Source organism: Microcebus murinus, chromosome X (genome assembly GCF_040939455.1).
Source record: "Microcebus murinus isolate Inina chromosome X, M.murinus_Inina_mat1.0, whole genome shotgun sequence".
NCBI lineage: Eukaryota > Metazoa > Chordata > Mammalia > Primates > Cheirogaleidae > Microcebus > Microcebus murinus.
In genome coordinates this window covers 10,338,101-10,410,189 of record NC_134136.1, presented here as the reverse complement: position 1 = coordinate 10,410,189, position 72,089 = coordinate 10,338,101, and the positions used below count along the sequence as shown (strand labels likewise).

Sequence of the window (72,089 nt, the reverse complement as noted above, 5' to 3'; positions counted from 1 at the left end):
AAAATTTGACTATGTTGATGGTCACACAGATCATTTAGTATACTAAAAATGTTGACTTGCGCAATTTAAAGGTATAAATTTTATGATATGTAAACTTTTATTTGACAAATCTGTTTAAAAATCTTATGAGGTTTTATCTTCATTTTTGAAAGTATTTAAGATTTAGTAATATATTAAGATTGATGTTTGAGTTTATCTACTCTAATAAGAACTGTCATTTATACTTTAAAAAATGAACCAAAAGAATGTTTATATTTCCACTTAGGTGAATAATTTCTATGTTATAGGCTTACCAATAAAACTACATAACCATGACTATTATTACATCCATGCCATATGGTGGTAATTTATTCTAATCAAAAATTCCTTTAAGTTGAATCATCCTTTATGAAATATTGTTTGATCTTTCGATAACAGTCCCATAAAGTAATGGTTAAAAAATTAAAACAATAAAATATCTAACTTACAAATTCCAATAATTCTATATGCTTTCTGGAGTAGAAAATAAAATCTTGAGGGAAGAAAGAAAAAAATACTTATGAAAAAATACTTTTGAAAAGTATGTATGACCATCCTCTTTTACCCCCTTATATATCTACAAGATTAAGTGTTCATGAAAAAGAAAACAAAGCAAAGCTAAGTTTTTTGTATTCTGAGTATTATCTCTGGCTATCTGAAATGATCAGCTTTGCTTACTTTAGCATTTTGGGTAGTTTTTAATCTAAACTGGTAGAGTATTTTCTTCAGTGTTTTCCTTTAGATATAGACAGCTCCAATGTATTTTGTGAATCATCAAAGAATTCACATATGGACATTTCAAAGCACCTGGTATCTCTTTGAAGAAGTGTTTTCAAATTGGAGTAAATCTAAAGGCAGAGAGCATGTAACCTCACCACTTATTTGGACAACGTTTGTGACACCATGCTGCTTGAGGAATGAAATGTGAAAAGCAGTACGATATAAATTGTTCAATATGATAGACACTGTTCTCAAGTGGTTTACCAGTTGTATGACCTTTGACAAGTTTTTTGACCTCTTTGTATTTATCTATCCATCCGCAAAATTGTAGGTAATTATAACTCCCTCTCTCACAGGGTTTTTATGATAATTAAGTTGCATAATATGCATAAAGTGAGTAACAATCCCTATCACATAATAAGTGTTCAATAAAGGTTTTTTACTATTATGATAATAGGTCCAGCACTGCGGAAATACAAAAATAAATGATTTGATCCCTGCCCTTAAAAGCTTATATTTTAGTTGAAGAAGTAACAGTTACATAACAAAATGATAAAAATATTTTGATAACTAATAATATAAACAAAGCAGCAGTACAAGAGAAGCCAGGAAATTATATGTAAGTGCCAAATGAGCAGATATATTGGACTGGAGTAATAAGTGGAGACTTGTGAAACAAATAAAATTTGATGTGTGCAAGTGGTAAAGAGTAAGATTTAGGGCAAAGAGCACCAACAAATGAGTAAATGTTGAAATAAAAGTTGTAGCAATGTATTACTCAACTACATTAGCCTAATGCAACCTGGGGGTGAATATCTTAGTCAGGCTCAAATAAACAAGCAAACAAAAAACACTTATAAAATAATAAAACAGAATATTTTAGCTTACAATTTTTTCCTATGGGAAGTCTATAAGCTCCCATTAATTTCTTCCTTATAAAGTTTAGATTGTTTATATGTCTTTTGTTTCCCCTAGATCTTCTCCATTTATGTTTGTAGTAAAAACATTACCTTCTTCTTCTTTTTTTTTAATAGTCAGCATCCAACCATAGGAATATAGCTCTCTGTTTATTTTTTTAGTTATGATTAATAATGGCTCAGTTGTCCTTCTTATCTCTTAATATTATTTCTGGGTAAATTTCTGAAAAACTGCAGCATGTGCTTAGCAAGTGATACACATTACCAAAGGTCACCGGAGATTGTTGTAGAAGATGTTCTGTTCTATCACTGGAAATAACTACCAAACAGAGTGACCCAGGTTATGGATTATTCTTATATTTTTCTTAATAAATTCTGAGATTATGATTCTTTGAAATTTAAATAAAACTTCATTTATTAAAAAGCCAAAAAAATCCAAAAAAATATTTAAATAACCTCATGTAGTTAGTTTTACTTTTTTATTTCTATTTATAAAATATTCCTTTTGTATGATATGAAATGAATGAAAATTATATAATTTAATATTATCTGTCTAACTATCTATCTATATTCTTTCTCTGAGGTTAGTGGAAAATAATTTTTTTGTAATTTTGTTCATAGCTGCAATTCTCAATTATCAACCCATTTAGGTTACTTAAAAGCTAAACATGTATCAACATCTTACATATCTAATATTATTAGTCTTGTATGCTTGCTGATTTATCAGTAAGATTTTGGTAGTCCTTGATGAAATGAGAAGAACAAAAGAGGGACATATTGACTTACAAAATATACAAAATATACAAAATGTTGTATATTTTAGTGTAAGATTGCTAGCTGTCCTTTCGTTGGAAAAACTGTCCTTTATTCTGTGATTATTACTGTCCTACTTCTTTTGGTATTAAAATTGCCTTTTCAACTATCAGTATTCACTAACATAGGTAACCCGTTTCTCCTAGTCATTCCTCTTGCAACTAAAATTTCCTTGATGTAATACATCAAATAGACTCTAAATGATGAGGAGAACAAAAAAGTAGACTAGGTAGGGACATTGAGGCTTTAGTAATGACTTGGTGGTGAATTCTTTGGGTTTTCTTTTATTTCCCATATACCCTGAACAGGGACCTGGAAAACTCCCAACCAACAGCCACAGAACCACCAATGAGCAGTCAAAAAAAATCCAGGAAGTCTGTTATCCTCAATAAGGAGACTGCAAAACGGGTAGTCTAGCAGAACAGAAAAACTTTTTATTAGTATTGTTATTTTTTTGTTTACAATACATGACCAATCCTGCAAGACACCAATTGACAAACTGATACCTCCAACAAGTTAAGTAGGACCTAGTAGAGAGCTCATCTTCCTTCCCCCTCTTCCCTGTAGAAACAGGGGCTGGTGTTTTGTTTTCCCTGAATGTTGGTGTAGACAGGGCCAAGAAAGGACCTGATGTTATCTTTTGCCTGGTGGAAGTAAGCTTTCCTCATAATCCCTCACCAGGGTGATGTTGGCAGGACTGAGCAAGAAGCTGATCTTCCATCTACCACATGATGGTAGCAGTTAGTGCTCCAATTCCTCTATAGTTTTAGTGGGATCCAGCAGGAAAATAAACCTCTACACCAACCCAACAACAAAATGTTGTGTAAGACAGGCTAGTGGGCTCTCTGCTTACTCATCATCCTGTACCCCAGTGTCAGCAGCATACCAAAGAAGACGAGTCTCCACCCACTCCCAGCAACAGTGAGACTCAATGAAGTATGAGGAGAAAGTAGATGGTATTCCTTTCCACATGCCTGGTGCCCCTTCTGTAAGTAGGGCTCAAATGGGAGATGAGCTTCCATCATCACCTAGCAGGAATTATAAGGAGGAATAGGCAGCGAGAGCTGAGCTAGTCAACATATTCTTCTACTACTCTAGTCCCTGGCGTAGGCAGGGATACTGAGTTTACAGCTCACACAACTTCAATGATGTGATATTAGTCAGAATTACACTTTTTATGGGGTGGTGTTAGTTTGTTCCAGTGGGTAACAAGTTCTGTCCACCACCATATCTGTGTGCTACACCTAAACATGGTGAATCCCTGCTGAAAAAATAAAATAAGATCTAGAGTTTCACAAGAAAATACCCAAAGTGCTCAGGATAAAACCAAAGTCACCCATAATTTTAATAACCATGGCCACCATAACTTGAACAAAAAAAAAGAGCCAACAGATAGGTGCTAATGCTTACATAACAGATATTGGAATTATTTAAAAAGAATTTTAATTCATCTGTCATAACAATGTTTTCCATGAGCAATCATGAACACATTTGAAACAAATGAAAAATAGAATATTTCAACAAATAAATAGAAGATAATAACAAAAAACAAATGGAAATTATAAAAGTAAATAAAATCAGGTAACTGAATTTTCTAAAAAAATAATTAAATTGGATTAATAATAGAGTAGAAATGATAGAGGATAGAATCATTGTACTTGAGGATAGATCAGTAGAATTTACCCAATATGAACACCAGAGGTAAAATAAAGTGGAACAAAGGACACAGCCTAGGGGACCCATGGGAATATATTGGAGGATGTAATATTCATGGTATCAGGATCTCAGAAAGAGAAGAAAGAGAGCATGGAACTGAAAAAACAAAGAAATAATGACTGAAAACTATTCTAATTTGGCACACACAAAAAATCATGAACAGACAATTTTAAGAAGCAGAGGAAATTCCAAATAGGATAAACCCAGATAAATGCATGCCCTGGCACACCAGAATTGAACCTCTAAAAACCAATCAGAAAGAAAATATCTTGAAAGCAACCAGGAAGAAATAATGCATTACCTATACGGAAACACAATTTCAGTTGACAGAAGACTTCCCATGTGAATCCATGAAGGCCAGAAATAAATGACACAACGTTTTTCAAGTACAGAAATTAACTGTTAACTGCAAATCCTATATTCAGCAAACATATCCTTTAGGAATAAAAGGAAACTTCAGGAAAAACAAACAAACAAATTATCAAATAAACAAAATAACACAACGAAAACTTCAACTACCATATGATTCATATGATCCAGCAATTTCACTCTTGGGCATTTAACCCAGGGAACATAAAACTTACATAAATATTTAAGGATTTATTTGTAGTAGCACCAAACTGAAACCACCAAAATATACTTCAATAGCTTGAGTGGTTAAACAATCTGTGGTACATCTATACTGAACAATAGAAAAGGACATGTTATTGATACAATAACTTGGATGGATTGAACAGGCTGTCCCTGGGTCATATTGGCTGAGACCCAAAGTCAGCAGAACGAGAGCCCATTGCTTGTTCCCACAATTAGCAGGACGTGACTTGTTGACCAGCAGAGAGAACTGTTCCTCCGGGCAAATGGCCAAGGACCTGTGGTCTTGCACGCAAGCCAAGTTTGTCTGTTATATGGATGCGGTAACAGACAGTAGAAGAGAGAATGTAAACATCTCCTTCTTGTTGTGTTATGCAACTAAGCCAAGGCGTCTTGTTATCCACAAACAGTATCAAGCTTTGAAGGGCATCTTTTGTACTTTGACTGGAGGAACAGGTGCTGTTGGCCCGTGGGAAGTCACATACCCAAAAGTAGCTGGGAGAATAGCTGGCATAAGAAAATAGCTGTGGGACGCTTGCCCAATTAAACAGTATAAAAATAAAATGAATGGCGTTAAGGTGCTGCAGTCTTCAACTGTCTTTGTGTCTGTGTACTTTATTTTTCTGGAACTGCAGCCAAATCTGTCGTGTCTGTGTCTTATGTCTATGCCTTATGTGTTCATCCTCCGTCCTGCAATCGGGCCATGACAATGGATCTTAGGGGGCATTATGCTGTGTGAAAAAAGCCAATGATGAAATTTTAGATATGGAGAAAAACATAAATGATTGTCAGGCATTAGAGATGGGAGTGGTCATGCCTGTGTTTATAAAAGGACAACATAAGGGATCCTTACATTAATGATACAGTTAATACATTAATTATGATGGTAGTTACACAAACTTAACACTTTTGATAAATTGCATAAAACACACAGGCACATGCATATGCATGTATATGCATACACACATAAAAATGAAAGCACGTAAAATCTGAATAAGTTTGGTGGATTGTACTTTAAAGTCAGTTTTCTGGTTTTGATATTGTATAGTTATGCAAGACCTTACTATTAGGGGAGATTGGGTAAAGCCTAGATAGAATATAATGGACTGAATATGTCCCCTCAACATTCATATGTCGAACCCTTAATCACCAATTTGATTGTATTTGGAGGAGGTTCCTCTAGGTATAATTAGGTTTAAATGAGGCTATGAGGGCGGGGCTTCCGTAATGGGATTAGTGTCCTTAGCTACTATGTGGAGACACAGCAAGAAGGTAGCCATCTGAAAGGCAGGAGGAGGGTCCACATTAGGAACCAAATCAACAGTCACATTGATCTTAGCCTTCCCAATCTCTGCCACTCTAAGAAATAAATGTCTGTTCTTTAAGCCACCCAGTGTATGGTTTCTGTGATAGAACCCTGAATAGGTTAAAACACAAGGTCTCTCTGTATCTGTTTTGGGAATTTTCTATGGATCTATATGTATTTCAAAGCATTTTAAATAATGAGTGACAACAATAAAAATGCGCCTTTCCTTTAAGAAATCATGGGGACTTTAGGAAATCATGGGGATTACTTAGTAGTCAGTGTTTTACAATTTTAATTGGTTAGCAAAATAAAAAGTTGATGACAATGTTAGTCTCTACAACATATTTTTTAAATGTTCTTCATCTTCAAATTATAAATAACTTGGAATTATTGAAATAAATTAGGCCAGGGTGTGGCTTTTGACAGGAAGAATGAAAGAAAAGGAGGAAGGCAAGTGGGTAAATAAAGTTTACAGATTGTTTTTCTTTGTCTCTCTGTTTCGACATACTCTGCTTATTTCAAGAAAATATGAGTCATAGCATAAAAAGTAATAAAATAAAAACATTAAACCCACTTTCCACTTTGATGTACACTGGGCTTATGGCTATGTATAAAAACATAAAAACTGTGTCACTGTAAGTATGCTTTAAAGAGATTCCATTTCAGGGGTCACAGTAACACTCTTAACAGGAGTGAATAAACTTGAATACAACTGGAGTATCTTTTTATTTCTAAGTTTTTGGAAACTGAATTTGAGGGACTATAAGAAAATTTGCTGGGAAATGACATATTTGGATACTTAACCTCTTTATTTTTTAAATTATTTCATATGAACAAAGATCACTTTGGAAGAAGAGAAGCAAGGTAAACATAGTGAGTGCAGAATGGACAAAGACTAATGGATGAAGCTGATTTCCCCACAACCTTACCAACACTGATTACCATTAGCCCTTAGCTGTTTTAAGTTGTATTTTTTTATAAGTGAAATTATAATTCACTTTTCACATCTTTTCACAGGTTTATTAAACATCTTGGTCTTTTATTCTGTGAATTTCCTCTCCATTGGTTTATCTATTTTTATTTTTTCATATTTTTCTTATTTATTTGAAATAGTTTCTTTGCAAATAAATGTAATAGAAATATTTCTCCAGTTTTTTTCTATTTTATGGTTGAGTTTTATCCCACTGAAATTTAAAAATGTGCATTATGTCAAGTTAATTTATTCTCTTCTGCTTCTGGACATCCCATAATGCTTAGAAAAGTTTTATTTTTTCTTGAAATTTTATGGGTCTGTTTTCTACATTTATTGTTTGAATCCACTAGGATTATTTCTTTGGTTACTTAAAGCAATAGGGGATTAGATGGTCTTTCCTGAAAATGGTTAGTCCAGAAATTTCCAACTAGGATACTTTTAATTCATCACAAATGTAAATTCATTAGCCTTGGGACTGGTTGGGCAGAGTTTGGGCTGCCAGGGATCCTGGATCAGTTGCCTCCAAACATGAGCAGTCTCTTCTATGCATTCACCCCAGTGTGCCATATAAACATAATTTAGTGTGTTTTATTACTTGAAAAATGTTGGGAGGCCCTAGAGTTGATTATTGTCCCAATATTATTGGTTGACTAGTTCAACATTTTCCCACTGATTTAAAAATGCCATCCTTTTAAATACTGAATACACATGTATATTTGGCTATGTTTATGAACTCTATTTTTTTACATTGATATATTCCCTCCATTCATACAACATTATTTTAAATATTAGACAATTAGAATAAGTTCTTGTCATAGTGGCTATTCATTCAAAAATATGTATGGGGCATCTATCATGTGCCAAGTACAGTGTGAAGTATCAGTGGTGAAAATTTCCTGTTCTCATGGAGCTTACATTTTGGTGTGGGATAAATATTAATAAATAGTATTAATAAAATAAGTATCATATTTAGTATTTTAGGTGGTAATAAATACTATGGAGAAAAATAAATCAGGGAAAGCAGGTAATTACTCTTAGGATGAAAGAGGATTATAGCTCAAATAGAGTAGTTAGGGATGACCTTAAGGAGAAGGTAACATTTGAAGGAGATGAAGGAGCAAGCCTTGAGGTTCTCTGTAGTTGGATGTTGCAGACAGAAGGAACAGCAATTATAAAGGCTTAGAAGTGGAATATGTCTGGCATGGTCTAAGAAGAGCAAGGAGGCTGATGTGAGTGGAGTAGAGTGAGCAAGGAAAAGTAGTTGTAGGACTTGAGATCAGAAAACAGTAGGCCAGATCATGTATCCTCTTTTAGCTATATTTATTTTTATTCTAAATAATATGACAAGTTGCTACAGGACTCAAATCAGAACCTAGAGCACTAGGTAAAGACTGGTTCTAATGTCTACTACCTTATAGACCTAGAATATTCTCTATCTTATCTCTGCTTATTCACAGCTCTTCTGTATAGAGTCAGTCCTCTCTTAGTCGTTTAACTAAGCTCTTGTTCCTGCATCTATCCCCTTCGGGTGATTTCTTGCATTGCTTATACTCTGATGTAGCTAGTAGTTTCTCTTACTGAAAAATAGAGAAGAACCAGCAAATAAATAATCTCTGGAAGAATACACTGTCTAGAAGGGCATCCTGGAATATATATATATATATATACATATATATATATGTATATATATATATATATATATATATATATATATATATATATATACTGACTTCTTTAGGGCCCAAATGTGCAGGCCTAATTTGACTTCTGATTAAATAGCCCTAGGAGGCCTTACTTGTCCTTATTCCAATTTCCTCTTCCCTGTTAGTTTTCAATACTCACTTCAGACAACTTATTTTTGTTTCTAAATTGCTACTTGATATAATTTAGCTTGCACAATTTTTATTAGTGAAAATCAGATCAGCTTGTTAAATCACTTTATTTCATGCACAGATATAAGTTAATATCCTCATACTTGAGTGTTATTTCACACCTTTTTGTGTGTGAAATAAAATGCCTGAGTTTTGTGCCCATTCTTTCTTTCTCCCCTTAGAGATCATTTTAATATGTTTTCATGTTTTGCCACTATGTTATGGTAGTTTAGGTAGTATGATAAGGAAGTGGAATAGATACATGTATAGGTTAGATATTATATATATATATATATATTCCTGAATTAACAAAAATCATAATTTTCTATTCTAGAAAAATGACTGAAAATCTTGATATATACCCTATAATCTTTGGAAACCTATATGAAAAATGACCTTTAATTTTATGACCATGTTTATTGTTTACAGAGTCTGATCTGTTCTCCTGTAAGCTCCAGTAAGGACACATGATTTGATCTGTATTTCAGTGCTTCTTTTAACTTGGCTCATTTTGTTTGAATTTACACTTACCTCAGCAATAACACAGAGTAAAAGAAAATATTTGTTATCTTTATATATCTATTATACTCCTAAATTTTTTACTGATCATAATATAATCTGTGAATAATTTTTAAAATATCATATCCATATTTGTCTTTTGAACATTGGAGTTGGAAAGCATAGCCTTCCCTAAATTGTTGGCATTAAGGATATCAGTGAGTGAAAACATAGATTGCACATTCTTGCTGCCTTGGCAATATATGGTATTTTAATTTAAATTAAATTAGTCAATATACATGAAAGCACTTTGTGATTTCTAAAACAAGCTATAAACGTGATCTAGCTATTTAATTAAAATTATTGACATCTGGTATCAAGTTTTAGGTGGAAATGAAACAAAGGGTTATTTTAGGAAGCTCTGTCTTAGGTCATTTGCAAAAATGTACCAGAATTCAACATCTGCTATTTCAAACATTATTAAATATTTGACCACTTTCAGTAATTTACTTATTTATTTTAGTCATTGTTTTCAGTAACTTACCCTCAAAACAATTTCTTTAGAGAATAATTCTAGTACTTGTCCACTTATAAACATACTCTGGCATTTAGAAAAGTTTAAACTCTCTGAAAATATGACAGGAAATTAACAGTACTTGTAATTAATAATATGAAAATAAATGATAAAATTTCCATCTTGAATGTGTTCTAAATTGTTATAAACATTCACTCCAGTTCAATTTCAGAATAAAATCCAAGCTAATAGTACTATAGCCCTAAAACTACATGATGGAGACAATCACATGACCAATAGCTTCTTCCTAAGCAACTGTTCTATGGGGATAAACTTGGGTTACTCTAACAAGGGCAGAAGGAAATAGCGGCTTGTCACAGAAGACTCTTTTATCTTTGGAATAGTTATTTTTTATCTTTGGTCCCTTCTTTTCTCCTTTATTATCCTTCTTCTCTTCACTGACATGCATCCCTCCTGTACCATATTCCTTAAAGACTTTGTTTTTGGTAACTAGGCACAGAGTCTATGGAGGTTAAAAAGGCTTCAAGACAAAAGCTAACAAATTTTCTCTGGTTAGGAGTCTGTCCGCATTGCAAGAAATATAAGAGATATTTTTAGCAATGGTGTCTGGCCAGTGGCCCTCCCATTTATCTTCTTTCTCTCTACATATGCCAGGTCTGCCTGTGCACTGAGATAATTGTTAGCACAAGGAATATTTTCCTCAACCACAAAAAGCATCATTTTTTCCTGTAGATGCACACATTGCCCAAGTATGTGTTTATATGTTCATTGATTTATTCAGTAAATATTGTTAGCACCTATTATAATATGTTATTGACAACCTTCTATGTACTGTGGATATCGTTGTGAAAAAAATCAAAGTTCCTGCACTTGTGGAGCTTACATTCTAGAAAAAAGGAATATTTATTATTTATGTTTTACTCATAATAAATATAATATAAATATAATACTTTGTATTATAACTGTAAGAAGTGCTAGGAAGGATTCAAATACAGGGTTATTTATTTATTTTAATTCAGGATATTATGGGAGTACAAACATTTTAGTTACATGAAATGTGTTTGCCTCACCCAGGGTTCTTTTGACAGCATATAAAAGGGACACCTATTCAAGACTGAAGGTGAGGGAAGGCTTCTCTATACAAGTGGTATTTATCCTGAGACCAGAATAATAAGGACCATTAGATTTCCAGAAAGATAGAGGAAAAGTATTTCAGGCAGAGCAAATATGACCAAAGACCCTGAGTTGAGAAGACAATTGAGTTAGCAACAGAGAAGGTCTGAGTGCTTAGAATATTTGGAGAAAGTTGAAAAAATGGAACAATAGAAGTTGGTGGTTGGGCTCACAGATTGGAGTCAAACTCCATGGGTTTAAATTCCAGTTCTGCCAAACCCACTACAGGTATACCTCATTTTATTGTGCTTCACTTTATTTTACTTCACAGATATTGAAGGTTTTTTGGGTTTTGTTTTGTTTTTACAAATTGGTTTGTGGCAAAACTGCCTTGATCACATCTACTAGAACCATTTTTCTAACAGCTTGTGCTCACTTCATGTCTTTGTGTCACAATTTGGTAATTCTTACAATATTTCAAACTTTTTCATTATTATTATATCTTTTATGGTGATCTGTGATCAGTGGTCTCTGATGTTACTATTATAATTATTTGGGGAAGCTCCAAACCATGCTCATATAAGATAGAAAACTTAATAAATAAATGTTATGTGTGTTCTGACTGCTCCACTGACCAGCCCTTTCATCTCTCTCCTTCTCCTTGGGCCTCACTATTCCCCGAGATGCAACAATATTAAAATTAGGCCAATTAATAACCCTAAAATGTCCTATAAGTGTTAAAGTGAAAAAAAGACTTGGACACCTCTTACTTTAAATCAAAAGCTAGAAATGATTAAGCCTAGTGAGGAAGGTATGCCAAAAGATGAGATGGGCTGAAAGCTAGGCCTCTTGCACCAACCTGCCAAGTTGTGACTGGAAAGGAAAAGTTCTTGAAGAAAATTAAAAATTCTACTCCAGTGCATACAAAAATGATAAGAAAATGAAACAGCTTTATTGCTGATATGAAGAAAGTTTCAGTTGTGTGGATAAAAGATCAAACCAGCCATAATATTCCCTTAAACAAAAGCCTAATTCAAAGTAAAGCCCTAGCTGTATTCAATTCTGTGAATGTTAAGAGAATCGAAGAAGCTATGGAAGAAAAGTTTGAAGCTAGCAGAGTTTGGTTCATGGGGTTTAAGGAAAGAAGCCATTTCCATAACATGAAAGTTCATGGTGAAGCAGCAAGTGCTTATGTACAATCTGCAGCAAGTTGCCCGTAAGTTCCAGCTAAGATAATTGATAAAGCTGGTTACACTGAACAATGGATTTTCAATGTAGACAAAACAGCCTTCCATTAGAAGAAAATACCATCTAGGACTTTCATAGCTACAGAGAAGTCAATGCCTGGCTTCAAAGCTTCAAAGACAGGCTGACTCTCTTTTTAGGGGCTAACACAACTGGTGAATTTAAATTGTAGCCTGTGCTCATTCACCATTCTGAAAATCCTAGAGCCCTTAAGAATTGTGTTAAATGTACTCTGCCTGTGCTCTATAATTGGAATAACAAAGCCTGGATGGCAGCACATCTATTTGCAGCATAGTTTACTGAATATTTTAAGGCCATTGTTGAGATCTTCCAGTCATAAAATAAAAGATTCCCTTCAAAATATTACTGCTCATTGACAATACACCTAGTTACTCAAGAGCATCAAAGGAGATGTACAAAGTGATTAATGCTATTTTCATGCCTGATAACACAAAATTCATTCTGTAGCCCATGGTTCAAGGAGCATTTTAAACTTCCAAGACTTATTATTTAACAAACACATTTCGTAAGACTATAGCTATCATAGTGATTCTTCTGATGGATCTGTTCAAAGTAAATTAAAAAGCTTCTGGACAGGATTCAACATTCTAGATGCCATTAAGAACATTCATGATTCATGACAGAAGGTCAAATCACTAATGTTAACAAAAGTTTGAAAGAAGTTGATTCCAACCATCATGGATGACTTTCAGGAGTTCAAGACTGCAGTGGAGGAAGTAAATGCAGATGTTGTGGAAATACAAATAGAAATAGAACTAGAAAAGGGGCATGAAGATGTGCTCAAATTCCTGCAATCGCATGATAAAACATGAATGGATGTCCAGTTGCTTCTAATTAATAAGCAATAAAAACCATGGTTTCTTGAGATGGAAATTACTCCTGGTGAAGATACTGTGAACATTGTTGAAATGATAACAAAAGGTTTAGAAGATTACATAAATTTAGTTGATGCAGCAGTGGCAGGAATTCAGACGATTGACTCCAACTATGAAAGAAGTTCTACTGTGGATTAAATGTTACCAAACAGCATCACAGGCTACAGAGAAATCTTTCATGAAAGGAAGAGTCAACTCATGCAGCAAATTTAATGGTTGTCTTATTTTAAGAGGTTGACACAGCCACACCAACCTTTAGCAAGCACCACTCTGATCAGTCAGAGGCCATAAACGTCAAGCCCTTTCTCCAACAATAAGATTATGAATTGCTGAAAGCTCAGATGATTATTAGTATTTTGTAGCAATAAAATATATATATATATATATATATATATATTTCGGCATATTATGGGGGTACAGATTTTAAGGTTTCAATAAATGCCCATTTCCCCCCCTCCCCCCAAAAGTATGAGTCTCTATCATGACCATCCCCCAGATGGTGCACATCTCACTCATTATGTATGTATATACCCGCCCCCCTCCCCTCTCACACCTGCCCAATACCCTATTACTGTAGCACCTATGTGTCCACTTAGGTGCTACTCAGTTAATACCAGTTTGCTGGAGAATATATCTGGTGCTTGTTTTTCCATTCTTGGGATACTTCACTTAGTAGTATGGGTTCCAGCTCTAACCAGGAAAATATAAGATGTGCTATATCACCATTGTTTCTTAGAGCTGAATAGTACTCCATGGTATACATATACCACATTTTATTAATCCATTCTTGGATTGATGGGCACTTGGGCTGTTTCCACAGCCTTGCAATTATGAATTGTGCTGCTATAAACATTCGAGTGCAGGTGCCTTTTTTGTAGAGTGTCATTGGATCATTTGGGTAGATGCCCAGCAATGGGATTGCTGGATCAAATGGTAGATTCACTTGTATCGCTTTAAGGTATCTCCATATTGCTTTCCACAGAGGTTGAACTAGTTTGCAGTCCCACCAGCAGTGTAGGAGTGTTCCACTCTCTCCGCAACCACGCCAGCATTTATTGTTTGGAGATTTTTTGATAAAGGCCATTCTCACTGGGGTTAAGTGATATCTCATTGTGGTTTTGATTTGCATTTCCCTGATGATTAGAGATGTTGAGCATTTTTTCATATGTTTGTTGGCCATTCTTCTGTCTTCTTTAGAAAAGTTTCTGTTCAAGTCCTTTGCCCACTTTTTAATGGGGTTATTTGATTTTTTCTTCCTGATTTTCGTGAGTTCTAAGTATATTCTAGTTATCAGTCCCTTATCGGATGCATAGGATGCAAAAATTTTCTCCCATTCTGTAGGTTGTCTGTTTACTTTCATGACTATTTCTTTGGCTATGCAGAAGCTTTGTAGTTTGATCATGTCCCATTTATTTATTTTTGTTCCTGCTGTGATTGCCTTTGGGGACTTCTTCATAAACTCTTTGCCCAGGCCGATGTCTAGGAGAGTGTTTCCAACTTTTTCCTCTAGAGTTCTAATAGTTTCATACCTTAGGTTTAAGTCTGTTATCCAGCGTGAGTTGGTTTTTGTGAGAGGTGAAAGGTCTGGGTCCTGCTTTAGCCTTCTACAGGTGGCTGTCCAGTTTTCCCAGCACCATTTATTGAAGAGGGATTCTTTTCCCCAGCGTATGTTTTTCTCTGCTTTGTCAAAGATTAGATGGCTATATGAGGATGGTTTTATATCAGGATTCTCACATCTGTTCCACTGGTCAATATTCCTATTTTTGTGCCAATACCATATTGTTTTAATTACTACAGCTTTGTAGTATATTATGATGTCTGGCATATTAATGCCTCCCATTTTGTTTTTGTCGCCTAGAATTGCTCTTGATATTCGGGGTCTTCTTTGGTTCCATACGAAGCGTAAAATTATTTTTTCTATATCTGTGAAGAATGCTGATGGGATTTTAATAGGTATTGCATTGAATCTGTAGATCAGTTTGGGTAGTATAGGCATTTTGATAATATTGAGTCTGCCAATCCACGAGCATGGTATGGATTTCCATCTGTTTACATCCTCTGCTATTTCCTTCCTCAGTGTTTCATAGTTCTCCCCGTAGAGGTTTTTTACATCCTTGGTTAAGTATATTCCTAGGTACTTTAATTTCTTTGTTGCTTTTGTGAAGGGAATTGAGTCTTTGATTTGATTCTCAATTAGATTGTCGTTGGTGTATATGAATGCCTGTGATTTCTGTGTATTGATTTTGTATCCTGAGACTTTACTAAATTCATTGATCAGTTCCAGGAGTTTCTTGGTTGAATCCTTGGGGTTTTCTAGATACAATATCATATCATCAGCAAACAGTGAAAGTTTGATATCTTCTGCCCCTATTTGGATACCTTTGATTCCATTTTCCTGTCTGATTGCTGTAGCCAAGACTTCCAGTACTATGTTGAACAGAAGTGGAGATAGTGGGCAGCCTTGTCTGGTTCCAGTTCTAAGTGGGAATGATTTCAATTTTTCCCCATTCAGTCTGATGTTGGCTATGGGTCTGTCATATATGGCTTGTATCATTTTTAGGTATGTTCCTTCTATGCCTATTTTATTAAGTGTTCTTATCATGAAAGGGTGTTGAATTTTGTCAAAAGCTTTTTCTGCATTTATTGAAAGAATCATGTGGTCTTTGTTTTAGTTTCTGTTTATGTGGTGAATTGCATTTATAGATTTACGTATGTTGAACCCTGCGTATGTTACTTATGTTGAACCCTGCATCCCTGGGATGAAGCCCACTTGGTCGTGATTTATTATTTTTTTGATAAGCGTCTAGATTCGGTTAGCTAAGATTTTGTTGAAAATTTTTGCATCTATATTCGTTAGGGATATTGGTCTGTAGTTTTCTTTTTTTGTTGCATCCTTTCCTGGTTTTGGTATCAGAGTAATATTCGCTTCATAAAAGGTGTCGGGGAGGTTTCCGTTCTTCTCGATGTTGCGGAATAGTTTCTGCAAGATAGGTACTAGTTCTTCTTTGTAAGTATGGTAAAATTCAGGTGTGAAGCCATCTGGACGGGGATTTTTCTTTTTAGGGAGATTTTTAGTTGCTGTTTCTATTTCAGCTGTTGAGATTGGTCGGTTCAGGGAATCTATTTCTTCCTGGTTGAGCCTAGGGAGGCTGTGTGTTTCTAGAAATTTGTCCATTTCCTCCACATTTTCTAGTTTGTGTGCATAAAGATTTTTGTAGTATTCACAAATTGTATCTTGTATCTCTTTGGGATCAGTTGTGATATCTCCTTTTTTATTCCTGATGGAGCTTATTAGAGGTTTCTCTTTTCTGCTTTTCGTTAGCTTAGCCAATGGTGTGTCAATTTTGTTTGTTTTTTCAAAGAACCAACTTTTTGTTTTATTAATCTCCTGAATAGTTTCCCTGTTTTCAATTTCGTTTAGTTCTGATTTTATCTTGTTGATTTCACTTCTTCTGCTGGGTTTGGGGTTGGTCTGTTCTTCTTTTTCCAGCTCTTTGAGTCGTTTCGTTAGATTGTCTATTTGTGATCTTCTTGTCTTTTGGTTATAGGCATTTATGGAGATAAACTTTCCTCTCAGAACTGCTTTAGATGTGTCCCAGAGGAGTTGATAACTTGTCTCTCCATTGTCGTTTTCTTCATAGAACTTTTTTATTTCCGTCTTGATTTCTTCATTTACGAAGTAATGATTTAGTAGAAGGTTGTTTAATTTCCACGTTTTTGTGCATAAATGTGAGTTTCTGTTAGGGTTGATTTCTAGTTTTATTCTACTGTGATCTGAGAATGTACATGGTATGATTTCTATTTTTTAAAATTTCTTGAGGTTTTCTTTGTGTCCTAGGATATGGTCAATCTTATAGAATGTCCCGTGAGCTGATGAGAAGAATGTATAATTCAGTGGATTTTGGGTAGAATGTTCTGTAGATGTCTGTCAGACCCAATTGTTCTAGAGTTTTGTTTAAGTCCATTATTACTTTATTAATTTTCTGTTTGGAGGATCTGTCTCGTGCCATCAGTGTGGTGTTGAAATCTCCAGTGATTATGGAGTTGCTATTAATCCATTTGCTTAGCTCCAGTAAGGTTTGCTTTATGAATCTGGGTGCACCTAAGTTGGGTGCATATATATTTAAAATTGTTATCTCTTCTTGTTGGACTGTGCCCTTCACGATTATATAATGACCCTCTTTGTCTTTTACTGCTTTTTTTGGTTTAAAAACTAAATCGTCTGAAATTAGGACTGCCACACCAGCCTTCTTTTGGCTTCTATTTGCTTGGAATATTGATCTCCACCCTTTTATTTTTAGTCTATATGCATCCTTGCAGGTTAGATGTGTTTCCTGAAGACAGCATATACTTGGCCTGTATTTTCTTATCCATTCAGCCAGCCTCTTTCTCTTGGGTGGAGAGTTTAAGCCATTCACATTTATTGAGAGAACTGATAGGTAAGGTAGATTACTGATCATTCTGTTGGGTTGGATGTTGTTGCTATGATTTCTGTCTTGAGCCATTGTAATATCTGGCCTTTAATATCTTTGGGTTTTGGTTGTTTTTATATTCGTGGGTTATTATTATGATGTTCCGTGCATAACACTGTTTTAAGTACTTCTTGTAGGGCTGGTCTTGTCTTGGTGAATTCTCTGAGCCTTTGCTTTTCTGAGAATGTTTTTATTTCTCCTTCATATACGAAGCTTAGTTTTGCAGGGAATAATATTCTAGGCTGGGCATTGTTTTGTTTCAAAAGAGTGAGAATGGGGCCCCAGTCTCTCCTTGCTTGTAAGATCTCATTAGAAATGTCTGATGTTATTTGAGTTGGCTTTCCCTTGTATGTTACTTGCTTCTTTTGTCTTACAGCTCTTAGAAGGGCCTCTTTAGTTGATACTTTGGTCAGTCTGATGACTGTATGTCGTGACGTCTTCCTGTTTGCATTGAATCTCCCAGGGGTCCTCTGAGCTTCTTGAACTTGTATATCAAGATTTTGAGCAAGACCTGGGAAATTTTCCTCTATTATATCTTCAAACAGCTTGTCCAACCCTTGAGTGTTCTTCCCCTTCTTGTAATCCTATGACCCTCCCATTAGGTTTCTTCACATAATCCCACAGCCCTTGTAGGCTTTGCTCTTTTCTCTTGTTTCTCTGCTCTATTTCTGTGACTGATTTATTTAATTGGAGGGTATTATCTTTAAGCTCTGAGATTCTTTCTTCTGTTTGATCTACCCTTTCTTGAGATTTTCCACTGTATTTTGTAGTTCTTTGAATTGATTCTTCATTTCCAGTAGTTCGGTTACACTTTTCTTCATTGTGTCTATTTCTTTTCCCATATCCTGGAGGCTTTTTGTGGTTTCTTTGTGTTGGTTATTGAGTTGTTGTTTCACCTTGGTGAGTGTTCTTATGATCCACATACGAAATTCCTTTTCTGTCATATTGGTTGCCTGATTTTGGTCGGTGTCCGTTTCTAGGGGCTGGTGCTCCTCTTTGGGGGTGTGTTTTCCTTTTGGTTCTTCATATTTCCTGAGTTCTTTCGCTGATTTCTTCCCATGTCGATCAGTTGTTTTTTCTTTCCTTAAGTTATTGTTTGGGTATTCACACACCTTGTTTAGTTTCTGAGGCGTTAGGTGGTGTCTGTAGGTGAAATTGGACCACTCCCTGTATATTGAGTCAGTGGGTGCCATGGAAAGGCTGTGCAAGATGCCGTCCCTGTCAGTAGGTGGCGTTTGCTTGGAGTAACAGGCTATACTGTTGATTTTGTGTCCTGTTAACAGCTCTTGTTCTGGGCGGAGCTGGGTTGGGTAAGCCTGCCCTCAGGCCGTTAGCAGGGGTCAAAGTTCCGTTCTCTGCTTCCAGGGAAAGCTGTCAGGGCGGGGCTGGAATGGTCCTGCTCAGCCAGAAAGTCTGTGTGTGGGGGTGGGGTTGTCTGAGACCCGCAGTCTGGAGCGGGCCTGGCTTCTTTCCACCCTCCCCAACTCCGCAGCTACTCCTGGGCCTCTGCCAGCAGGCCAGACCACAAGCCACCAGGCCTCCCCGGACTGTGATGCCGGCGGGGAGGTTCCCTGCACAGGAAGGCTACCTGGGTTGGACGCATGGCCTCCTCCTGGGAGGAGGGTTGCCCTCGAGGACGCTAATCCTCCCCTGGAGGCACACACACCTCAGTAGGCTGTTCACTTATAACCCTTCTGTGCCCCAGGCAATGCTAGCTCTTGGTGCAGGGGATCCAGTCTGCAGGTCCGACCTCTGGGTCCCAGAGTTCAAACTGTATCCCCACCAGGGAGAGGATTTCCGGTCCCAATTCACCCACAGGGAGCCCAAGCTGGGTCTATGTCTCTCAGCCTCTGAGTCGGCACCGTTCTCCTGGGAACACGGTGCCAGCAGCACCTGGGAGGGCGGGCGGGTAGGGAGCTCACAGTCTGAGTTCCCCTGAGTCAACTATATGGTCCCAAGAGGGAAAGTCCCGTTCCCTGGAGGTGCCTCTGGCTGGTGGCTGTATTGTCTCTCTGGGCAGCCGGGGGTAGGGTCGGCGAAGGGGAGGAGGGGGCAATATGGCGCCTGCCATGCGGCTCGGGTCTGTGCACATGGAGGTGCCCGGAGGAAGTTGGGAACCTGGTGCCACGTCTGCTACAGGCTCACCGCTGGCTGGCGGCGGCGGTGGTCTCTGGGCTGGTGTCCGCAGGTCTCTCCACCTGCTGGGGAGCCCACCAGCAGTCCCAAATGCAGGGGAGGGGAAACAGCAAATCCACCTACCCTTCCCGCTGGTCTCCGGGCTGCTCCAGTGGTCTCAGCCTCCAGTTCCCCTCCGTAGCCTCCTCCCGTGGAGTCTCCCGGGGTCTCAGGTACCCCTCCTTCTGGCCCTTGTCCGCTGTATGCTCATCTTCTTGCTTCTTTCCTCTAATTCCTGCTAGAATCTGTCTTTTTTGCAGAGACACTCTGTCTGGCCGTGTTATTCGTCCGCCATCTTGCTCCCAACATTATAAAATATTTTTAATTAAAACATGCACATTGTTTGTATAGACATAATGCTATTGTACACTGAATAGACTACAGTACAATGTAAGCATAACTTTTTTTTTTTTTTTGAGACAGAGTCTCACTTTGTTGCCTAGGCTAGAGTGCTGTGGTGTCAGCCTAGCTCACAGCAACCTCAAACTCCTGGGCTCAAGCAATCCTCCTGCCGCAGCCTCCCAAGTTGCTGGGACTACAGGCATGCATCACCATGCCCGGCTAATTTTTTCTATATCTATTAGTTGGCCAATTAAGTTCTTTCTATTTATAGTAGAGACAGGGTCTCGCTCTTGCTCAGGCTGGTTTCGAACTCCTGACCTTGAGCAATAGCCCACCTCGGCCTCCCAGAGTGCTAGGATTACAGGCATGAGCCATCACGCCCGGCCAAAGCATAACTTTTATATGCACCAGGAAATCAAATAAAGCTGTATGACTCACTTTATTGCCATATTCACTGCGTTTACAGGTGGTGTGGAACTGAATCCGTAATATCTCCAGAGATATGACTAAATTTGTGTTGCCTCTGGCAGTTTACATACTTCTCTACATTTTAGTATCCTCATGTTTACATAGGGATGATTATAATGATAATGATCTCATAGGATTTTAGTGATTACTAAGTGATATAGTATATGTAGAGCACTTAGGAAAATGGTATAAAGTAAGCATCAACTATCTTTATAATAATTATAATAAATGTTTTTAATACCCTTCCCAGAAATAATGTGTATCTATGTGTCACCTTTTTTTTTTCTTTTGTTTTGTGGAACACTTTACAAATTTGCATGTCATCCTTGTGCAGGGGCCATACTAATCTTCTCTGTATCATTCCAAATTCAACATATGTTTTACTGAAGTGAACTTGTGTCATGTTTTTGATAGGCTTCAATATATACAATTTGATTCATGAAAAATTAATGTAGGACAAAACTTCTTTTAGTCTAGTCCCCTAACTCTTTTTATGAGAAGTTAAGGAGATTCAGACCCAGACAACTTGTTGGTAATAAGCTAAGTGTAGATCACAGATCTATAGATTATAATATCAGTGCCTTCCCAATTCATTATTCAATTCTTCAGGTTGTGTTCAAGTTCATATCAGATTCTATTGCACTTTGGACCTAAAGGGTATATATGATCTCTTGGATGTAGTGAAGAATTAACTTCCAATCTCATACCAGGCATAAGCTTTGCTGAACTCAAATCTACTTCAGCCATATTTCTACATGTTTAATGAAAGATGGAGCCAATAATTTGTTGATGAAGTCATATAATTAATCTGGGCTTCATACATTTGACTCATTCCATTTTAGCAGGGAGGTAAATAGGCAATATTTCCCAGAAGTCCCATAGGAACCGAAGGATTATTCTTATTTGCCTTATACTGTACTGGGACATCATTTGCTCTCCAAATTCCTAAAGTTTTTTGCTCATAAGCACTTGTATTTCAAGCTCGGATTACTCTATTGTGTACTAATTTAGTGCATAATATCATAATCTATTTGATGTAGAGACCTTAAATCCATAGGAGATGTTAGGGGCCATATTTATGCATTTCAATAAACATTAAGTACCTACAAAATCCAAGGAATTTGGTTAAGTCTGTATAGAATACATGATGAAAAGTGCATATCTCTTGACCTTAAGAAGCCTCCTTTCTAAAAAAGAAGTTAAGGCAAGGGCACAAATAACTGTACCCGTAGGCATAATATGAAGATATTGAAAGAAAGGTTCTGAATAGTATTCAGCTGAGAAAAGTAAATACAAATTGTGTGTGTGGGGACTGAAAACAAAATCGTAGATGAAATATAATTTGAAATATGTTTATAAAGACTGAGTAGAAAATAAATAGGCAGAAGTGACAAGGAAAGGAATTATGGGCAGAAGGAACATTATTAAACAAAGGCACTAAGACAGAAAGAAAATTAAATGTGCTTTGGGTATTTGGAGTTGACCTTTTAGGTTGGGACATAATACATATGAATGAAAACTGAGAAATAAGCATGAAAGGCTCAGAGAGGCTAGACTATTGAGCACCTTGAATGTCAGGTTGAATAGTTTGGAATTAATTATAAAAGTTTTGAGAAAGTTTATGAACAGTGACATAGTTATACCTTATACCTATCACTACCTTGTATCTTAAGATGTCTCAGGTAGTAGTATGTAGCATAGTTTGTACCAGGAGATAACTTAACACAGAGAAACAGTAATAATCCAGGAGTGGTAGGAGATTAGGGCTTGAATTAATATGGTAGCAGAGAAAATGGAATTAACCATTACAGAGGTGGAATTTGTGGATCTTGACAAGTGATTTCATGTGGGAAGTGAGGATAAGCTACATGTTAGGTGACTCTCTTGTTTTGTCCTAGGGAGAGTGGGGAAATAGTGGTACCATTATTAAAAATATAAAGAGGAAATGCCTGCTTATTTGTATGGTGCTTACTATAACATTATGTTTGACTAGTTTCTTAATAAAGAAAGAGTCGGTATAGGGTAGTGGTTAAGAGTATAGCCTATGAAGTCAAATTTTGTGGGTTCAAATCCTGGTCCCACTGCTTTCTAGTTTTATGACCATGGGAAAGTTGTGTAAACTCTCTAAGCTTCAGTTTCCTCAGTCCAAAAATTGGGAGTGTTGATAATAATAGTAATTAATTTAGAATGTTTCTGTTAAGATTAAGTTTTAATCTATACAAGTGTGTAGAACATTATCTGACACTTAAATTATTATTTAAGAAAATGGCAAATGTCCTATTAAGAAATATGTTTATGTGTTCCACTTGAATCAATAACAGAGAATATGTATTAATATAGTAAGTTACTTTGGAGATACTAACAATTAGCTCTTGTTCTCATAAGAGGCACTAGTATATAAGATATATATATATATATATATATACATATTAAAAACCATTTTGAAGAAAAATATGAATAAGAAAAGAAGGAGCAATACACAAGATTTTAAAAATGAGCTATTAATGTTGTCCATGAAACTCTTTTAAAGCCCAAACTCTTTTGCTTGGTATAGAATATTATAAGGACTTATTAGCTATTTTGCATATTAAAACTCTCCAACAAATTGTTTCCACCCTACTACTGAACATCAAAAAATGTGAAGTGCAAGGGTTAACAAACTTAAACATATAAAGAGTCATGAAATGGACTGTTTCCGCTTCCCATCTGGCTTTTATCAATTGTAAGTCAGTTTCAGAAGGACTGCTACACAATCAAAACACACAAGCCTCCCTAGTCAGATAATTCAATTTTATAAATGAATTACTTATGTGCCTATAAGTAAATACATTCCTATGCATAAGGATATCGGCTGCTGTCAATGAGATAATCAAATCCAGGGGAAAAGGCTATCCTTGTAAACACTTTAAACTCAAATGGCCCCAAATTTCTGGGGTATGATAAGTCCAATCAGAAACATTTTAGTCTTACAGAAAGGGCAAGGAACAAAAAGCTGTTCAGCACAGAGACACAAGGTCAGCAAAACAGTCTTTAGAAGAGAGCCATTTATTTTGTTAGAGAAAGCAAATCAGTTTTTTTTAATGAAACCTTGCTATTCTATACTACTTCAATGTATGGAAAATATGTTTTCATGCCAAAGGAAATTGAACATTGCCCCAGCAGGTGACTATGATCTTCAAAAGATAGCAAAAAATAAAGGAAAGAGTTTTGGAGTCTGACAAACCTGACTAAGTATCCTGGCGCTGCTACTTACCAGCTGTGTGACCTTGGGCAATTTATTTAACCTCCCTGGTCTTCACTTTCTTCATTTGTATAATGGAAGAAATAGCATATATCTCTCAAGGTTAGACCAAGGATGAAGTAATAACATATTTGTAAGTTACCTGGTATAGTGCCTGATACATAGAAGGTACCCAATGAATAGTAACTCTTCAAATTTGTTCTTTGTTGACTCTACAATTTACCCCAAGTAACTTAACATCTTGGCCTTTGTCTACTTTCTGTGAAGTGAACAAAATGATGAGCTATGTAGCAAGATAAATGTTGAAATAAGTATCCTGATGTATATGTAGGGAATATTAGTTTATGTATGTTAATACACAAAATCATACTTCAAGTTTGTGGAACAATTTTCATTTTCCCAAGAGCTTTCACATACATTAAATTAATCCACACAACAAACTTGTGAGATTGACAGGGCATGTGTTTGTATCCCATTTGACAGATGAAAAAATTAAATCTTGAAGTGATTACTTCCTGCTTGCCCAAATACATGCAACTGAAACAAGAATTCAGATCCAATATTCTGTCATGACAATCAAAGTGACACATGACCGATGCTTTGTCTAAAATGCTATGCAACCTCTGTTTTTGGCTTTGCATGAAATTTCTCCTTTTTAAATTTTTGCAAGTCAGGAAGGTACATTGAGATCACTTGTAAAACAATTTTAAACAAATACAAGATATTGTGCTTTAAAATCTTACAAAAATGTTCACTTTTAATTGTAAAATAATCCTTATTCATATAAGCTAAATTGTATAAATACATTTTTAAAAATCCTATAACACCTCAGTTAATACATGTTACTAATTAATAATACTGACAGCCTAGCCATATTTCTATATCTGTTGCCTTTTTATATTTGTTTTGTGTGTATCCTTAGCTATTTCCTGGTAATCAATGATAAAATTCCAATGTAATTATTCTAGGCTATGAGTTATAAATATCTAATGGAAATATGTTAGCTTACCTAATAAAAACATTTATAGTATTTTAAGAGAGTTTGATTTTAACTTTCCAGAAGTAAGATTTTGTAAATATGGCTATTATTGTTTTTAAAATGTTCTTTTTGATATATAATTGTTATACACATTTATGAAGTACATGTGATATTTTGATACATCCACACAACATATATTGATCAAATCTGGGTATTTAGAATATCCATCACCTTGAACATTTATCATTTATTTACGTTGGAAACATTTCCAATCTTCTCTTCTAGCTATTTTGAAATATACAATATATAACCATAGTCACCCTGTTGTGCTATTGAACACTAACAGTCCTTCTATCTAACCATATGCTTGTACCCACTAACCAACCTTTCTTCATTATACATCCACTTTCCATCCTCTAGTAACTATCATTCTACTCTTTAGTTTCATGAGATCAACATTTTTAGCTCCCACATATGATTGAGAACATGTAATATTTATCTTTTTGTACCTGCCTTATTTCACTTAATAGAATGACTTTCAGTTCCATCCATGTTCCTATAAATTACAGGATTTCATTCTCTTTCATGAGTGAAGAGTACCCCATTGTATATCTACATACCACATTTTTTAATCCATTCACTCACTGATGGACACTTAGATTGATTCCATATCTTGGCTATTCAAGGCTGAAATGAACATCAGGGTGCAGATATTTCTTTAACACACTTATTTCATTTCCAATGGATAAATACATGGTAGTGGGATTGATGGATTGTGCGGTAGTTCCATTTTTAGCTTTTAGAGAAACCTACACACTGTTTTCCATAATGGCTGTTTTAATTTACATTACCATTGACCATGTACAAGAGTTCCCTTTTTGCTACATCATGGCAAGAATTTATTAATTTTTGTCTTTTTATTAATAGCCATTCTAACTGGGGTGAGATGATATTTCATTGTGGTTTTAATTTGCATTTCCTTGATGATTAGTGATGCCAAGCATTTTTTCATATGCTTGTTAGCCATTTGTATATCTTCTTTCAGAAATATCTATTTAGATCCTTGCCCACTTTTTAATCACTTTGTTTTTTTTTCTGTTGAGTTGTTGAAGTTCCTTATATACTCTGGCTATTATTCCTTTATTGGATGAACAGTTTGCAAATATTTTATCCCATTCTGCAGGTTGTCTTTTTACTGTGTTGATTGCTTCCTTTGCCTTGCAGAAGCTTTTTTTTTGGCTATTATTTTAAATTAGCCTATACTGGCAGTCAGGAGGCTTAGATGTGTTACCTCTAACCCTTTTGCCCCAATAATTTCTCATAAACTCCAATTTACTCATTGATGAAATGAGGTGGGGTCACTTTCACGCCCCCCCCCCCGAATTTAAACAAGTCTACAAGATACTAATTATCTTAAGCCATTTTTGCTGCTACAATGAATTACCTAAGACTAGGTAATTTATAAAAATAGAAATGTATTTGTCTCAGTTCTTGAAGCTGGGAAGTCCAAGATCAGGGCATCAGCATGTTCAGTTGTCTGGTGAGGGCTGCTAACCTCTTCCAAGACAGTGCCTTGTTGCTGATTCCTCTGAAAGGGAGGAATGCTGTGTCCTCACATGGCAGAAAGTGGAAGGACAAGAGAGTTAAAAATTGCATGAAGCCTCTTTTATAAGGGCTTTATTCCCATTCACATGAAAAAGGGCTCTCATGACTTCATTCCCTCTTAAAGGTCTACCTCTCAATACTATCCCATTGACCATTAAGTTTCAACACCTGAATTTTGGAGGAGATACATTCAAACCATATCATTAGTCAAATATAATTTATAACATTTAGTAAAATGTATTTACTAAGCCAATATTTTCCACATTAGCACAGAGTTTCACAGATTTTAAATCTCAATTTATACAAATACTCAAGGTTTTCTAGAAATGGTGTGTGAATTTCTGGATAATTGAATTTTGGGATAACAGGGCTATCTAAAATTTCATTTTAATTCTTTTTGTAGAAAATCATCATTCTATGTGTATCTGAGTTGACATCTCTTTAATTGCAAGTATATGTTAGTTTGGTAAACTTTGTTGTAAGTAGTTACAAAAGAAAGCATCATATAACAGGCATATCGTGAATTATTAAGACTATCATTGGAATCCTCTTACAAAGAAGATACAATGCAGATCATAGATATAGTTTTATATTTAGGGAAGGCCTAATAAGGAGGACAATTGTCATTCTTTGGAGCAGCAGGAAATAGGCCCAATAAATTATATAACCTTGCTGGCTGGTATCTATGGCCTCCTATAGAAGAGAAGATATTATTGTGAGAAAGGAGGAAAATATAATAGAAAGGGATTTCTTTATCATTCAATTGTCTGCCTTTTCTCAACCAAAATATTTCAAACACTTATAATACAAATAATAGTGAAAATAGGAGTCAAGTGTAGGAGGGAGTAAGTGAAAACTATGACTCACATTAGCAAAGGATCACAAGATCCTTTGAGAAGACATACAAAATGAATTCGGACTTGAACAAATTAGCACACTTTTGGCTCTAGAATAAAGAGCCAAAGAACAAAAATATGGGTTTGAATCTTGGCTCTGCTATTTACCTTCTAGGTAACCTTATAGAGATTGTCACTCTCAAATTCAGTTTTCTCACCAGTACAATGGTCATATTTATAATCCAAGACTATGGTAGGATTAAATAAGGCAATGACTCAATATGCTTACCATAGTGCCTGACACATATTAAGAACTGAGTAAATGTTAGCTGTCATGGCACAGACATTTTACTGCTTACCAAACATTCATGTGCTCCTCCACATTTTCTATCCCTTTTGTAGTTAGGTAAGGCTGTGCTGTATTATAAGTTCTTGCCCATAAACTGTAAGTGAAAGTGATGTATATTACTTCTGGGCCCAACCCTAAAAAGGTGAATATGACATATTCATGTTTTTCTGTTCCTCTGCCTTATTAATAAAGGAGGCCATGGGTTCCAAATAGTATAGTTATAAGATGGTTGAACCTCAGCCAGTCTGAGCATTGAATAACTGAATAAGAAATAGAGGCCCCTACTGATCCATATAGGATATGTAGCATGAGTGAGAATTAACTTGCATTTCTAAGCCACTGAGATTTGGGAGTTGTCGTTAGATAGCATAGTATAGTCTATCCTGACTAATTTAGTTATCATCATCATCATAATCATTATCAACAGTCAAGGCTGGGTAATGATATAGTGAAAAGTACAAAGGGATAGAATGAAATATACCTGGGTTCCAGACTTGTTTCTCTCATTAACTATGTGACTAGAGGCAAGTCATTAAACTGTTTTATGTCTCAATTCAGATCGCTGAGAAATAGAGATAATATTATTAGTCCTTCTTCACAGGTTGTTGTGAGGATACAATATAGGTAACTATCCTTTGAAAAGTTGACATAATATGGAAATATGAAGGATTATTATTATTGTTTTGTTTGAAAATATTATGAGAACCTTTCGAAGGAACCAAAGGGGAGTAGGTCTACATAAGAATGTGTATTAAATTTGATCTATCCTGGATCAAGGTTAATACTCTGTCCATGTTTGTGCTTTACTTTTTTTATAATACAAAAGAATTATTTAAACCATGAAAAGGGATCATAGAAAGAGTTTACTTATTAATTAGTACTAGGAAGAGAAACATAATCTTGCATAAGATTTAATTTACCTACACATTTCTCAGTATTACAGCATATTATAATTGGAAATTACTTTATATATTATCAATCTACTCTAAAAGCTCCCATTTTATAGATGATGGAATTATCCAACTGTCAAATGGTAGTTATTAATTATTAAAAGATAATACTCTTTCTGTCCCAATGTTGTTATCATTTAATTTCATCACTTTTTAAAAAAATTATGACTGATTTTTATATTATCACTTACGTTTTATTACAGATATATTGTCTATTCTCCTGAAGATGTCACAAGCTACAAGCTAGATTTATTGGAATTAATTTATTGATGAAAATCATTGGGATTTGACAAAAGGACAAACCAGACGATGTGAAATCTTGAATGGCAAGTTATATTTATGAGTAATAATTAACTAATTTAATTTAAAAAATCCTCAAGTCCAACTAGAATATATGCCTTTATTTTGAAACACATCCATGTCACACATTTGGCAGCATGTAGGTAAAATAAGAGAATATCCTCTTAAAATGAATGAATTTTTTTATAAGAGCCAGTGTTTAAGAAATTATACATAGGGTGAAGTCTAATTGAGCATCTTAACAGATATTATGGCTTAAAAACACCAAATATATTTATCTACTATAAACTTATGGGATTGTTCTCTTTTTCCTGGGTAATGCCTAGCCAATGAAAGGGATAAGCTAACAGAAATAAATTTAGCAGTATGACAAAAGTATACTTATTTTATAGCATAGTATCAGCACTGCCCACAATAATTACTGTGGTTCCTAAAAATGTTTGGTTCTTACTTCATTTAATACCAAATTCCTTATAAACAAAAGCATAGTAAAACAGGCAGAAACAACTTGAGGGCTGTCTACGTCTTAGGAGACAGATGTGTTTGAGATGGACTTTCAGATAGTAACCATCCAAGGTCACCTTTTCAAAAAGCCTCAATAGATTGAACTGGAGTTAAACACATTTTAATGATTAATTATTTGAATTTGTGAAAAGCTATGTCCATACCCCCATTTACCACCTTATCTACAAAGTAAAAAAAGCTCAAAAGTCCTGTTCCAACTCTTAGTGGATCAGAGTGATAGTATTCCATAATGTCTGATTTCATTACACCTATGTAGATGTGGCTTAATATACTGTTTGACCATTGGTTATCACTGTTCCCACAGCATATCTTTTCAATTGACATATCATATAAGGAAAAATATAAAGGAAACAATGAGGGTTGGCTTCTTGTGAGGATCTTTATTTTTTCTACTTTGGGCGTAATTTTGTCATTTCTGAATTTCTGCACCAAGAGGAGTCAGTTTAATGTAGTTCAAAGGCTGTTCAACCCAGACATATTCAGATTTTCACCATCCATTCTTAACTGTATAATTTAAATAAGTCATTAACATCTCTGGGCTTTGTTTTCCTCATCTGTCCTGTCTCTGTGCTCCTTTTCTGTTCAATGAGTCAATGATTTTTTAGAATACTCTTAACTGAGCAGATAAATGTATTCTGCTCCACTCCTGTTGTCATTCGAATATTACCTCTTTTATTCATAATTTTCCTCTGACAGTGCAAAACTGACCTGGAATTGCTGTTTAGAAGCTGTGGAAAAGAGGAGAAAAAGTTCTGTTTGGTAGGTCTATGAGAGACTTGACTGACAAGAAAAGGAGCAAAACCATGTAATAGGCAGAATGTAGACTTAATATTACTCCCTTTCAGTAGCCAGATATTTTATGGCTTAGGATCTAAAAGAAATGGCCTTTAAATGCATCTACAGTCTACTTTCAAATATGCTTTCTGGTCACGTTGCCCATGACTTCCCCCATTTAGGTGCTTAGTCCAGTAAAATTGGGTCTTCTGTGTATATGGCTATGTACTCATTACCTTTGTTCTTGCTGTTTCCACAAACTGGAACACCTTCCTAGCTAAATATATATTATTCCTAACTCCAAGTGGCTAAAAACATTTAAATAAACCAGTTCCTATTTTACATAAGCTGAAATATGAATATGTGGTTCTTAGAAAGTCTACCTGAAATTGGCTTTTTCCCTGAATTTTTATTTTCTGTATATGATCACATTACAATGGGATAAGAAGAATATTAGAGATTGTCTCCTTTTCTGATACCTCTTTTACTTCAGCTGTTCTTTCCTTTAAAGATGAAAATGAAGGGCTGAATTATTATTATTTTGACTAAGTTAACATTATTGCCTACCATGAAAGTGGCAGGAATAATGTTGCATAATAGTTGGTCATAAGCAATTAAAATAAAATTCTAGCATGAAAGTCCAGTTTGGCAGTGAACTCTATTGATAGTAAAATTCTACAACATAGTGTCCATATTTGGAAAGGAGCATTCAGTTTTTAGACCATATTTTAAAAGGAGCATTGACAAATGAATACATCTTAGGGAGTGATCAGAATCATAAATTGGAAATAAGTTCGTATGAGGAAAGTTTGAAGAAACCTTTATAGATTGGAGAAGAATGGATTTAGGGACACAATAGCTACCTCCAAATATTAAAGAACTGTCTTGAGGTACAGAATAATACTTATCATGCTTGTTTTAGACCTAAACACTAGGACAATTGAGTAGAAGTTAAGAGGAAACAGATTTAGTTCCATTCAACAGGAATTTCTGAATAAAGATTCCATCAAATCAAATGGGATGCCTTAGAGAATGAGCTATCTATTCCTTGAGGTAATAGTCAAATAGAGGTATGTTTATCAGTTAGATATGTCATAAAAGAATAGGAAGGTGGATTCTACTTCTAGGGTCTCTTCCAAGTCTAAGATTTTATAAATTTAAGAGCTTTATTTTTATCATTTAAGAACAGCACATGCTTTCTGATATCATCACGTAGAAGAAAAGCATTCTCAGAGTCTTCTTAAATTTTCTTTTCCAATAGTATGGTTAAAATACATAATTGTTCAGTTATCTCTAGCAGTATTATGTACACTATTTGTTGCCTGTGCCAAAGGAATTTTCAAAATATCTTAGAATTTTTTCATGGCAACTGATAACGTAAAAGAACACATCGGAAAGTACTTCTATTTTTGTCCATGCATTGTCCTCCAGGAATGGATTTACACAGGAATACTTTCAACTTATTGAGGATCTGGAGTCAGTAGCAAGTATAATATATTCAAACAGTATTATAGTGTCCATACTGTGCACAACAAATGTGTACAGTATAAGAAGTTAATATTTACATTTACTAATCAAACTTTATGAGGGTGGTGTAGGGCTTTCAAGTTTCTGTAAAGAACATGGTAGAGCTTGGGTGAGGCAAAGACATAAAATGTAACCAAAATGTTTGTACCCTCATAAAATCCTGAAATAAAAAAAGAACATGGTAGAAAATGATATAATTGATACTGAAATAGAAAATTTTCCTGTCACTCATGCCAGATGCTTAAAGAAAATGATGCAAATACAAGTTTAAACCATGGCAGCAGCTTCTAAAATGACTTCAGATGTTACAAATGTTTATTTCCTGTATTTGCATTGCTCTATAAAGCAAAAAGGAGACATTTTCAATCAATTAAAATTAATTCATATCATTTCAGCATTAAGATAAACAAATAACTGCAATAGATTCACATTTTCTGTGTCATGTGGAAAGCAACATGTTTATAATACTGACTTAGTATGGTAAGATATTTGAAGCTACACTTACTGATGTAGTAAAGATGAATTGTCATGAAAAAAACATAAATTGTAAGTAATCCAATCTTTGCAAATTCTTCCCAGTTCTTATGTTTGAAATAATTAAGTGGAACAAAGAAACCCGCCAGATTCCTAATGATTAATATATGCTATGCCTTTTTAAGAGTGAACAATAAATCTTCTGTCATCCTTCAGGTTCATTTTTTTCACATGGTAAGCTTTATTGGTGATGATAGCAGACAGACATTCCTTATAACCATCATGGTTTTGGAAAGTAGTTTGCATATTTTGGCACTTCATCTTATAGAGGAACTAAAATAAGCTGTTGCCAACATTCCACTAAATTACACCTTTAAAGGTCTTTCTTGATGTCTTTACTTTTTCACTTTAATATTCTCGAAAAATCCTAGAGAAAGTACAGTTATGCATTCCCTAAAGAAAGGCCTCCAGTAATCAGCCCTTACAAAGTTCAGAAGGTCCTATTTTCATGGGGGAAGTGCTTTAATCAAGATTAATTTTTTCCAGTTTTCAGTAATCTGAGCTCTTCCTGAGTTTTCTTCAACCCTCTTTTAGGATAAAATTATCAAATTTCCATGGCAATTAAATGAAAAAGCTCAAGTGTATGGATCATTCTGTACAACAGTCACCAAGGTGCAAGTGAAATTAACTAAAAAAGTGCAGGATTTAGCATGAAGGCCATGGACTGACAAAGTGCAGTCTGTGACAGAGCTCCTCTGTTGTGGAAGAGTATTTTCATTTTTGCTAGATACATTTCCCTACACCTGTTTTATCTATATCTCCAACCAGATAAAGTTGATTATGATCAAAAGTTCTATAATTAAGAAAACAAATAACTGTAAAATAAATGTTATATTATATAAAAAACAAACTTAAGCTATTCTAACACAACTGCAAACTGGAAGAAGGGCTTTTTAATTTTTTTTCTATGTTACATGTTGTTTTTCAACTATTGCTTGAAAAAATACAAAGTGACTTGATATAATAGGGTAATTACAGAACTAACTGTATGCCTCTTTCAGTATGTTTCTTGAGACTAGAAAAGAACCTATAACTCTTAAGTACTAATTATTGGCATTATCTTTTCTTTCTTTGAACAACTGAATACTCCTAATGCAAATGAATGCCCTGCCACTCGTCAGCTTTTATTTCCCTCCAGCTGTGTTGACATCTGGTAAACACAACTTTAGGAAAGCAAGAGAATACTCATGAGAGGAGCAAGTGAAAACTGAAGACGACATGAAATCAGATGTTCTCAATTCTGGCTACATTAGAATCACCTATGGAACTTATAAAAATATTCCAGACATCACCTCTGGTATTTCAATTCAATTAGTGCATTAAGTGTATCTGAAGCAGATTGCAGACCAAATGGCTCAAATAATTCTCATTTTTCTCCTATTCTCCCATATTTAAGTGTCTTTTCATGTCATATAGCTCCAGGTATATACAAGAATATAGAAACATGTAGTCTCTAGTATCTATTAATATTCAAACAACCTCAAATGATACAAGGCCCCTCTGATTTAGTTCCTACATACTTCTCCAAAATAAACTCTCTCAACCTTTTCCCTCAGTTCATAATGCTCCTTCTACACTAAATTTCTTTAATTTCCTCAATTATGCCAAGGTTCACCCTGCCTTGGGACCTCATGTAGTTCCTACTTCACACCTTCACACACTAAAAAAAAAAAAAATTCCAAACAAGTGAAATATTTAAAAAATCTCAACAAATAAAGCCATAAAAACATGACAACAAAATATAGGTGATGAGTACTTATAAGCTTCTGATAGGGAAGGCATTCTTCAAATGTTAAAACATGGAAGAGTCTTCAAGATTGCTGACTAGAAGCACCTGACACTTGCCTCTTTCACAAAGAAGGACCAAAATAATGGGTACATAATCACAAGCTAAATAAAGTGTCTAAGAGAGAACACTGGAATTCAGCAGAAAAGTGACAGGGAACCTTGGAAGCATGGAAAGACAAGGAAGAGAAGAAGCAGGCCTCACCAGGTTGACTCAAAGCCAAGATCCAAGAGAAACTCCCCAATTCATGGAAAAGATAAGAAACAGATCCCAAGTGGTCCACATTCCCACCATGGACTACTGCAATCGAAGCCAGAGGAAAGCCCCTCCCCCTGAAACTAGTATAAGGAGATAGCTGGAGTCCACATAATGGCATTGTTCTGGAAAGAGAGTTTGTGCTGAATTCCACACATACCCCAAAGACCCAAGTAGCTGCAGAATGGTACCATTTTGAGATCCCTGCCCCCAACACCAACATCCTGACCTGGTGCCCAACAAATATTGTGTCTCCACATCCCTAAAGTCATGCTGACATACTCCCACATCTATCCAGAAGGCTGCAGCTTTATTACACTGGCTGGACCCAGTGGTGTGGCTGAGTTTCCAGCACTTCAGCACATGCAGTGTCCTATATCCTGGGGCATGGGTGGTATGTCACACAAGGGAAACTGCCCCTGGGAGAAATGGAGCCAAAATGCTTGCTTCCCAAAGGCTGAGAACCTCCCACCTAGGGCCATTTCCACTGATGGCAAAACCCCACAATGCACCCAATGGAACAGGGTTGATGCACACCTGCACATACTTTTAGAAGCCTGGGAACTAGCCTACATGGGTGCCAACCAGGGGCCTGAGACCAGATCCACCCCACCCACTACCACTTCCACTGGCAATGCCACATAAGCACACTCTCTGGGGGCCATGAGATCAACCCACCCTGCCCATTGCAGCCTGTTGTTGAGACTGAGTAGAAGCCTACCTCATGCAGCACCACTGCTGCCTGTGCTTCTGAGGGCTTCTGAGGGCTTGAGGACAGGCCCACTCAGTCTGCCACCACTGACACTATTGGCACCCATCCATATGTGCCACTGGGGGGTCTGGGAACTGGGATGCCTGGTGTGTGTCACATGGGGGCCCTATAGTTGGCTCACTGCCACTATTGCCATTGCTGATAACACATCACTCAGGGACCCTAGAACCTGCTTGATCACCCTACCTCTAGAGGCCTAAGGCAGCCCACCCAGACCCACTATCATGAATGCCCATGTGCACAGCCCAATGGTCCAAGGACCCACCACTGCCACAACCAGTGCCAATGGAGTGGCCCACCTGGGATTCCCATCCCTAGAAAAAAAATCAACACATGCTCCAATAACCTCTAATAACAACCACACCCTAGGCCACTGAGGAGCACAGAGACAAAACTAATGCTGATTATAGTTGAATAAATCATATGGAGACTACTTCACTATGCCCACCCAGAATCAAAGTCACAGTGCCCTATCCAACTCACATTAAGACACATCAATAGGAAAAAGTCCTTCCCTCTTAAAACCAACCTAAACAAGTGACTACTATCCCAGATATCAATATAAGGACAAAAAAAATCATGAATAATCAAGGAGACATGACACCACTTCCAAAGGAGCACAATAATTCTTTACCAAGAGATTTCAATGGAAAAGTAAATCTATGAAATGTCTGAACAAAAATTCAAAATAATGATGTCAAATTAGCTCAGTGAGATACAATAGAGCACAGATAAACAATGCAAAGAAATCAGGAAAACAATTAATGATCTGAATGAGAAATTCAACAAAGAGATAAATATTACAAAATTGAACCAAACAGAAATCCTAGAAGAGAATAATTCAATAAAGGAAATAGAAAAATATAATCAAAAGCTTTAAAATGGAGTAAATCAAGCAGAACTAAAAATGTGAACTTAAATGCAAGTCTTCTGAAATTACTTACTAAGACCAAAAAAAAAAAAAAAAAATCAACAACAACAACAACAACAAAAAAATGGAAATGAAAAGAAAAAGGATGAAGAAATTCTCTGTGACATATGGGACATCATCAAGTGATTAAATATTAAATATTTCAAATTTTGGAGTTCCAGAAGGATAAGAGATGGCCCAGGCCATGGAAAACATATACAATTTTTTTAAAAAGCTGAAAATTTCATAAGCCTTATAAGTTATATAGACATACAGAGACACAGGGATCTCAAAGATCCCCAAATAGATTCAACCCTAAAGGGTCTTCTCCAAGGTACAGTATAGTAATATTGCTAAAATTCACAGAAAAAATTCTAAGAAGAACAAGATAAAAACATCAAGTTCACAGAATCCCTGTCAAATTAAAAGTGAATTTCTAAGCAAAAACTTTGCAAGCCAGGAGAGAATGGGACGAAATATTCAAAGTGCTGAAAGAAAATAAAAACTCTCTGTCAAAAATACTATACCTAGAAATGTTATTTTCAAAAAAATGAAAAGCAGAAATAATCTTTCCAAGAAAAGCAAAATCAGAAGGGATTCATCACCACTAGACCGACCTTATAAGAAACACTTAAGAGAGTCCTACATCTGGAAACAAAGGGATGATATTTACCATCATGAAAACACGTGAAGTATAAAACTCACTGGCAGAACAGACACATGAATGAAAAATTGAAAACAAATAAAAATATTACCACTAATGGCCAGGTGCAGTGGTTCACACCTGTAATCCTAGCACTCTGGGAGGCCAAGGTAGGAGGATTGTTTGAGGTCAGGAGTTTGATACCAGCCTGAGCAAAAGTGAGACCCCATCTCTACTAAAAATAAAATAAAATAAATAGCCAGAAGTAGTATTGTGTACCCATAGTCCAAATACTCAGGAGGATGAGGCAGAAGAATCATTTGAGCCCAGGAATTTGAGGTTGTTGTGAGCTATGATAATGCCACTACACTCTAGCCAGGGTGACAGAATGAGACTTTGTCTCAAAAAAATAAAGTTACCACTACATAAAACCACCAACCTGCCATGATAAACAATAAGAGAGGAACAAAAAAGGAAAGGATACACAAAACAACCAGAACACAATTAATAAAATTACAGGAATAAGTCTTCACATATTGACAATAACCTGGAATGTAAACAGTATAAATTTTCCACTTAAAATATAGACTGACTGAGTGGATTAAAAGTATGACCCAACTATGTGCTGCCAACAAGAAACTCACTTCACCCATAACCACACACAGAGATTGAAAATGAAGGGATGGAAAAAGATATTCTAAGAAAATTGAAACCAAAATTGAGCAGGAGCATCTATACTTAGATAAAATATTTTAAATCAAAAGCTGTAAAAGGAGGCAAAGAAGATTATTATATAATGATAAAGGGGTCAATTACACAAGAGGATATAAAAGTTCCAAATTATATATGAATCCAACACTGGAGAACCCAGATATATAAAGAAAAGTTTATTAGACATAAAGGGAGAAATAGAGTCCAATATAATAATAGTTGGAGACTTCAACACCAAACATTCAGCATTGAAAAGATGGTGTAGACCAGAAATCAACAAAGAAACATTGGATTTAAACTACACTTTAGACCAAATAAACCTAACAGATATTTAGAGATCATTTTATCTACCAGCTGTAGTATACACATTCTTCTCATCAATACACAGAACATTCTCCAATACATACCATGTGTTAGGCTACAAAACAAGTCTTAACAAACTTAGAAAAGTTAAAATGATATCAAGAATCTTTACTGATCACCAGTAAATAAAACTAGAAATCATGAACAAGAGAAACTTTGGAAATAACATAATACAAACATTCAATAATATCATGCTGAGAGATTAATGGATCAATTAAGAAATCAAGAAAAATTTAATTTTTTTGAGACAAATGCAAGTAGAAATATAACAGACCAAAATCTATGGGATACAGTAAAACAGTGCTAAAAGGAATATTTATTGCAATAAAAGCCTACATAAAAAAGTAAAGGATTTCAAAAAAACAAAAAACAAAAACAAAACAAAACATAATAATGCACTCAAGAAGTAGAAAAACTAGAGCTCATCAAACCCAAAATGAGTATATGGAATTAAATAATAAAGATCATAGCAGAACTAAATGAAACAGAGACTAACAAAAAGGCAAAGAATCAATGAAATAAAGGTTTGTTTTTGAGTAGATAAACAAAATCAACTATTAGCAAGGCTAACCAAGAAAGAGAGAGAGAAAACTCAAATAAATAAAGTCCAAATCACAAAAAGGAGGTGTTACAACTGATGCAACAAAAATAAATGGGGTTATTAGATATGATTATAAACAACTATATGTAGAAAACTTGGAAAACCTAATAGAAATGGATAAAATTTTGGACACATACAACCTACCAAGATTAAACCAGGAAGAAATAGAAAATATGAATAGGCCAGTAACAATTAATGTGATTGAATTAGTAATAAAAATCTCCCATAAAACAGATATCATGACTGGAAGGCTTTACTGTAAATTCTACCAAACTTATAAAGAAGAACTAAAAGCAGTTTTTAAAACTGTTCCAAAAATTAAAGAGGAGAGATTTTATTATAACTCATTCTACAAGACCAGCATTACCCTAATACCAAAACAAGACAAGGACACAAGAACAATGACAAAAACAAAAAAAAATCAGGTAATCAAAGAAAAGAAAACTACAGGTCAATATGCCTGATAAACATAAATGCAAAAATCTTGAACAAAATATTAGAAAATGACAAAATCCATCAACACATCAAAAGATAATGCACGATGATTAAATGACATTTATCCATGAAATGCCAGGTTGCTTATTATAGGCATATAATCATCTCAATAGAGACAGAAATAGTATCTGATAAAATTCAGAATCCATTCATAATAAAAAGTCTCAACAAATCAGGCATATAAGGAATATATTTCAACATAATAAAGGCCATACATGAAAATCCTACAGCTAACATCATATCAAATGAGGAAAATATGAAAGCCTTTTCTCAAATAATTGGAAAAAGGCAAGGATTCCCACTTTCACCATTGTTATTCAACATAGTACTGGAAGTCCCAGACAGAGAAATAAGCCAAGAAAAAGAAATAAAAGACACCGGAACAGTAAAAGAGAAAACCAAATTTTCCCTCTTTGCCGAACACTTGCCCTGATAATACATAAAAACTTAAAGACTCCACCCCCAAACCATTAGAACTGATAAATTCAGTAAAGTTGTGGGATATAAAATCAACATACAGAAATCAGTAAAATTTCTGTACATCAATAATAAACTACCTGAAAATGAAAGCAAGAAAGCAATCCAATGTAAAATAGCTACAAAAATAAAATACCTGTAATAAATTTAACCAAGGAATTGAAAGACTTTACAATGAAAATTAAAAAAAAAACTGATGTAAGAAATTGAAGAGTACACATACATATGGAAACACATCCCATTCTCATAGATCAAAATAATTAATATTGTTAAAATGACCATACTGCCAAAAGCAATCTACAGATTAAATGCAATTCCTATGAAAATACTAATTAAATCTTCACTGATATAGAAAATTTCATCCTAATATTTGGATGGAACTTCAAAAGCCCCTGAATAGCTAATACAAGCTTAAACATAGAGAAAAAAGCTGTAGTCATCATACTATCTGATTTCAAAGTATACTAGAAAGCTATACTGAACAAAACAGAATAGTATTGGTTTAAAAATAGGCACATAGACAAAGGGTAAATAATAGAGAACCCTGAAATAAATCTATTTATTTACAGCCAAGTGATTTTTGACAAAGGTGTTAAGAACATACATTGTGGAAAGGACATCCTCTCTAATACGTATCTCTGTGAAAACTGCATATCGACATGCAGAAGAGTGGAACTAGCCCCCCATCTCTTACCATATACAAATTTCAACTCAAAATGAGTAAATGACTTATGTATAAGATTTGAAAACTATTCATCTACTAGAAAAATACATAGGTGAAATGTTTGAGGACATTGGTTTAGGCAAAGATTTCATGCAAAAGACCTCAAAACCACATGCAATAAAACAAAAACAGATAAATGGGATTTTATTCAACTAAAAGTTTCTGCAAAGCAAAGGAAACAATCAACAGAGTGAAGAGACAAGCTGCTGAATGAGAGAAAATATTTGCAAACTATTCATCCAACAAGGGTCTTATATTCAGAATATGCGAGGAACTAAACAAATTCAAGAGCAAATAATTCTAAATAATACCATGTAAAAGTGAGCAAACTATTTGAATATTTATTTCTCAAAAAAATGCAAATGTATATGAAAATGCTCAACATCTCTAATCATCATGGAAATGTAAATGAAAACCATGAGATATTATCTCACCCCAGTTAGAATGGCTATTATTAAAAACAAGAAATAACACATGCTGGAAAGGTTGTGGAGAAAATGAAACTCATACATCATTGTTGGAAATGTAAATTAGTACAGTCAGTATGGAAAACAGCATGGGGATTTCTCAAAAATTAAATAGAACTACTATATAATATAGCAATCTCACTACTGAGTGTTCATCTCAAGAAAATGAAATTAGTATAGCAAAGGGATATATGCACCCTCATGTTTATTTCATATTTATTCACAACAACAGCCAAGATATGGAAATAACACTAAGTGTCAACAAATGGATGAATCGATAAAGGAAATGAGGTATATATACACATCAAATAATATTCAGCCATAAAGAAATGAAATTTTGTCATTTGCAGCAACATGGATGGATCTGGAGGTCATTTTGTTAAGTGAAATAAGCCAGGGACAGAAAGACAAGTACTGCATATTCTTACTCATATATTAATTTTTTAAAATTTCTTATTTATCTTTTTATTTCTGCATATTACGGGGGTACAAATGTTTAGGCTACATATGTTGCCTTTGCCCTACCTGAGATAGAGTTTCAAGAATGTCCATTCCACAGATGGTACACACTGCACCCATTAGACGTGACTATACCCACCCCATCCTGCCCTAAATCTGATCAATGTTACTACTATATGTGTACATAAATGTTGATCAGTTAATAACAAATGATGGTGAGTACGTGTGTTGCTTCTTTTTCCATTCTTGGGTTACTTCACTTAGTAGAATGTTTTCCAGCTCTAACCAGGATAATACAAGAGGTGGTAGATTATCATTGTTTTGTGGCTGAGTAGAACTCCATGGTATACATATATCACATTTTATTAATCCACTCATGTATTGATAGGCACGAGGGTTGTATCCACATCTTTGCAATACATGTTGCAGTATTGTGAATTGTGTTGCTATAAATATTCTAGTGCAGATGTCTTTTTCATAGAATACCTTTTTTTTCCTTTGGGTAGATGCTCAGTAATGGGATTGTTGGATCCAATGGTAGTTCTACTTGTAGCTTTGAGGTATCTCCATATTACTTTCCACAGAGTTTGTACTAGTTTTCAGTTTCACCAGCAGTGTATGGGTGTTCCTATCTCTCTGCATCCATGCCAACATTTATTGTTTTGAGACTTTGTGATAAAAGCCATTCTCACTAGAGTTAAGGGACATCTCATTGTGGTTTTGATTTGTATTTCCCTGATGATTAGAGATATTGAGTAGTTTTTCATGTGTTTGTTGGTCATTAGTAGATCTTCCTTGAAAAGTTTCTGTTTATCTTCTTTGCCCATTTTTAATGTGATTGCTAGGTTTTTTTCTTGCTGATTTTCCTGAGTTCTATATAGATTCTAGTTATAAGGCCTTATCAGATATGTAGCATGCAAATATTTTCTCCCATTCTGTATGTTGTCTGTTTACTCTTGTGATAGTTTCTTTGGCTGTGTAGAAGCTTTTTAACTTCATCAGGTCTCATTTATTTGTTTTTATTGTTGCTGTGATTGCCTTTGAGGTCTTCTTCATAAATTCTTTCCCTAGGCCAATTTCTGTAAGAGTTTTCCAACGTTTTATTCTAGAATTGTTATAGTTGCATGCTTTAGGTTTAAGCCTGTTATCCACGGTGAGTTAATTTTTGTGAGATTTGAGAGGTATGGATCCTGTTTCAGTCTTCTATGTGTGGCTATTCAATTTCCCCAGCATCATTTATTGAATAAGTATTCTTTTCCTCAGTGTATGTTTTTGTCTTCTTTGTCAAAGATTAGATAGCTATATGAGGATGGTTATATATTTGGGTTCTCAGTTCTGTTCTATTGGTTTATGTCTCTGTTTGTGTTCCAATACCATGCTGTTTTAGTCTCAGTGAACCTAAGGACATATTAATACACTTTATTATGTCTAAACAACATAGAGAAAGTGAAATGAAAATAAAAGTGATCAGAGCCTTAGGGATTTGTGGGACAGTAACGTAAGAACCAACATTTATATCACTAAATTCCCAGAAGGAGAGGACACAGAGAATGGGTTTTAAAAAGTAATTGAAGAAGGAATGATTGAAAATTTCCCCAATTTGGCAAAAAAACAGAAAACAAAACTTTAAATTTACAGATTCAAGATGTAGAGTGAATCCCAATAGAATAAACCTAACGAAGTCCACACCAAAACATATAACAACTAAAATTCTGAAAAATAAATGAAAAGAGAAAAAAGACATATAAAAGCAACCAAAGAGAAAAAAAAATATTACAACACAAATTTGAACAAATTTGAACAGCAGATTTCTTACTTGAAACCATGCAGGCCCAGAAGAAATAACAGTAATTTTCAAAGTGCCAAAAGAAAAGCACTTTTAACTGAGTTTTATACCTGTTGAAAACACCTTTCATGAATGAAAGAAAAATGCATTATTGGACATAAGAAAACAAACAGAAGGAATAACAATGAAATGAATTAAAATGCTGGCAAAGACTATCCTCCCATTCATTAGTTTTCTAGATCATAGTGAATGGTTGAAATAAAAATCATAACATCTGCTATGGTGCTAATTATATAAACAATAAATATTTGACTATATTTTAAAAATGAGGATAGTATAGGGATCCACATTAATGTAAGGCTTCAATACATCTCCTTAATTAGTAAATCAGCAATGAGTAAATTATAAGTCATGTGTATATATTATAATACTTAGAATAGCCATGATGAAAACTATACAAAGCAATATACTAAAGCACAGTATAAATCAATCAAAATAAAATCTTAAAAAATGTTGAAGTAACCCACAGGAAGCCAAGAAAACAAAATAGAATCAAAACAAATGAAATGAATAAAACAAACAAAAGTTAAATTTAAATATAAATGTAAATTTAAATACATATACATTTACATAAATGTAAATTTAAATAACATGGTAATAAGTACTTTAAATGTAAATGATCTAAGTACATCAGTTAAGAGAAAGAATAACAGAGTGGATTCAAAAGCATGATCCAACTATTAATGTATACTGTCTCAAAGAAACTTACTTCAAAAACAATGACAAAAGTAGGTAGAAAGTAAATTATGGAAAAATATTAACATTACACTCATGAACAATAGAAAGTGGCTACATTAATATCAGATGAAATAGACTTCATAGCAAAAGAAATTGCAAAGAACAAACAGGGAATTATGTCATAACAAAAGAAACAATCCATCAAGAGGAGAGTGATTTTAAATGAAGATGCATGCACTAAATAACATCACTTCAAAATACATGTATAACTGATAGAGCAATAAGGACAAATCCTTATTTTTATCCTATAATTATATTTAGAAAATAAAGTATTCCTTAGGCAACAATTGATAAAACAACTAGACAGAAAATCATCAGAGATACAGAACTCAACACCAAAAACCAAGAGAATCTAATTAACATTTATAGAATAGTAAACAGCAGGAGGAAATACATTATTTTAAAGCACCTACAGTACATGTATCAATATAGAACATGTTCTAGGCCATAAAACAAAATTAAAATAATTGAAATCATATTCTTATGATAATATAATCAAACTAGAAATCAATAACAAATCATTAGCAGCCTGAAACTAAACATCACATTGAAATAAATTGAAACTAAGCAACAGATATGTAAATAAACCATATTTCAATCATGAAGCTTAAAGGTGAATCACAAAATGCACTTAACTAAATAAAAATGAATATATAACAAAACAAATTTTCTTGAATGCTGATAATATGGTGCTGATAGGGAAATTTGTAGCACTGGATACTTACAGTAAAGAAAGAGAAATAGTTTCAAATTAATAATATAAACTTCACCTTAAAGCAGTAGAAAAGTAACAGCAAAATAAACTCAAATCAGGAAATTGGACCTAAATGAAATTGACAACAGGGAAACCATATGGAAGATTAACAAAATAAAAAGTTGGTTCTTTGAAAAAATAAACAAAATTGGCTAGACTAACAAAAAGCAGAAAAGAAAAATCTCTAATAAGCTCCATCAGGAACAATAAAGGAGAAATTACAATGGATGCCACGGAGATACAAGATATAATTTATGAATACTACAAAAACCTCTATGCACACAAACTGGAAAATGTGGGGGAAATGGACAATTTTTTAGAAATGCACAGCCTCCTTAGACTCAACAAGGAAGAAATAGAATTCCTGAACAGACCTATACCAAGTACTGAAATTGAAACAGCAATAAAATACCTTCCTTAAAATAAAAGTCCTGGACCAGATGGCTTCACACCCGAATTTTACCACACCTACAAAGAAGAACTGGTGCCTATCCTGCAGAAACTATTCCACAACATTAAGGGGAATGGAATTCTCCCCAACACATTTTATGAAGCGAACACAACCCTGATACCAGGAAAAAATGCAACAACAAAAAAAGAAAACTATAGACTAATATCCCTTAAGAATATAGATGCAAAAATTATCAACAAAATCCTATCCAACAGAATCCAGGTGCTGCTCAAGAAAATAATCTATCACAATCAAGTGGGCCTCATCCCAGGGATGCAGGGATGGTTCAACATACCCAAATCTATAAATGTAATTCACCATATAAACAGAAGCAAAAACAAAGACTATATGATCCTCTCAATAGACACAGAAAAAGCATTTGACAAAATTCAACACTATTTTATGATAAGAATGCTCAGTAAAATAGGCATAGATGGGGCTTACCTAAAAATGATACAAGCCGTATATGACAAACCCACAGCCAATATCATATTGAATGGGGAAAAATTGAAAGCATTCCCACTTAGAAATGGAACAAAGCAAGGTTGCCCACTATCTTCACTTCTGTTCAACATAGTGCTGGAAGTCCTTGCTACAGCAATCAGAAAAGAGAGTGGAATTAAGGGCATCCAAATGAGAACAGAAGAGATCAAACTCTCACTCTTTGCTGATGGCATGATATTATACCTAGAAAACCCCAAGAATTCAACCAAGAGACTCCTTGAATTGGTAAAGTCTCAGTATACAAAATCAATACACAGAAATCAGAGGCATCATATACACCAAAAACATTAAAAGTGAGAACCAAATCAAAGACTCAATTCCCTTCAAAATAGCAACAAAGAAAATAAAGTACCTAGAAATATATTTAACTAAGGAAGTAAAAGACTCCTACAGGGAGAACTATGAAACACTGAAGAAGGAAATAGCAGAGGATGTAAACAGGTGGAAGAATATACCATGCTGGTGGGTCGGCAGAATGAACATTGTTAAAATGTCTATACTACACACAAAGTGGCCTACAGAGTCAATGCAATCCCTATCAAAATGCCACCATCATTTTTACAGATATAGAAAAAGAATAGTTTTATGCTTTATATAGATAGAGCCAGAGAAGACCCTATGGCAAAATAAATCCTAGGCAATAAAAACAAAATAGGAGATATCAATTTACCAGACTTCAAACTATACGACAAGGCTATAGTCATTAAAATAGCTTTCCACTGGAACAAGAACAGGGACATTGACCAGTGGAACACAACCAAGAACCCAGATATAAAACCATCCTCATATAGTCAACAAATCTTCAGCAAAGCAGAAAAAAACATGCACTGGGGAAAAGAATCCTTATTCAATAAATGGTGCTGGGAAAACTGGATAGCCACATATCGAAGACTGAAACAAGACCCACACCTTTCACCTCTCACAAAAATCAACTCACACTGGGTAACAGACTTGAACCTTAGCTGTGAAACTATCAGAATTATAAAGGAAAACGTTGGAAATACTCTTCTAGACATTGGCCTAGGCATAGAATGTATGAAGAAGATTCCAAAGGCAATTACAACAGCAACAAAAATAAATAAATGGAACCTGATCAAATTAAAAAGCTTCTGCACATCCAAAGAAACTGTCATGAGAGCAAACAGACAACCCACAGAATGGGAGAAAATTGAATAGAGGGCTGATAACTAGAATCTATTTAGAACTCAGGAAAATCAGCAAGAAAAAAATCAAACAACCCTATCAAAAAATGGGCAAAGGACATGAACAGAAACTTCTCAAAAGTAGACAGAATAATGGCCAACAAACTTATGAAAAAATGTTCAACATCTCTAATCATCAGGGAAATGCAAATCAAAACCACTTAACTCCAGTGAGAATGGCCGTTATAAAAAAGTCCCCAAATAATAAATGTTGGTGTGGATGGTGAGAGATAGAAACACTCCCACACTTCTGGTGGGACTGCAAACTAGTTCAACCACTGTGGAAAGCAATATGGAGATTCCTTAAAGTAATACAAGTAGATCTACCATTTGATCCAGCAATTCCACTGTGGGGCATCTACCCAAAAGATCAAAAGTCACTTTATGAAAAAGACACCTGCACTCGAATGTTTATAGCAGCACAAGTCACAATTGCAAAGTTGTGGAAACAGCTCAAGTGCCCATCAATTCATGAGTGGATTAATAAAATGTGGCATATGTATACCATGGAGTACTATTCAGCTATAAGAAACAACGGTGATATAGCACCTCTTGTATTTTCCTGGATAGAGCTGGAACCCATTCTACTAAGTGAAGTATCCCAAGAATGGAAAAACAAGCACCACATGTACTCACCAGCAAATTGGTATTAACTGATCAACACCTTAAGTGGACATATAGGAATAACATTTACTGGGTGTCGGGCGGATGGGAGGGGGTAGGAGGGGATGGATATATATACACATAATGAGTGTGATGCGCACCATCTGGGGGATGGACACGCTTGAAACTCTGACTCTGGGGTGGGGGAAAAGGGGAAAGGCAACACATGTAACCTAAACATTTTTACCCCTATAATATGCTGGGAAAAAAAATACCAGACTATAAGCAGCCTGCCAGCTCACGGCTTCCAAGGAAAGAAGTGAAAGGTGCAGGGAGCTGTTTATATATGGATCACTCATCCTGGAAGCAGCATTGTGAATTGACAGAGAAGCAATGTGGGACACTCAATGTGTAACAAAAGGTGGTGCGGTGATACATATACAAATATTAGAGAACATGAAGAGAACAATAGGAAAATGGAGCACAAGAGTGCCGTGTTCACTTTGCCAGCACAGTGCTGTCTGAACTGCAAGTAGGAACCTACCATTCACTGACCTTCTACTGCTCAGACAGGGACATCCCTGGAGTTGGTGCAGAGCTATTGCACTAGACAACAGGCACTATGGAGAGGAGGCTACAGCTAGGGCCATCCTGAACTCTTGGGTGCACCATGCCGAGTTTACAAAGGGCTGGGGAGGGACTGGACTGATTTGTGGCTTCTCTGAGCCATACCCTGGCATTTAGAGCCAGGCACTTCACCCCTAGAGCACAGTGAGTCCCAGGCATGGGAACTGATGGGAAAGCAGCAGACACCAACCTGAGAGCCTCATGGTGACCGCTTTGGCAGGTTCTGAGTGGGGTGTGGAGAGCTGCCACCTCTGCGTGTCTGACTTGGCAACTGTGGGACTGTTATGCTTAGGAAGCAGCTTGCAGCCTGCTTGGCCCCAAACCTGACCTCATGGACCCAGCAGCCTCCTGCCTGCCTGGGCCTGATCCTCCAGGTCGGGTCAGCCCACCATCCGCATGGCCCCTGCCTCAAGCCCCTAGTCAGAGGCTTTTGTTTCTGCTTTCACCCCAGTCCCACCACAGAGGCTTTCATGACACACATAACAGGCTCTGCCCAGAGATTCCTTGGGTGACTGCTTTAGCAGGTCCTAGGTGGGGTGAGAAGACCTACAACCTATGTACCTCTGATCTGGCATCCACGGGACCCTCATAACTAAGAATCAGACTGTAGCTTGCTCAGTCCTCAACCTACCCTCTAGGCCTGAGCTGTCTCCTGTCTGCCTGGCCCTGACCCTGCTTTCCAGGTCAGGTGGGCCCATCATATGCATGCTACCAAGCTGCTGGAGTGGCTTCTACCCACACAAACCCAGATATTTCTGCCACCAGCGAGCAGGGAGCTTCTTGTGGATAGAGCTCCAGGCTCCCAGCACCCCCAGGGAACCTCCCACCCCACAGACCCAAGAGGGACTGCAGGTGCCATATTGCTTTTCTACCTACTGTGTGCCTTTATCCTCCCCAGGAGAGTACAATACTTCAGATTCTGTCTCACTCATCCCCACACAAACATTCCCCAACACTGGCCCAGACTGAAGGAGTCACAGGGGAACAGTGGGTCCAGGTGATCTGTGCGACTCCAGAGCCCAGCCGTTCTGGCAGCCTGCCTCCCAGAGATAGGGTCAGAGATGACAAGAGTGTGGACTTTCCTCCACCCAGAATCTTTTTCTCCCCCACCCAACCATGGCCACTAAGAGAGAGAATTAAGTCACCACACAGAGGCTTCCACATCTGAAAGGGGCTCGGATCCTTCCTTTTGGGGTCCTGTAGCAGACGGAAGTGTCCTCAAAACTGTGAGCTCCCTGCCTACTAGCCCTTCCTGGTGCTGCTTGCCTGTCAGTCCAGTCAGAGCAGGTCATGCTCCAAGGCAGAGGGACATCAATCCAACTTGGGCACCTCATGGGTGACTGGGGACCAGCATCCTTCTCCCTGGCATGGTCAGGGATTGATATATGGGGCCTTAGGGATGGGCCTGGAGGCCAGATCTCATACACTCAGGTCTTGATCACATTGCTTGGGGTCACAGAGTGGATATTTGTGAATTAGTCTTAGGAGGTGTAGGTGCCTGGAGAAGCAGATCAGAGGGGAGAGTGCAGTGTGGGTACTAACTGTGGCATGTTCGTGAGGCACTTCTTCTCCCACAGGAGTGCTGTGCTCCTAGATGAGGCTGGGAAGCTGGGCAGGGAAGCTTCTGGCATGCATAAGAGTTGTGGGAGTGCTCAGGTGGCTACAGGGCCTGCCTGCCAGCAGAAGCTCATTAGAAACCATGGAATATGGGAGAGTTGAAATGAGTGAGGCCTACTCAAGACTGCTGGATTACAGATCTCAGACAGCTGTACCTCAACACACAAACTTTCTGGCTGACTGGGGCCACTTCAGCCTATCCCTAACAGCTTTGCAAAAGGTAGGGAGAAGAAGATCATTGACACCTGCCAAAGCAGATCCCTGGCCAGCATTTGTGAAGCTTGAGGGCAGGATCACCCAACCAAACACTGCCCAGCCTCACTCCTCCATCTGCCTCTGCTGTGGTAGAGAATAAGGGCATACTTAGAAGTTTCAGGACCCTGCTCACTACCTGTGGTATTAGAGTGCTTCTCCAGAGGAAAGGGAACTGGTCACAGGGCCCAAAAAGGACATTGTAGCTTGTTTCTTCTGGCAAGCACCACTTACTGATAGAAGGGCAATTTGCATGCCCTTTAGAGCATTTATTGTGTCAATCATAGATGGTGTGGTTGATTCTAACCCACAAGCACCACCTACTGGCTCAGAGATAAAACTGAACATGTCACTATCTAAACAAAAGAAAATTCCACTCCAGCATTTATTGTTTGGGGACTTTTTGATAAAGGCCATTCTCACTGGAGTTAAGTGATATCTCATTGTGGTTTTGATTTGCATTTCCCTGATGATTAGAGATGTTGAACATTTTTTTAGATGTTTGTTGGCCATTATTCTGTTTTTTTTTTTTTTTGAGAAGTTTCTGTTCATGTCCTTTGCCCATTTTTTGATAGGATTGTTTGATTTTTTTCTTGCTGATTTTCCTGAGTTCTAAATAGATTCTAGTTATCAGCCCTTTATCAAATGTATAGCTTGCTAAAATTTTCTCCCATTCTGTGGGTTGTCTGTTTGTTCTGTTGACAGTATTTCCAACATTTTCCTCTAGAATTCTAATAGTTTCACACCTAAGGTTCAAGTCTGTTGCCCAGCGTGAGTTGATTTTTGTGAGAGGTGACAGGCGTGGGTCTTCTTTCAGTCTCCTACATGTGGCTATCCAGTTTTACTCGCACCATTTATTAAGGATTCTTTTCCCCAGTGTATGTTTTTGTCTGCTTTGTTGAAGATTAGTTGGTTATATGAGGATGGTTTTATATCTGGGTTCTCTGTTCTGTTCCACTGGTCAATGTCCCTGTTATTATGCCAGTGGAAAGCTATTTTAATGACTATAGCCTTGTAGTATAGTTTGAAGTCTGGTAAATTAATACCTCCTATTTTGTTTTTATTGCCTAGGATTTATTTTGCTTTACGGGTTCTTCTCTGGTTCCATATGAAGAGTAAAATTATTTTTTCTATATCTGTGAAAAATGATGATAGTATTTTAATAGAGATTGCATTGACTCTGTGGGTCACTTTGGGTAATATAGACATTTTAACAATGTTGATTCTGCCAACCCATGAGCATGGTATACTCTTCCATCTGTTTACGTACTCTGCTATTTCCTTCTTCAGTGTTTCATAGTTATCCCTTTAGAGGTCTTTTACCTCCTTAGTTAAATATATTCCAAGGTACTTTATTTTCTTTGTTGCTATTTTGAAGGGAATTGAGTCTTTGATTTGATTCTCACTTTTACTGTTGTTGGTGTATATGAATGCCTGGATATGTGTGTATTGATTTTGTATCCTGATACATTAATGAATTCATTTACCAATTCAAGGAGTCTCTTGGTTGAATTCTTGGGGTTTTCTAGGTATAATATCATGTCATCAGCAAAGAGTGAAAGTTTGATCTCTTCTGCTCCCATCTGGACACCTTTAATTCTGCTCTCTTATCTGATTGCTGTAGCAAGGACTTCCAGCACTATGTTGAACAGAAGTGGAGATAGTGGGCAACTTTGTCTTGTTCCAGTTCTAAGTGGGAATGCTTTCAATTTTTTCCCATTCAGTATGATATTGGCTGTGGGGTTGTCATATATGGCTTGTATCATTTTTAGGTAAGCCCCATCTATGCTTATTTTGTTGGGCATTCTTATCATAAAAGAGTGTGTAATTTTGTCAAATGCTTTCTCTGCGTCTATTGAGAGGATCATATAGTCTTTGTTTTTGCTTCTGTTTATATGGTGAATTACATTTTTAGATTTGTGTATGTTGAACCATCCCTGCTTCCCTGGGAAGAAGCCCACTTGGTTGTGATGAATTATTTTCTTGACAAGCACCTGGAACCGATTGGCTAGGATTTTGTTGAGAATTTTTGGATCTATGTTCATAAGGGATATTGGTCTGTAGTTTTCTTTTTATGTTGCATCCTTTCCTGGTTTCGGTATCCAGGTTATGTTCGCTTCATAAAATGTGTTGAGGAGGTTCCATCCCTCTTAATGTTGTGGAATAGTTTCTGCAGGATAGGCACCAGTTCTTCTTTGTAGGTGTGGTAAAATTCGGGTGTGAAACCATCTGGTCCAGGACTTTTCTTTTTAGGAAGGTTTTTTATTGCTGTTTCAATTTCAGTACTCGATATTTGTCTGTTAAGGAAGTCTATTTCTTCCTGGTTGAGCCTAGGGAGGCTGTGTGTTTCTAAGAAATTGTCTATTTCCTCCACATTTTCCAGTTTGTGTGCATAGAGGTTTTTGTAGTATTCATAAATTATATCTTGTATCTCCGTGGCATCAGTTGTGATTTCTTCTTTATTGTTCCTGATGGAGCTTATTAGAGATTTTTCTTTTCTGCTTTTCATTAATCTAGCCAATGGTGTGTCAATTTTGTTTATTTTTTCAAAGAACCAACTTTTTGGTTTATGTGCATGCAGAGAGAGAGGAACACTCCTACACTCCTGGTGGGACTGAAAACTAGTTCAACCTCTGTGGAAAGCAATATGGAGTTATCTCAAAGCGATACAAGTAGATCTACCATTTGATCCAGCAATGTAATTACTGGGCATCTACCCAAAAGATCAAAATTCACTTTATGAAAAAGATGCCTGCACTCATATATTTATAGCAGCACAATTCACAATTGCAAAGCTGTGGAAACAACCCAAGTGCCCATCAATTCATGAGTGGATTAATAAAATGTGGTATATGTATCCCATGGAGTACTATTCAGCTTTAAGAAACAATGGTGATATAGCACCTCTTATATATTCCTGGATAGAGCTGGAACCCATTCTACTAAGTGAAGTATCTCAAGAATGGAAAAACAAGCACTACATATATTCACTAGCAAATTGGTATTAACGGATCAACACCTAAGTGGACATATAGGAGTAACATTTATTGGGTGTTTGGAGGGTGGTAGGGGGGAGAAGGAGATGGGTATATACAACCACAATGAGTAAGATGTGTAACATTTGGGGGGTTGTCACGCTTGAAGCTCTTACTTGAGAGGGGAGGGGGCATGGGCAATATATGTAACCTTAACATTTGTACCCCCATAATACGCTAAAATAAAAAATAAAGAATTGATTGGAATATATAACTGGGAAATTCAGAAGTGCTTGCTTCTCATATGCTAGATCTAGGGGCTAAATGATGTTATTTAGGCTCTATTTCCAAGGCCTCTATCATCATTCATTTCAAAAGGAAAACAGGAATCTTCTCTTTCCCTGATCCATATATTAATATCATGGAAGATGCTGTCCAATTACATGCCTGTGTTTAGATCAGTCATTTTTGTCAGGTACCATGATTGGCCAGGCTTGGGTCACATGCCCAAGTCTGCTGTAAGCAGGTAGACAGAGCACTGTGATTAATAGTTTCAGTGGAATCACATGGGATGAAGGAGTAGCCCTTCCCTAATGGAAAGAATGGTCATGGCAAATATTTATGACCAATGCACACAATAACAGACTTATTCCCTGCCAAAAAAATAAAAATAAACCAAAGAAAATTCCAAAGTAAGAAGCACTAGCAGCTCCAGATGAGAAGGAATCAACAAAAGAACTCCAGAACTATGAAAAATCACAGCAAAAGTACACCACAAAAGGGAACACCAGCTCTCTAGCAATGGATATTAACAAAAAGAAGAATATTTAAATGACAGATGAAAAATTTCAAACATGGATTATAAGGAAGCTCAATGAAATACAAGATAAAATGGAAACCCAAGACAAAGAAACCACATAGCCAATGAAATAAATGAATGAAAATTTCACTAAATAAATGGAATTACTGAAGAAAAATCAAACAAAACTTCTGGAAATGAAAAATTTATTCAAAGAATTACAAAACATAGTGAAAAGCCTTAATTAAAGAATGTTTAAAAGAACTATATATCATGTCCAAGTGGGATTTATCCTGAGTATACAAGGCTGATTCATTGTTTAAAAACCAAACAATGTAGTTCATAAACCATAGTCCTAAAGAAGAAAAATCATGTGCCACATTACTAGATGCAGAAAAAGCACTTGGCAAAATCCAACACTAATTCATGATAAGAAAAAGAAAAACACTCTCTACAATCTAGAAAATAGAAAGGGGCTTCCTTAACTTGAAAAATGCAATCTACAAAAAACCATCATCTAACATTGTACTTAATGATGAGAAGCTAGAAGCTGTCTCACTAAGATCAGGAACAAGGCCGGGATGTTCCCTCTCACAACTCCTTTTCAACATTGTACTGGAAGTCCAGCTAATGTAATAAGACATGAAAAGGAAATAAAAAATATACAGATTGGGAAGGGAGCATAAAACTGTCTTCATTTGTAGAAGGCATGATTGTTTATGCATAAAATCCCCCAAAATAGACCAAAACAAATGAACGAACAAATGAACAAACAAAAAAGTTTCCAGGATAAAATAAGAAGGTATAGCAAGGTCACAGAATATAAAGTTTATATATATAAACTTGCTGATTTTCTCTTCTAGAAATGAATAATTGCAATTTGAAAATAAAAACACAAAACCATTTACATTAGAAAAAATGTATAATACTTAAATACATGCTAACAAAATAAGTACATTATCTGTTTGTGGAAAACTATAAAACTGATAAAAGAAATCAGCGTAGATCTAAATAAATGAAGACTTATATCTAAGCATTTTGGGATACAAGCTTTCAGTTATAAGATCAATAACTTTTGGGAATCTAATGTAAAACATGACAACTATAATTATCAACATTACACTGTATTGTGTACTTGAAATTTGTTAATAGAGTAGTTCTTATATGTTCTCATCATCAAACAAAGAACTATGTGACATGATGGATAAGTTAATTATCTGGTTTGTGGTAGTTATATCACAACATGTGCACACATCAAAGCATCATATTGTACATGGCAATTATATTCCATTTTTATTCGTCAAAAATGTCTCAATAAATCTGGGAAAATAAAACTAAATGCATGCATGCATGAATGAATGAATGGAGAGATATACCATGTATTAGAAGACTCAATATTGTTAAGATGTTAATTCTTCCCAATCTGATACATAAATCCAATAATATCCCAGCCAAAATATTAGCAGGCTACTTTGTGGATATCAACAAATTGATTTCAAAGTTTATATAGAAAGGCAAAATGCTTCAAATTGCCAATGCAGAACTGAAGAAGAATGAAGTAGGAGGATGGACATAACCCAACTTCAAGACTTAATACAAAGCTACAGTGATCAAGATAGTGTGGGACTGATGAAAAAAATAGATATATCAGTGAATTGAACTGAAGAGAGGACAGAAATAGAACCACATAAATACAGTCAACTGATCTTTGACAAAGGAGAAAAGATAATGCCCTGGAGAAAAGATATTACTTCTAATAAACACTATTGGGACAATTGGATGTCAATACGCAAAACAAATTAATATAGACAATTACTTTACACTTTTCACAAATAGGAACTCAAAATGGACCAGAAACTTAAATGTAAAATGCAAAACTCTAAAACTTATGAAAAATACTATAGAAGAAAATGTAGGTGACCTTAGATTTGGCAATAAGTTTATAGAAATAGCACTAAAAGCATGATCTCAAGGGGTGGGAAACCATGGCCTTGGGGCCACGTGTGGCTTTCTAGATCGTTGAGTGGAGCCTCATGACTGAATCCAAATTTTACAAAACAAATCCCTTTAATAAATATAAGAATTTAATAAAGGGATTTTTTCTGTGAATTTTGGATTCAGTCGTGGAGCTACACTTGGGGATCTAGAGGGCCACATGTGGCCCCAAGGCCATAGGTTCACCACCCCAATGTGGAACAACATTCTTATTACTTTTGAGAATGTGAAATGATGCAGATGCTTTAAAATACAGTTTGGCATTTTCCTACTAAGGTAAATGTAGTCTTTCCATCCAACAATTGTGCTTTTAAGTGTTTACCTAATTGAGTTAAAAACTTATGTCCATGCGAAAGACTACAAACAAATATTTATAGCATGTTATTCATAATCATCAAAACTGAAAGCAACCAAAATGTTCTTGAACAGGTAAGATGATAAACAAAGTGAGGTACATCCATAAAATATAATGTTGTTTTGAGATAAAAACCTGTAAGTTATCAAGCCAGGAAAAGACATGAAGGAACATTAGATGAACATTTCCAAAAGGAAAGAATCCAGTCTGAAAAGGCTACAAAATGCATGAGTACAACTAACTATTAAACATTCTGGAAAAGCAAAACTACAGAGACAATGAAAATATTTGTTGTTGCCAGAGATTCCACAGAAGGAGAAGGATGTATAAGTAATGCACAGGGGAATTTTAAGGCAGTGAAATTTTAAGGCAGTATCTGTATGATACTGTAGTGATGGGTACATTGCATTATGAATTTGTCAGAATCTATAGGACAAAAAGCATGAAAAAGTATAAATTATGGACTTTGGTTAATAGTATTGTACCATTATTGATTAAATATAACTTATATAACACTAATACAAGATGTTAATAATAGGCAAAACTATGTGCAGGGGTAAGGTGCATATGAGAACTCTCTGCACTATATGTTAAACTTTTCTGTAAATATAAAATTATTGAAAATATGAAGCCTATTAATTATAGTAAAAGTATACCAAAATTAAATGGACAAAGGGTATGAATAGCAGATTCTCCAAAGAAAATATATGGTAGACCAATAAGCACATGAAAAAATTTTTAACATCATTAACTATCAGTTAAAAGTAATTCAACACAATTAGACACCACATCACACACACTAGGCTGTCTGAAGTAAAAAGATAACAGGTGTTGACAAGAATCTGAAGGAATTATAACCTTCGTGATGTTGGGAGTATTAAAATGGTGCATCTACTTTGTAAAAAATTTTCTCAGTCCCTCAAAAATGTAAATATAAAGTTACCATATGACATAGCTATTCTACTCAGGTTTGGCCCATAATATCAAAAGACAATCCCAAATGCCATAATTCTAAATGTTGAAATACTCAAAGATCTAAATTCCTAAAGTCTGCAATCCTGAAGATCACAAACTTGAAAGAGTAAAATGCCAAAAATATAATTATCAAAAAATAATTTTGAAAATTATTTAAAAGACATTTATTTACATTTTAACGGGATATTTACTTTAGAAATATACAAAAAGATAACAGAACACTTCATAGGCCACTTCACATGATAAAATATGAAATAATAACACACCTTCATTATAGTCATTATTGTTTCTAGTCATAATTTTGCCACTTAATAGTATTGTGACATTGAGCAAGTCATTTCCCTCTCTGCTCCTCAGTTTCCTTATCTGTAAATAAGAGACTACTTTGAATACAAAATCATCTGGTCCTATTAATCTAAGACAATATTAATAACCCTGATTTTTCAGTATGTAATGTTTCTATCAGGCTTTCCTTACTTTGATTTAGATTGGTATGTACATTGTACCAATAAATTCTATTATTTCAAAATGACACATTTTGAAATCAGGGAGACTTGGGTTCTGGTCCCTGTTTTGCTACTTTCTACCTGTGTGACCAATTAATTTTCTGTGTTTCAATTACCTCTGCTTTAAAGTGAGACTAATAATAATACTGACCTCGTAATGTTTTGTGAGAGTTAAATGAGATAATACACATATGTGACTCATACAGTACCTTGAACATAGTATACACTCAATAAATCCTAGATTTAAAAGGAAAAGAGGAAATTCCTTAACTCAAGTATACTCTGGGATCCATTGGTTCACAGGGATTCCAAATATATTTGTACTTAGCACTTGTTTACATGTTACTGGGCAGCTGTTTCTAAGTCACTTTCATATTTTTACATGACTTTAAGCTATTAAATAGCTATTAAGCTATTAAAAAGAATTAAATACTTTTCCCTGACCTCTCTGCACAAATCACATAAGACTTTGTATACAAAATTTATTTGAACATTTATTCTTGACTGGGTGAGCAAGTGCCAAACTAAAGCCAGAATTCTAGATGCTTAATATATATTAATAGTAAACTTTTCATAGAAGGAAACCTATAGCATCTCTCTGAAAAGGACACTTAGACTTCTGAACAATTCCTTTTCAAGATCCAAAACTGATCACAACTTCATCCAAGTTAAGTCTCTAAAATGGCTCTCTTAGGAATAGTGAACAATCTTAGCAAAAGAACTTGAGATCATATTTAATTGGGGCAGATCATTACTTGCCAATAAAATTCTGAGAAACTTTATTTTATAAATAATAAATAAACAAGATAATATAATAAAGTAGTTTTATTTATGTTTTGGGGGGTTGAGGAGAGTGTGTGCGTGTGTGTGTGTGTACGGACGTGTTAGAGAAGTTGTGATTGCAGAGAATAAAGTGTTGTTGAATACAGCTGAGTGATCCTACGAACATTTTATCCAAAGGAAAAAGAAAGTCACTGCCAATTTTGGTGGGGATATCTTCCACTTTAAGAAAACCACATGGGCAGATTTTTACGTCATTTTTATATATCGTCTTTATGTAGACTGTATCTCAGGTATATTACTGCCATGGCTTCTTAGACTAGTAATAGCCCTTAGAGAACATAAAGTCCAATTTTCTCATATTATGCATGGAGAAACTGAGTCTTAACAAAGAAAAGGGACATGTCTAAGAGATAGTAAGTGGCAGACTTATGCCACACTGATTTGTCTCCCACCTTAAACTGAATTGACATACCACTGGTTGTGTTCACATACTAAAACCTAGATTTCTATATTTCCTGTTATTTTAAGGCAGAATAACCATTTGTGGAATTATTTTATTGCATTAGTATCTCTATTTCACCAACTGGCTGTGACCCTTGGTCTCATTTTCTACAAGATGGCTAACAAGAATGAGTAGGCTTCACTTCCAAACTTATGCAATAGTCCATGGGAAGAAGATTTAGATATATAAGTACTAAATGATAAAATAAGAATGAAACTTTTCCATTCCTTCTGCATAAAGGAAAATCCTTGCTTTAATTTCAACACCTGTCACTTTAAATGACTCTCTCCAGTGGCTATAGGGATAAATACCAAGTTAAAATATGACTAAAATTACTAAGTCAATACTAAGGTAAGCTGTAATTAATGAGTTACTCCAGCATCCTGTTACTCATGGTATGATCTGAGGAGAAGCAGTATTGTTACCATCTGGTAATTTGTTAGAAATGCAGAATTTCAGGCCCAACATCAGGTCCACTAAATCAAAATATTCACTTTAACAAAACCTTCCTCCAGAGTATTTACAAGGGTTCTGAGTGAAAGTGACCTGATCAATGTGTTCTAGATACAATTCAGATGGCAAATCAAAAGCCACCAGAAAAACTAAAAGTAGAAATTGTAAAGGCTTAGGGGTGGGCCTGAGATAGGAAAGTAATCTGTACTTCTAAAGTTTTACCTTGTACATGTATCTAATAAAAATTAAAAAAAGCCAAAATCTTTTTAAAACTTGGATCAAATAGATAAGATATATAGATATTCTTCAAATCTGTATTCATTTCCTATTGCTGCTGTAACAAATTGCCACAAAATTAGTGGCTTTAAAAACTCGCAAATTCATTATAACACAATTCTGGAGGCCAGATTCTAAAATGTGCTCATGCAGCTGCATTCCTTCTGAAAGCTTTTGTGGAGAAATTCTGTTCTTTTTTTCCAACCTCTAGAGGCCACCTATTTTATTAATATTTGCCTTGTAGCCCTTTCCTCATCTTTAAAAGGCAGGAGTACAGCAAATTCTATACTGTCTTCTTCACTTCCTTTTTTTCCCCTTGTGTAAGTATATTTGTTTTTAATTTTAATTGATGTATAATAGATGTACATAGATTCTCGGTACATGTGCTAATTCAATACAACCAGCACTTGGGATAGTCATCACCTTAAATATTTGTCTTTTTAATTGTAGAACCATTTTAATTCTTCTCTTACAGCTATTTTTAAATATACAATAGATTTCTGTAAACTGTCCACCCTTTGTGTAAGTTTTTTTTTTTTAATTCAGGATATTATAGGGGTACAAACATTTTGGTTACATGTAATGTGTTTGCCTCACCCAAGCCAGGGCTACAAGCATGCCATTCCCCTATACAGAGTGCTCTGTTTCCATTAGCTGTGGGTTTATCCCCCACACCCCTTCCACTTCCTACCCCTCACCTCCCACCTGACCAGTGAATATTACTACCATATGAGCGAAATGCCATTTGATCCAGCAATCCCACTACTAGGCATCTATTCAAAGGAAAAAAAAATTCTATAATAAAGACATCTGCACTTGAATGTTTATAGCAGCACAATTCACAATTGCAAAGATGTGGAAACAACCAAATGCCTGTCAATACATGAATGGATTAATAAAATGTGGCATATGTATACCATGGAATACTACTCAACTACAAAAAACAATGGTGATCTAGCACCTCTTATATTATCCTGGATAGAGCTAGAACCCATCCTTTGAAGTGAGGTATCACAAGGATGGAAAAACAAACACCACATGTACTTGCCATCAAATTGGTACTCATTGATAAACACTAAGGTGTTCACATGGTAGTAATCTTAACTTCCTTTGGAGCATTCATCATCAGTATCTTTAATGTCCATACTTTTACCAACAGTCTGTTTGTGATTATGTATGCATCTTCTAAGATTATAGGTTTTATCTACATACCTTGCTCTCCTTTGCTCTTGAGATCTTGCCTGCAGAGTTTTTAACAATCATATTTATACTGATAATCTGTTCAAAAAAAATTTAGGCTTTTTCTAACATGCTCCTCAAAATTTTCCTGACTTCCACCCATTACCCAATTCCAAAGCCACTCCAAATTTTTAAGTATTTGTATCTAATAGCAGGAAATACTAATTACACCTGACATTCACAACTAATTGTCATGAGACCATCATGAACCTCTAAATGCATACATTTTTTGTAGCATATAACTCTTTCTGATAAAATGTAATAAAGTATAACTAGAAAATATGTTATATAAATCAGGTCTATTTTAATGATTTTGTAGCACAGTGAACATGTATAATAAACATTTAATGAGGTTTTTAAATGTAAGTGCAACAGACATAGCGCTGGCTTCAGGAGCCCCAGGAAACCATTGTCTTACATCTGTTTTCAGAAAAATAAATGATTTTATATAGATATCGATTTCCCCTTCTTGAAATGTAATAGTTCCCCTACTTCTTGGTATTATTACAATGATTTAATAATATAATCAATGTGAAAACACTAAAAAACACACATAATTACAGGGTACTTCTATTTCAGTGTGAGGGTGTTGGTGCAGCTAGACCAATAGACTAAATATAAAGTGCTATTTTGTATTAAAAGTATAGTCAAAACACTAGAATGAGAAATTTTAAAAAACTTATCATTTCAATTTCAGCCTGTATTGCTTAGTTCTTTTAGTCACTTAATAATTAGTCATTTTTATTTACATAAATATAGGAGCAACCCCTACTGGATTTTTGGATTTAAAATGCATCTAAATGGTTACCAACTGTATGTAAATGTGTTGGAGTAAAGCAATATTGCATTAGGAATAAGGTGACATAAATGAAATCTGGTTGTAGTTCTTATGCTAATTTACATACAGGGTATTGCGGTATGTGTGTGTGTGTGTGTGTGTGTGTGTGTATTTGTACATGTCCCAAGGACATGCTGAGTCACAAGCAGAAAGCATACATCTGAATGAAGCCAACTGATCTGAAGATACCTAAAGTAAAAATGAGCTGAAAACACAGAGTTAGTTAGTCAAGAATGAAGTCACAACAAAACCAGGGTCCTGTATATCTTATTTCCACTTGAATTCTTTTTTTTTTTTTAAGCAGGTGGCAAATCCAAAATCAGAAAGGAATTTGTAGCTAAAGTTATGGTTAAAGCTGAAATAGGGGCAAAGTAAATGCATTAATTTATTCAATAAATGTTTTTGATTGCTTACTCTGCGCCAGAAATCACTCAAAAGAGAGACCATGTACCAAATTCTTTTAGATGCCTTGTGATAATTCCAGCTGAATTTGATTTATATTTTCTTTGCTAGCAGGGTTTTCTTGTTCCATGAAATGCTGTTAAGATTTTGGCAGTCTCTAATTATCTGTGATAACTTACTGTGTAGACCTTGGGCACATCATTTTACCTCCCCATTCCTCAGTTTTATCATTGGTAAAATAAAGATATTGCATAAAATTATCTCCAAGTTCCCTTCCAGCCTTAATATTTTGTGTTTATATTTGTATAAATTTCAAGTCTAGAAACTTCTTCAAACTGGTAGGAAATATATATGGATAGATATTAAAATAATTTAAAACAGGAAGGGTAGGCCTTGTGAAAGGAAAAAGAGACTGGGAAAATTTACTTTCTCCTTTTTATAAGATAAAGTCATGTTCTCTATTTGAGATTGCTATTTTCTGTTATGAAATGTAAAAATATGCCATATAAAATACTGGGTAAAAATTTTGCAAATACAATGTTGTAATGAAATGAAAGTGACCTTATGCTTAAAAACAAAATTTTGCTATTTGAGGCTGTTTTATAGACGTCAAATGGTAACAATTTCTTAATGTATTTTGCTCTCCACATCAATATATGAATAGCAATGCTCAACCACACTGAGTACAAATTGTAATATGAGTAAACATCTAATCACATACTGGCTATTACTTAACTCCATTCTCTCATAGTCTTGTTTATAAAACAAGGAAGGTTTTATCTACTGGTTTGCTCCCAGCTCATTCCTTGTTTTGCTATAAAGATATTGTTTTCATAGATTATTCTCTCCTGACCTCTCTACTTCTAGGGCACTGCTCCTTGTGCTGGAACATATGTGAAGATATTGTTTGTTGATGTTTATTCCAAATGGGGAGTAGTTTAATAATATTTCAGTAGCAGGGTTGATTTTAGGCTTAAGCTGTTCAAAAATTCTTCAGAGTTCTACATTCCTTCTCTCCAACCACATCCTCACCATTTTATTTGCTTTGCCATGCTCTTCGCTTCCTGAGTTTTGCTGTTGGAGTTTTGTTCTAGTAACATTAGAAATGTGGTAGAGAGGTTTACTTTTATGTCAGTGGACTGCCATTCTATTATGTATGCTACATTGTCTCTTGAAGTCTATGAGTATCTCTTTCCCTTTTGCACTGCTGAAATTTATCTAAGAGTCCATCCAATAGTTCTCGCCCCAGGAAAGAACATTCCTGAAAAGCCTACTTATCCTCTACCTCTTTATTGCTATCAAAGGAAAATATCTTTTGGCATCAATAATGGAAGCAATTTCAAAGAGAATGACTATCATTTGAACAGACTTTGTATAGTAGAAATTATATCAGATACTTAATACCATTTCATCCTTCCTCCATTGTTAGCTGCCATGGTATTTGAATGTGACTGATCCTATCCCAAGTTCCAAGGGTGGACCTTGATGAGTTTAGGCCAATTGGAATAATCCTGTGTCATTAAATAAAGGAATTCACCATTAGGGATCCAATTGACACGTAGCTCAAAAATCTTCTGTAGTTTAAGGAAGGGATACTTTCTCCCCCTTACTAGATTCAAATCAGGAAGATTATAGCCTTGGGACAATACTTTGAAATGCAGAACAGAGACTATGTTCTTAAAGATATTATTGAGATTTACCATCAGCCTGCCCTATAGCTAGACTTCCCAAATATGTGAACCAATCAAGTCTTACATTTTAAAGCGATTAAATTTGGGTTGCTTGTAATCTAAAGCTTTCTAACTGCCACATATTGTTGTTTAAAAGCCTATTTGATCATTTACATAGTTTCATGTTAGTCATTCTGCTTTTTAATATTCATATGTTGAAAATGTTTTATTCTATCTTAGAATCAAGAAATTAAGAAGTCCTTAAATGATATGAGATATGCTTCTAACATTCCTGGGAATGTGAACAAACATCCTAAGACTATAACATTTGAAAAAAATATTATTTATTAAGAGTATAATAGCTGTTTTAATATTCAAGTTTCTCAGAAATATATAAAACTTAATGAAGATTTTGGTGTTGATATTTGCAAGCACCCCTATATGTTATAATATTGCAATTGAGATGATATTAGATGATATGTGACTGGATTGTTTTATATTCAAAAGTCATCAAGAAGCTGTCCCATAGTATCTCCTGACAGTAAAAAAATAACATAGCGGCCCAAGCAAAGACCCTAATGGAGCAGCTATATATTGTCATTTCTATCATGCAGGAGATTGTGGTTAAAAAGAAGTCGAGTGCAGGAAAGGTAAGTCTCAAAATATACACAGTTTTTTAGACCTATTGGCCATACTTACACAATGGAAAGTTATATAAGGTGTTTCAATGGTTTGAGGGCTATATTCTTCAAGAGGTGTCACTTTGAGAAATCATATTCTTCAAAACCCATCCAAACATAGGCCAAGAATTGTCATAATTCATATCCTCCATCAATAAGTAATATTATTATCTCCATGATATTAAAGACCAAAGATTGGACTTACTCAGAGATTACAGAGCAATATCTATCTGTAAAATATAGTATTTGCAAAAGAACCTATAACTAAGCTGAAAGGGAAAGATAAAAAATGAAACTATTGACTCTACAAATATACTGTGAATAAAGGAAATAAGCAACAATCACTGTCCACATTCTAACCCAATGGGTTGGAAAAATGACTCTCCTCTGTGTTCCCAAGGAATTTTGTTCCATGAATAATGCCATGACATTCTTTACTATGTTTTATAGCTATCATACATGATTTTAAACAGTTTTCCAACTAGAAAAGCAACATCCTTTTTGAGGTTTTCTCAAGAGGTACAATAACAGTAGTGTTATTATGGTGGGTTAAGCAGATGCACATTCTGATGTCATATCTCTCTATTTTTCATAGATTTCTGGTATATTAAAATGTCATAGTGATTTACAGTCTTTGGTCTTACTTTTAACCACAATCAAGAAGTCACTTTCCTCAACTAACACCAGGACTTGGCAAAAAATGGTTCATAATAATGATTTATGAGTAGATCCATGGTAATGAGAAATCAAAAGTCCTGAAATGAAGCTGAGTTAAGAACTTATAGAGATGCACATATATTGAACATAGGTTCTCTAACAAAGTGACATGGGTACTTTTTATTCAATAATTTCAGGGTCATTCCAGATTATTTTTGTTGAGCTGTCCACTTAGATGTTGGATCTTTCCCTGAGAGAGCATTAAACATATCACTTGGTGTTTTATAGGAATTATATACAAGATTCAAAGGTAATTCAATTCAACCAGCAATTATTGAAGATTAGCTTACATCTATGTACCACAAACTTTACTAGAGTTATGGGAGATGAACAAAATGTGTCTGTCATTAAGATTACTATATATTCTACAAATTAATAAAGACCTTCTTGTTTGGAGACTAAACCTGATTATTTTCACATATCTAATATTGGCCTTAAATTCCATCTCTGTCCAACCTTTTACAATAGGCACGATTATATTTACCTACAATCTCTTCCTTCTGATCTCCAGCCTGGAAAACTACTTTTCATTTGAGGATGTTGCCTTCTCTATTAATTTTTCCTCAAATATGCTAATCATTGTTTGTGGGTTATTCTAATACAGAGATCCAGCAAATGTCATTCACTACTTAGCATTATGATTTGAGTAATTTTCTTTAGAATTTGGGGGCTCCCCAAATTTTCCACTGAGAATATACTTCCTAATAATCCATATTGGATTAAGATATAATGTTTTGACTTTCTGATTATTGGATTTTCAAAATAATTGCCAAGGTCAAGTTTACAAATCATGAAATTATTTTAATACATCAGGAATCTAACTGAAAAATAGGAATTGTGAAATCAGAATTTTGGCCACATCCTGCTTATCCCACTATATCAATAATAGTGTTATTGCACAGTTGAGACAGCCTCAAAATGGAATGTTCCTATTGATAAGAAAACAGTAAGCTACTCATGTGTATGCATCAGATAAACACTATTTTTGAGACTGTCAATCGTAGGATAACAGTACTATTGATATAGTGGGCTAAACAGGACAAGATTAAAATTCTAAAGTAAAATCTTTTATGTTTTAATTAGATGCCTAATGTATTGAAATAATGTGATTTATAAATGATTTAGCAACAGTTTTAAACCAAAATCATGAAATTTATTTTAAAAATGAACGGCTAATACATACAATGACATGCATAAATTTCACAGGCATCATGTTAAGTAAAAGAAGTCAGAAATAAAAACTACATACTGTCCGGGCGCGGTGGCTCACGCCTGTAATCCTAGCTCTCTGGGAGGCCGAGGCGGGCGGATTGCTCAAGGTCGGGAGTTCAAAACCAGCCTGAGCAAGAGCGAGACCCCGTCTCTACTATAAATAGAAAGAAACTAATTGGCCAACTAATATATATAGAAAAAATTAGCCGGGCATGGTGGCGCATGCCTGTAGTCCCAGCTACTTGGGAGGCTGAGACAGAAGGATCGCTTGAGCCCAGGAGTCTGAGGTTGCTGTGAGCTAGGCTGACGCCACGGCACTCACTCTAGCCTAGGCAACAAAGTGAGACTCTGTCTCAAAAAAAAAAAAAAAAAAAAAAAAAAAAAAAAAAAAAAAAAAACAACTACATACTGTATGATTCCATATATATGAAATAATTCACTGAGAGAAAAATGGATCTATGATAATAGATGTCAGAATAATGGTTATTTGGGGAGTAATGACTAGAAAAAGGCTTAAGGGAGCCCTTTAAGATGCTGGAAATATTTTCTGTCTTCATCTGGGTGATGAAACAGCTGCACACATATGTGAACCTTCACTAAGATATAAACTTAAGATCTATCTCTTTTTTTCTATAATTATACCTCAAAAATATTTTTAAAAAGAAAAAAAAACATTAGTCAAGAGTAAAGTAATAAAGAAGGTGACATACATGTCAAGAGTGGCCTTGTACAGCATACGGTGTATTTATTCTTTTGGGGTCATCTTAATAGCATACTTCAATGATTTAAATTAGGGTTAACCCCACAGGTTCTCTTAAAGAACTACTCATCCATGTTTGCTTATCACTGTCCCAACATATTTTGTGAGAATAAACCTAAACAATACCATCCATGCAGTCTAACTCAAATAGAATTTTGGAGCAGAGAGAGACACTTTGAAATGCTGAACTAAGGATCCTATTGTCTTTTACTTAGAAATTATTTAACTACTAACTGTATAACTATTTTTGTATTAGACAACACATGCCATAAAGAGGGGAGGAGGAGTCAAATAAGCTTGGAGATCTCTTCTGGTCATGATTTTCTTGATCCGTCATGCTGTATCTTGAGACATTTTAAGTGTAGAAGTGTGAGAAAATGGAATCTGCATGTTCTGACACTTCTAAGAAAAAATAATTTGTAAAGAAATAGGAAAATTTTAACCTTTGGATATATCATGTTACCTAAGGCAAAGGATTGACTAGACAAATAAATAGTAGTAAAGGGAAATTACTCTCTCTCTTTCTCCTGTTTGAAGAGTTGTTAAGCCATGACCACTAGAAAGACTGGGCAAAGAAGAGCCAAAAAGAGAGAAATGATTGTTCATCTCTTTTTATGCATACATGTGTATAAATCATAGAATTAAATAATTATTTTTTAGATTGTGTTATTCAAGCTTTATCTCTCTCTTAGGAGTGGCAGTTGAAAATAGTGTGTCCTGGTGTATGTCATGCCTTATTCTATGAAAAAAAGTATCCTGTCATTCTGTATTAATTTTTTTTATCTGGCTTTACTCTCCTGTGTAAATCTATTTGCATCAAACTTTCTCTGACGTCAAGAGAAAGCATGCAAGAAACAAGTGAAAATCTGGCCTCCACTTTGTTCACATATGTAAACAAACATCTTATGTTTTATCGTGTCCCTGTGAACTCTTGCACAGACAGAATTGAAAGATCCAAAGAAAAGCATATAAGTAGCATGATTCCAACTTGACCTTGAATTGTAATCTATATCAATAACTTCAGAGATGGGATTAGGGAGTATTTTCTGGTCTTGGAACAGCTGAAACCTAAAAAATGGAAGTTGGCAAGGAGGGAGTATCACAATGCACATACTACATTGTTCTGAACATAGGTCCTTGAATTAAACTTTCCCATACATTCTCTGTAGAGAAGAGATTTCTAACTCTTGGCTATAAATTCAGAGAAATTGATATCATATTCAGTTTTAGTAAAGCAAAGGAGTCCCATCTTGAAACAGGGATGTTTTTAATTGCATGTTACAATCAACTGAAGTGGTTACACCCAGATAGAATATGAGATGACTTAGTCATTTCCAGGGAACTTTTTGTTCATTAAAAAATTGGCTTTCTAAAAGTTATTATAATACCTACAAATTTCTATACATAAGCATTACCATATTGTTTTCAGTGTTATTAAATATGTCTTTACATTATTGTCACCAGTCTTTCTGTACAGAAGACAAATAAACAGCAAGTATTTGTCATTCTCGGCCATAAACTATAGTGGCAGCAAACTTAATCTGGTGTTAATTAAGCTTGTGGAAAACTAAATCAAGCATCAAAAACCACAGATTATTTTAGGCTCCCTCTAGCATAAACAGAAAGACTTGACGGTCCATAACATATTATTTTTGTTGACAGTCTTCCACTTTTTGACCAATTGATTTCATATTTCTGATAGATTCTATCTTGATTGCCCTTAGCTCTGTATTCTCTTGGCCTCCAAGCAGCAGTTTGTTAATCCTTCCTATTTTTGTATATTTAAGCAGGATTACAAACTTCAAACACATTGTAAAATGAACCTGTACACAATCCTTCAAAACCACTTAAGTGATCCAGTGATGGAAGTACCAGCCTCATAAGTAAATATAGAACATTTCAGAAATCATCCCAAGTGTTTATTTATAAGCCATTTGTAATTACTAAGCCAAAATGAATGAAAGCTCTGGAAAATGTAAAATGGCAGAGCCTTTTGCATTAAATTACAATTTGCCCACAACAAGGAAAGGATAATGCTGGGTTTTTTTAAGTCTGTTCTAATTGAGGAGTGTGATTATGTTCTATAAGCTCATTGATGAGTAAATGAAGGCTTAAATAAGAGAAACTTTAGCACACATGTAACAGAATAAGCCACTACAAAGAACAAATAAACAGATATGATCAATGGTCATATTCCACTATGACTTTCTTACAGTTTTATGCACCTACGTAATGATCGTGTAATGAAATTTTATTTTGTTTCTTTAAGTGATTTCGGGAAGATTCCAAAATAGAATTCTCTTTCATTTTTTTCCTTTTATTTCATCATATTATGGAGGTACAAATATTGTTAGGGTTACAAATACTGCTCCTGCCCCCTCCCTCCCCCCGAAATGTCCAATCCCCTGGTGGTGTGCATTGCACACGTTATGGAAACATACATCCCTTTCCTCCTCCCCACTCCTGCCTGCCCACCACCTGCTAAAAAGTTTTTTGTTGTTATTGTTGTTGGTTTTTTTTAACATTTTGGTTGCATTGTATATCTTTGCCTCTCCCTAAGAAGGGTTAGAGTTATGCCCTCCCCCTCCAAAATGCTCAACCCATCCCTAAGATTGGGTCCCCCCCACCACCGAATCTCTGGTGGGTATTGCCACCATTTGAAAACCGAAGTTTAAATCAGTCAGTACCAATTAGATGGCGAGTAGATGCGGAGCCCATTTTCCATGTCTTGTGTTGCCTCACTTTGGATAACGGGCTTAAGCTTAATCCAGGATAGCATAAATGGTGCTAGCTCACTGTCATTTCTTAGGATTGAGTAATATTCCATTGTGAGCATATACCACATATTAATTATCCACTCATGAATTGATGGGCACTTGGGTTGTTTCCATGATCGTGCAATAGTGAATTGTGGTGCTATAAACATTTGTGTGCAGATGTCTTTATAATAGAATGTCTTATGCTCTTTTGGGTAGATGCCTAACAATGCTATTGCAGGGTCAAATGGTATTTCTATTTCTAGCTGTTTGAGGTATCTCCAAATTCTTTTCCACAAAGGTTGCACTAATTTGCAGTCCCACCAGCAGTGTAGGAGTGTTCCTGTCTCTCCGCATCCTCGCCAGCATTTGTTGTTTTGGGATTTCTTGATATAGGCCATTCTTACTGGGGTTAGGTGGTATCTCATTGTGGTTTTGATTTGCATTTCTCTAATAATTAGAGAGGTTGAGCATTTCTTTATATGTTTGCATGCCATTAGTCTGTCTTCTTTGGAGAAGTTTCTTTTCATTTCTGTCGCCCATTTCTTGATGGGATTGTTTGATTTTTTCTTGTTAATTTTTTTAAGCTCTAGATAGATTCTTGTTATTAGGCCTTTATCAGAGGTGTAGAGAGCAAATATTTTCTCCCACTCTGTGGGTTGTTTATTTGCTCTAATGATGGTTTCCTTGGCTGTGCAGAAGCTTTTTAATTTGATCAGATCCCATTTGTTTATTTTTGATGCTGTGGTGATTGCCTTGGGGGTCTTCCTCAAAAATTCTTTGCCTAGGCCAATGTCTGATAGGGTTTTCCCAACATCTTCTTCTAAGATTCTTAAGGTTTCATGTCTTAAGTTTAAGTCTGTTATCCATCTTGAGTGAATTTTTGTGAGAGGTGAGAGGTAGGGATCCTGATTTGCTCTTCTGCATGTAGCTAACCAGTTTTCCCAGCACCATTTTTTGAAGAGAGATTCTTTTCCCCAATGTATATTTTTGTCAGCTTTATCAAAGATTAGATTGCCATATACTGATGGTTTCATCTCTGGTATCTCAGATCTATTCCAGATATCTATGCTTCTGTTCTTGTGCCAGTCCAGGCTGATTTAACTATTATTGCTTTATAGTACAGTTTGAAGTCAGGAAGACTGATGCCTCCCAGTTTGTTCTTTCTATTTAAGATTGCTTTGGTTATACGAGGTTTTTTCTGGTTCCATACAAAGTGAGGAATTATTTTTTCTAGATCTGTAAAGAATGCTGATGGTATTTTCATGGGGATTGCATTGATTCTGTAGATCACTTTAGATAATATTGACATTTTAACTATATTGATTCTACCAATCCATGAACAAGGTAGATTTTTCCATCTTTTTAAATCTTCTTCAATTTCTTTTTTTTTTTAGTGTTTCGTAGTTCTCCTTATATAAATCTTTTATATCATTCATTAAGAATACTCCTAGATATTTAATTTTATTTGGTGCTATAGTAAAAGGTATTGCATTTTTTATTTGAGTTTCTGCTTGATGGTTCTTGGCATATATGAAAGCTTCTGATTTGTGTATATTGATTTTATAACCTGAAACTTTACCAAATTCTGTTATCAAGTCTAGGAGTCTCTTGGAAGAGTCCATGGGGTTTTCTAGGTATAATATCATATGATCAGCGAAGAGCGAGACTTTGATTTCATATGCCCCCACTTGAATGCCCTTAATACCCCTCTCCTGTCTAATTGCTATCGCTAAAACTTCGAACACTATGTTAAATAGGAGAGGAGATAGTGGGCACCCCTGTCTCGTTCCAGATTGAAGGGGGAAAGATTTTAATTTTTCTCCATTTAGGATGATATCAGCAATGGGTTTGTCATAGATGGATTTGATAAGTTTAAGGTATGAGACATCTATGCCTATTTTGTTAAGAGTTTTTATCATAAAGGTGTGTTGTACCTTGTCAAATGCTTTTTCTGCATCTATTGACAGAATCATATGATCTTTGTTCTTGATTTTATTTATGAAGTGAATTGCATTTATAGACTTGCGTATGTTGAACCATCCTTGCATCTCTGGAATAAAGCCCAACTGGTCGTGGTGAATTATTTTTTTGATGTGCTGCTGAATCCTATTTGCCAAAATTTTATTTAGGAATTTTGCATCTGTATTCATGAGGGATATTGGTCTGTAATTTTCTTTTTTTGTTGTGTCCTTTCCTGGCTTTGGTATCAAGGTGATATTGGCTTCATAGAATGAGTTAGGAAGGGTACCATCCTTCTCAATGGTGTAGAATAGTTTCTGTAGTATAGGTATGAGTTCATCTTTGTATGTTTGGTAGGATTCTGAAGTGTAGCCATCTGGCCCAGGACTTTTCTGTTTGGGCAGGTTTTTAATTACTGCTTCAATATCTGAGCTTGAGATTGGTCTGTTTAGGAATTCTGTTGCCTCCTGCGTGATCTTAGTGAGGTTGTATGAATCCAAGAATTTGTCCATTTCATCTTCGTTCTGTAGTTTTGGGGCATATAGTTTTTTATAATAATAAAAAATAATGTTTTGTATTTCTTTGATATCTGTTGTGATCTCTCCTTTTTCATTTCTTATTGAGTTTATTACAGTCCTTTCCCTTTGGGTCCTTGTCAATCTAGCAAGAGGGCCATCGATTTTGTTTA

At 35.3% G+C, this 72,089-nt stretch overlaps 1 non-coding gene across 1 annotated transcript; it reads right to left on the bottom strand.

Moving 5' to 3' along the window:
* Positions 1–20,958: 20,958 nt before the first annotated feature.
* LOC142866047 (U6 spliceosomal RNA) lies at positions 20,959–21,063 on the bottom strand. Its single transcript, XR_012916118.1, has one exon. It is a non-coding gene; the product is annotated as a U6 spliceosomal RNA (small nuclear RNA).
* Positions 21,064–72,089: the final 51,026 nt, after the last annotated feature.